General features: G+C 34.0%; 6 protein-coding genes, 1 long non-coding RNA gene and 1 pseudogene across 8 annotated transcripts; 4 read left to right on the plus strand and 4 right to left on the minus strand.

Annotated features, from left to right (window-relative positions):
- The first annotated feature begins 3,364 nt into the window (after positions 1-3,364).
- On the plus strand, positions 3,365-6,368 carry LOC126723154 (uncharacterized). Its single transcript, XM_050426448.1, has 4 exons — positions 3,365-3,831; positions 5,279-5,437; positions 5,566-5,674; positions 5,793-6,368. Exons 1-4 carry the CDS (start codon positions 3,475-3,477, stop codon positions 5,999-6,001), a joined length of 834 nt encoding a protein of 277 aa, XP_050282405.1. The 5' UTR covers positions 3,365-3,474; the 3' UTR covers positions 6,002-6,368.
- Positions 6,369-17,244: 10,876 nt separating this feature from the next.
- On the minus strand, positions 17,245-18,828 carry LOC126724499 (transcription factor DUO1). The gene is made up of 3 exons (XM_050429012.1): positions 18,632-18,828; positions 18,097-18,334; positions 17,245-17,851 (listed from the first exon to the last, which is right to left on the minus strand). Exons 1-3 carry the CDS (start codon positions 18,820-18,822, stop codon positions 17,342-17,344), a joined length of 939 nt encoding a protein of 312 aa, XP_050284969.1. The 5' UTR covers positions 18,823-18,828; the 3' UTR covers positions 17,245-17,341.
- A 2,067-nt stretch (positions 18,829-20,895) lies between these two features.
- Positions 20,896-32,450, minus strand: LOC126723155 (uncharacterized; annotated as a pseudogene).
- A 719-nt stretch (positions 32,451-33,169) lies between these two features.
- On the minus strand, positions 33,170-37,328 carry LOC126723157 (UPF0481 protein At3g47200-like). The gene is made up of 2 exons (XM_050426451.1): positions 37,096-37,328; positions 33,170-35,026 (listed from the first exon to the last, which is right to left on the minus strand). Exon 2 carries the CDS (start codon positions 34,873-34,875, stop codon positions 33,367-33,369), a length of 1,509 nt encoding a protein of 502 aa, XP_050282408.1. The 5' UTR covers positions 34,876-35,026; positions 37,096-37,328; the 3' UTR covers positions 33,170-33,366.
- Positions 37,329-40,816: 3,488 nt separating this feature from the next.
- On the plus strand, positions 40,817-41,963 carry LOC126723160 (uncharacterized). The gene is made up of 2 exons (XR_007654178.1): positions 40,817-41,097; positions 41,255-41,963. It is a non-coding gene; the product is annotated as an uncharacterized LOC126723160 (long non-coding RNA).
- Positions 41,964-49,957: 7,994 nt separating this feature from the next.
- Positions 49,958-53,163, plus strand: LOC126723159 (zinc finger BED domain-containing protein RICESLEEPER 2-like). Of its 2 annotated transcripts, XM_050426452.1 has the most exons (4): positions 49,958-50,208; positions 50,356-50,427; positions 50,566-52,659; positions 52,775-53,163. In XM_050426452.1, exons 3-4 carry the CDS (start codon positions 51,471-51,473, stop codon positions 52,816-52,818), a joined length of 1,233 nt encoding a protein of 410 aa, XP_050282409.1. In that variant the 5' UTR covers positions 49,958-50,208; positions 50,356-50,427; positions 50,566-51,470; the 3' UTR covers positions 52,819-53,163. The 2 variants fall into 2 exon arrangements, with proteins under 2 accessions (XP_050282409.1, XP_050282410.1); XM_050426453.1 differs by lacking the exon at positions 49,958-50,208 and having other exon boundaries at positions 50,333-50,427.
- A 158-nt stretch (positions 53,164-53,321) lies between these two features.
- LOC126722274 (uncharacterized) lies at positions 53,322-54,270 on the plus strand. Its single transcript, XM_050425433.1, has 2 exons — positions 53,322-53,624; positions 53,725-54,270. Exon 2 carries the CDS (start codon positions 53,743-53,745, stop codon positions 54,268-54,270), a length of 528 nt encoding a protein of 175 aa, XP_050281390.1. The 5' UTR covers positions 53,322-53,624; positions 53,725-53,742.
- Positions 54,271-55,064: 794 nt separating this feature from the next.
- LOC126722275 (uncharacterized) lies at positions 55,065-57,510 on the minus strand. The gene is made up of 6 exons (XM_050425434.1): positions 56,635-57,510; positions 56,266-56,538; positions 55,847-56,149; positions 55,574-55,798; positions 55,241-55,480; positions 55,065-55,169 (listed from the first exon to the last, which is right to left on the minus strand). The coding sequence occupies exons 1-6, from the start codon at positions 57,508-57,510 to the stop codon at positions 55,065-55,067; spliced, it is 2,022 nt and encodes a 673-aa protein (XP_050281391.1).
- Between the last annotated feature and the right edge of the window lie 14,579 nt (positions 57,511-72,089).

Below are 72,089 nucleotides of genomic sequence, written 5' to 3' on the forward strand. Positions count from 1 at the left end.
TTAAAAACACTAGTTGCCTCTTTGTTTTGAGGCTTTTACTTATTTGCTCTTGACTGCATATTTCATCTAAATATTGACGATTTTGGGTATTTATACTAACAGAGTTTTTTGTCTATTAATGACTTTTCCTTAGAAATTCTCATATGCTTTAAATCTATTCATAGAATTTATACCATTTATCTTCATGACTTACTCACGATCTAGCCTTCATGATTTAAACTCACCTATGGAGTATGTACCACTAGCATTTTCCTTAACAATTCCCTTCATGACTTAAACTTGTCTATAGAGTTTGTATCTTCGAGAATGACTTGAGCTCATCATTATTAGTGGTCAATGCTTATCAGTAGAATAATCAACGATTTAGATTCGTTGGCAGAATTTTTATCATAAGTTACTTAGAACTTCTCGCTTTGAACTTGCTTATAAGAATTTTGAACTTGTAGCTTGTCTGTGGAGTTTTTATGATTTTAACTCATTCACTCGTGAGGGGATTTTTTACCACTAATAATTGTGATTTAAACTCGTCATTCGTGAGTGGAGCTTTTATCATTATGATTTGACCTCGTCATTCATGAGCGAAGTTTTTTATCGTTGACAATCATGATTTAAACTTGCCTTTTCATGAGCGAAGTGTTTATTACTGACAATTATGATTTAAACTCGTCATTTGTGAGCAAAGTTTTTACCTTTGACAATTATGATTTAAACTCTTCATTTGTGAGTAGAGTTTTTACCATTGAACATTATGATTTAAACTCATCATTTGTGAGTAGAGTTTTTACCATTGAGGATTATGATTTAAACTAGTCATTTGTGAGCAAAGTTTTCACCATTGAACATTATGATTTAAACTCGTCATTTGTGAGCAGATTTTTTACCATTGATGATTATGATTTAAACTCGTCATTCATGAGTTTTTACCATTGATGAAATCTTTCAAAGACTCTGTCAATATGCTCACTATGTATAGCTTGCACTTAGTTATTAGATACACGTATTAATGACCTGGTCTTTGGAAAGAAATGGCTTAGAGACACCTTATTTGCTTTATTCACCCTTGCTTACAAAGGTATTACAAAGGTATAACTTAACAAAGTAAAATGCAAAAAATAGAAAATGCTTGCATGAAAAAGTAAAGTCTATCTTATTTGTCAGTGGGTAAGGCGAGGTATTCCAGGTGCTAGAATATATTGGCGTCAGTACTTTTACTAGTAGTACTTCTTGAGGTGTTCTACATTCCAAGAACAAGGTAAAAGACTCCCGTCGAGGTCTTCCAAGTAGTAACTTCCTCATCTTGAGTAACGGATAACCTTGTATGGACCTTCCCAATTAGGGCCTAGCTTTCCCTAGGTTAGGTCTTTGGTGGCCTGTGAAACTTTTTGTAGAACCATATCTCTAGGATTAAATCTTCTAAGCTTCACCCTTTGATCATGGTACTTTGACATTTTTTTGCTACTACAGAGCCATCCTTTGAGCCGCATCGTCTTTGACCTCAGACAAGCAATCTAGAGCTAATTTCAACTCCTCGTTGTTGTTGTAGTTGTCATAATAATTTTGTCTGAGGCTTGACAACCCAACTTCAACAGGGGTCACTGCTTTAGCACCAAATGCTTACTTGAATGGTGTTTCCCCCGTTAGTGTCCTTGCAGTTGTTTAGTAGGCCTATAAGACACCTGGTAGTTCCTCAGGCCATGCTCCCTTTGCCCCCTCAAGTCGGGCTTTGATGATTTTGAGCAAAGTTCTATTTGTGACTTCTATCTGACCATTGGCTTGTGGATGTCCAGGTGAAGAATAATGGTTTTTTATTCCCAACTCCCTGCAAAATTCTCTGGATTTGTGGTTGTCAAACTGTCGTCCATTATTAGAGATGATCACCCTAGGGATTCCAAACCTGCAGACGATGTTTTTCCAGATGAAATTCTATATCTTGGCCTTTGTGATTATTGCCAAAAGTTCTGCCTCGACCCATTTCGTGAAATAGTAAATAATGACAAGCAAAAATTTGACTTGCTTCTTACTTTGTGGTAGTGGGCTAAAAATGTCGATCCCCCATGTCAAGAATGGCCAGGGGGATGAGATACTCGTCAAGTGCTTTGCTGAAACATGTTGCACATTCCCAAACTGCTGGCATTTGTCTCACTTCTAGATGACCTTAACTACATCTTTCTGCATGGTTGGCCACAAATATCCTGCTCGTACCACCTTTCCCACCAATGATCATGGACCTGAGTGGTTTCCACATATTCCTTCGTGGACTTCTCGCAACACATACATTACGTCCTCTGAGTTTAGGCACTTCAGGTGGGGTAGCAAAAAACCCCTTTTGTACAACTCATCGTTCAAGATAGTGAACTTGAACAACCTAACTTTAACCTTCCTGGCCTCTGATGGTTCCAATGGGAGCATTCCGTCAGAGGCCAGGAAGGTTAATTTTTTTACATGCAATACATGTAGTAACATACATAACACTACCATTAATAAATGGTGGCAACATGATATATTATAGAGAAACATTCTTCACAACATTTTCATAACACCTTCATAATAAAATCATAAATGGTAATTTATTATTGATTGTTACGGGTTAACAAAAAAATAATTTATTGTAAAAGTGTTGTGAAAATGTTACGGACGTAACACTTTTCTAATATTTTATCTATACTATATATAAGAGGATTCTCCTCTTTCAACTGGACTTTTATGTAGTTCAAAAATACCCTCATTAATGAAGGGTTGCTTCATTAAAAATATGGTCATAAATGTCAAATAACAAATTTCATTTTGAATTCAAAAAGAAAGCTCCTAAAATTTATGATTTTTTTTTTCACGTTTAAAAAAGAAATTACAATTACTGTTTATCTCTAAAGTTTATTATTTTTATTTATTTGAAAAATTAAAAAATATAATTCTAAATTATAATAGATATAAATTATTAATTTTTACTCAAAAATTATAAGAGCCTTTAGGCATGCATGTCAGGGCTCATAGGCTAGTTTTTTTTTTATAAGAAAGTAAGTAACCACATCCAACTTTATATAATTTTTAGCCCGTTTCCTTTGTTTATTTGTTTCTTTTTTCTATTAATTAGAAGAAAGAAAAAAAAAATATATATATATATATATATATATCCCTTCCCCTTTACCTATAAATAGAAATGTCTTTAAGCATGCGCATTCGCGCTCACAGGGTAGATTTTTCTTATAAGAAAGTAAGTAAACCTCATCCGACTTTATATAATTTCTAGTCCCTTTCCCCCTTTTTTTTTTTTTTTTTTTTTTTTTTTTTTTATTAATTGGAAGAAAAAAAAAATAGCCGCCTTCCTTTTATACCTATAAATAGAAGCTCTAATCGCATCCAAGAAAATGAACATTGTATACTTCAACAAAACACAACTGATCAAATCCCATTTCTCTTTCTCTCTCTCTCTCTCTGTGTGTATAATAAATAAAAATTCTAAAAAAAAAACAACAAATGGAGCCTCCGTCCTCGGAATCCCAGGAAAACCATCAACAGCAGCAGCAGCAGCAGCACCAAAACGTCGTCGTAATGCGACACGGAGACCGCAAGGACAACTTCGAGCCATTGTGGGTGACCACCGCTGAGAGGCCGTGGGACCCACCTCTCGTGGAGGGGGGTCGGGTCCGGGCCTTTTGCACCGGTCGGAAGATCCGAAATCAACTCGGGTTCCCAATCCACCGGGTCTTCGTGTCCCCTTTCGTCCGCTGCGTCGAGACCGCATCTCAAGTCGTCTCTGCTCTTTGTGCCCTTCACGATGATCCCAACAATCTCACTGGCGACAACGTCTCCATCGATCCCTCCAAACTCAAGGTCTTTTCTGTCTTTTCACATTCCTCCTCTCTCGCTCTCCATATATATAGCTTTCACTTGATATTTTGATTGTATGGCCATATGTTTTAATTTTAATGATGCATTAGTTTATATAATATTTTTAGAAATTTTTGCATTCGAGATGAAAAAAAAGTAATTAATTTGTCTTATCGGTTTTGTTATTTACCTATTTCTAATAAAAGTGACGTCAGAACTTCTTTATTTGATTAATTTGAGTAGTTGTTGATGTTATATATATATATATATATATATATATATATATATATATATATAACTTTTGATTGATATTTGACTGTATTTTGGTTTAGAAAATATTTTTAGAAATTTTTTATATAAAAAAAAAAGTAATTAGTTTTTTTGACGGGTTTTAATATTTACTTATTTTTTATGAAAGTAGGCATTAAAACTTTTTTAAAGTAATTTATTAATAATTGTTTTAAGAATACAGGAGTCTTTTCATTTTGATATTTTTGATGGTTAGATGTGACGTTTCTTATTTGATTAATTTGAGTAGTTGTTGATGTTGTAAAATCAAGATTGATTTGTTTAGTTTAATACAACAAAAACTCTTGTCTGTGTTTAGTATCATATATTTTGTTTTGTAATGCCGGAAAAAACAAGAAGGTTTTGTAGGTTGACGGCTAGCGTAAAATTTGGTTACTTTATTATGAATTAATTTATGAGTTTAATGTTTAATTGAATTATAATCAGGATTATTTGTTGCATAATTGTGATTTTTTTAAACAGAGATGTAAATTTGAACGATTTTTTTGTGTAAACCAAAAAAAGAAAAAGAAAAAAGAAAAATGGGTAAAGTTTATTGTAAAATCTGGTATTTGTGAGAAATTGTATTTACACCAAGTTATTTGATTTGATTTGATTTTTTTTTTTTTTTTGGTTATAATTGGTTTGACTTAGAGTTGGGTGTTGATCACTGACTTCATGACCAGCTCTGTAATAGACAGAGTAATATTACACATAGCGTAGCAAGGCGGGTACTAGTACCATCATTGTTATTTTTCAAAGGCTTGAATATTGGACCAATGGACTTTTCGTTATCTTGTCCTGTTTTGACTATGCTTGATTACTGGGGGGTGCAATAGATGGAATTATACATGGATTGGTAGAGGATTTGATTTGATAAGTTTAATTTAAGGATACTAACATAATTTGTCTACCAGTCAATTTTTTTCAGAATTTATTATTGCTTGATGAGTTTCGTCCATTGATGTAGACATCATTAAAAGTTGCTAAATGAGCTGTTTAAACATAGAGTTGTTCTATAGTCATGCTATACTTGAAAGTCGAAATTCTATCTATGAATTATTTAATTACTGGGCTTCTGATACTTTTCATAGAAATGTAATTGGATCACTGTTGGCTAATCAACTACCTTCATGAATCTCTTTATTTCTCCAATTTTCAGGTCTCTATCGAGTATGGATTATGTGAGATGCTAAACACTGAAGCAATCAGACCTGGTTTGGCTCCTAAAGATGGGAACTGGGGCTTCAATATCTCAGAGCTTGAAGGAAAGTTTCCTGCTGGAACAGTGGACAACACTGTGGAACCAGTGTATAAAGAGGTATTTTTTTTTTAATATCCTTTTCATATTTTTATTTTCCGTCGGGAATTTTCTGGTACAATAGGCATGGATACATACATCTGCACGATGATTATGGCTAATTGAGGTTTTTGCTGGAGGAATCATAGTTGCCGCAGTGGGAAGAGACTGTGCCAGGTGCAAGGACTAGATATGCTCATATTTTTCAGGCATTGGCAGATAAATATCCTACAGAAAACTTGCTACTTATCACACATGGTATAATTCACTCTTCGCTACACCATCTCTCGAATTTCAATCCATGTCATTGTATCAAGAATTAGTTTTGCAGTTCAAACTTCAAGCGGTGAGTTGTTATTGACTTGTGTTTATGCAGGGGAAGGAGTTGGGGTGGCAGTTTCTACATTCATGAAGGATACTACTGTTTATGCAGTAGAGTATTGTGCATATACAGAACTAAGAAGACCCATCTTCCACAAAGACCAGTCATTTACTGCAGGAAATTTTGAGGTGCTTACACACAATGGAAAGACTGGTATCGAATACATCCAGAATGTGAAAGATGATATCAATGGAATGTCATAGTGGTCATGCATAACACAGTTTCTTTTGATGTCTGCTGGGATTTTACGTGAGAGTCGTTTGACTTGAATTGTTTTAGTCTTGAGGTTCTTTGGGTGTACAAGTTTATTAGATAACACGTGTTTTCTTTATTTAGTTATTGTTTTCTGCTTTGAAAATCAATGGGAGAAGCAAAGAAATGAATGAAGCTTCCTTTCATTAAATGTCCCTTTTTGTCTCTTAGTAGTGGCAGAACAGGATAAAACATGAGGAATTTTCAGTGCAATTTCTTGGATTCCATTGCTCTTCTGAAACTTCAATTGTCATCTGGTTATCTTTAAAATAAAAGTTTATGAAGTACAAAATAAAATGATCAAAGGGTATTTTGTAATCTTGTTTGAACATTTTGCCTGAAGAATATAAGAATCACTCTATCTGCTTGCCAAAAAGAAAGGAAAATTTGGAATCTTCCAAAAATCAGTCTAATCGCAAAGTGACTAGTAGGTCAGGTGAATGTATGTGTGAATATATTGTTCCTAATGTGAGATGCGCAGATGATGGTTTTGGGGGCTTTCTCTGTTTTAGGCCACTCTGTTTCTAGCCCTGTTTGAGAATTGAAACATAAAATAATAGAAAGGACTTAAAAAGAATCTAAATACACCAGAACATGGGGCTGTGTGTACGTGTGTCTTTGTTTATTTGTTTTTCTCTTGAAGCCTTAGCTTTGGAATTTTCTTCTTGTTTGAATGTTGACTTGATGATGGTCATTCATCGATTCGGTTGAATGCATCTGATCAAATTGGAAAATTTTCAGAGAAATAGAGAGGGAGTAAGGAACTGAGAGAATTTATTACTAGTATTTATCTTACTAATAAATTTTTCTTAGGCCACGTGGAAGGAAAGAAAAATCCATTTAAAGTGAAATTTTTGGCCAAAGACCAATTATGACTAGAAATCATACGAATCTACTAAACTATGACACCAGTTTAGAGCTTTAAATATTAAAATAAAGTTGTCAAGAGACTTCTAATTCAACAGTATTACTTTCTTCTTCTTTTTTTTCTTTTTCTTTTTTTAATAAGGAGAATCAGGTTCGCATTCCCTTCTCCATTTGTTGAAAAACAAAAATCTTAAAATAGTCACGTTTCAAACATTTGAACCATACCCACCTAAAATTTAAACTTTATCTTAAGATTCTACTTTATTTTAATTATGTGGTGACTTTCATCTGTAAGTAGAATCTACACACCTAATATTACGTACTTGTAAAAGGAACTTTCACATGTTAGTGGAACTACATAGCTAAACTCTACATACTTGTGAAAGGAATGATACACCTACTTCATAAGAGGATTCACATCAGGTGCAATACCTAGGGTATTGCACCTGATGCAATACCTAATCAATGGCTGAGATTGAAAGATTGAAAAAGCAACTTTCAATCTCAGCTATTAAATAAAATATATTTAAAAAAAGTAAAAAGGTTAAAGTTAAAAAGTTAAAAAATATTGTGAGGGAAGTGGAGGTATTGCACCAGGTGCAATACCCTAGGTATTGCACCAGGTGCAATACCCTAGGTATTGCACCTAATGTGAATCCCTCATAAGATATGTTTTGCTTATTAAGATTAGTAAGATATGTTTTGCTTATTAAGATTAGTTTGGAAGAAGAGTCGTTTGAAATTACAATATTTTGTTTATTAAAAAAAATGGATATTTTAAGATGCTTTAAAGAGTACAGTTCACAAATATTTCAAAACCAAACGTTAAGGATTAATAAATAATCAATTATGAGTTGTTGTGCATAATTTTTGAGGAAAAAGACACATTTTTCAATGATTCATTGGTTTGCACTCTTATCATATGCCATTAACCTACTCGCTAGTCCAGCGACTAAAGTAAAAGATTGATTATCCATGTCCCTCTAACCTACTCGCTTGTCTAGAGACAGATGTTAAAGCTAAACTAGATATTTTTAAAGTAGAAGTTAAAAATTGAACTCTGCATTCCCCACTTTCTGTTTTTACCCCTCATTCAAACCACTTTTTGTTACTTATAAAGCTCTTCCTTCTTTCGTTGTAATTCCATCTTGTCATTCTTTCTATTTTTTTTCTCATTTTCATTTTCAAAGGAGACTGCAAATAGAATTTTCAATGGACAATCACTGAAATAACACTAAAAATAAGTAAAATAAAAATGAAGGAAAGAAAATCTAAAAGAAAAAGTTTAGGTACAAACTAATTTGTAAATTGGTTACAACTCTATTCAATATCTTTCTATTGTTGTGAATTTTGACAAATTTACTATTAGATTATATTTTCCTTTTATATCCTCTAGGATTACAAAATTTTCAACAAAAAAAAAAAAAAAAAAAAATCAATAGTTATGTCATCAATCAAGTGATTAAATTTCAAGTTTTTGTAGTTGTGGGCGCCCGAGGACCAAGGAAGGGATTGTTGAGTTGTTATCATTATTATTAAGGCATCATAAGCCCGACAAGAGATTCCACCGGAGGAGGAGAAGAGACAAAAGACTCTTGAGAGCTCCAGTTGGGAAGGACAAGCTATGGAGAGAGAATCATGGAGGGTAAGGGAAGTTTCTAGTGAGAAGTAGCAAACTGCCTCTACATTAAATGGCTGGTAACAACTTTATCAACTACATTGATAAAGAAGTGACCTAAATAGTGGAGATCACAACTAAGCAACTTTTCTACCACCTTTATTAGAAGTTTAAGGGAATAGGTGTCATGATGAGAATTTGGGTATGTAGAGATGAGGGGCCAAGATATGAAGTGCTGAGAAGTATATAAGAAAAAGAAAATTTCAGAAGAAAGGGATTCGCAAAGAAGAGAAAGAAAAGAATAGAATCTAAAACAAGAACATAGAGAGAAAAGAGTGAACAGTGTTTCCTTCTGGGTAAGATTTGCCTCCTCAGGCAAGCTTGTAATAAGCCTGTTATATACATTAATCCATGAACTATTTTTGTTCTCGGGCTAAGCCCTCCCCTTTTTTGTTTGATCCACTCTCTTACAAATATACTGATTTGGGCCTAGTTGAGTTGCACAAACCTCACTAGTCTAAATGGGTTTGTGCTGTTTGATTTTTGAGTCCTTATAATAGTCTTAAATTGTGCATAAAAAACAAGTTTTTGAATAGTATAACATCTAATTGACACGAAGTTTGACATGCGTGTTAAGAACATAAAGAACATGTAATCCAGAGATTAGATTTTCAAAATATGTAACTATGTTAATTTTTTTAGTGTGAGTTGTAGTCAAATCATGTCCAAAACCCAAATTTACTTTTTAAACCAAATTGGTGACCTAACAAATCCTATGCTTCACTAATTGGCTGGAACTAAAGATCATTTATGCATCTCTAGTGTATTATGACCAAGAGCATAAGTTGGAGCTGGGAAGGTTCTCAAGAAGTTTTAATTCCCTATTTGTTTCAACATTAACATTTTTTATTTTTTGGAAATGAATAATTTTGTAAAAAGCATTTTCTAGAAAATTATCTTATTTTCCTATATTTGATAGCAACCTAAAAATGAGTTGGAAATTTATTTCTTGACTTTCCTTATTCATTAACTTTGTTTGAGATAAAGTTGTTTTCCAAATTTTTTTTGGAAAACAACTCTATCTCAAGCAATATTTTTGGAAAATAACTTTATCTCAAGCAAAACCAAATAAGGGAAGTCAAGACATAGTTTTTTTTACTTATTTTTTTATATAATATTACCAAATACAAGAAAATGCAAAAAAATATTTTCACATAAATTTTTCCATCAAAACTAGTACAATATAAAATTGTTTACATTCTTGAAATTTCATGAAGTTCGTTCTTTTTCTATAAACTATTTAAATAAGTTTTTTTTTTTTTTTTTTTTTTTTTTCAATCATTATTTTTGCCCTTAAATAACTAAGGTAAAGAAAAATTAAAAAAAAAAAAAAAAACTCTTTTGAAAGTTTAGAGATATAAAAAAAAAAATTTAATTTAAGAGAAAAAAAAGATATTCATACAAATTTTAGAGACAAGAACAATATTTTAGCCTAAAAAATATCAATTATTATCTCATTAAAAATATATAAATAAAAGAAAGACCTAATCTAACAATTAGAGTAAAAGTCCTACTTTTAGAATCTAATATTGTTTACTATTTCAGGTTGGTAGAAAGGAAATTGGAACAGACAGACTTGTCGTAACATATGATTCTTCGAAGAAACCAAGAACTTGAAGACAGACATGTGTATTGATTGATGTGACCAAAATAAACATACCAAATCCTCTTTGATTTAATGCTTCATCACGTCAGCTCTGCGCAGTAGACAAATAGGATTTGGCTCTGTATTTTTTTTTTATTAGATATGTTATTTTATTTTAAATATATAAAGTTAAGTGGTAATTAATTTTAATCTTTATATTTTATTTTATTAGTGGATGATGTAGTAATTTTTCATTAAAATAAAATGAGGTTCATTTTTAAAAAGTAGGCGTAAATGTTCTTTTCGTCCCTACATTTTTGGGTCATTTCTATTTTGGTCCCTACATTTTTATTTTACCACTTTTAATCTCTGATCCAATTAACGCTTGTTATTTTAGTCATTTCCGTCACTCAACTAACATAAAAAGCTGACGTGGCAAACGAAGTGCACTGTTGACACAATAAATGCTGACGTGGCGAATAAAATAATAATAAAAAACTTATTTATTATTTAATAAATGCCAAGTCAGCATAAAATAATAATAAATAATAATAAATGCTACCTCAGATCCATGTCAGTTTAGAATTTTAAATTTTAATTGATCAATTTAAAAAAAAAAGAACTAAAAATAAAAAAAAAAAACACATGAATTTAGATCTAACATCCTCTTCATCAAGAACATAGAAGAGCACAACCCAGAAAAAATCATACAAATCCAGAAAATCAAACACAAGAACACAAGAAAATCAAACTTAGAAACATCATAAATGCTCTTTAGATCTGGTAATTCGTTGGTTTCTCCATCTTCATCTCTCTCTCTCAAACACAAAAATGAAACAAAACAAATCTAAAGTTGGGCTTTGAATCTAACAGCAACCCATGAATACAACAATTACAACCAAATCTGAACAAGGTGGAAACCCAGATCAGCAAAATCATAACCCATAATTAAATAAACAAAATTTCAGAACCCAAACCCAAAACTCAACCCAGTTTTTTTTCACCAATTACGTAGAGACAAAACTCAAAGACATTCAACAATTACACAAAGACAAAACTCAAACCCAGATTTTTTGGCCCCAAACACAAAACTCAACATAGATTTTCTTATGCTTTCTAAGAAACCAAACTCAAAACTCAAATCCCAAATCAATGAACAAAACCCAAGATCCAAAACTACAAATAGCCACGGATTTAGAGAGAGAGAGAGAGAGAGAGAGAGAGAGAGAGAGAGAGAGAGAGAGAGAGAGTGGGGGTTTTGGCCATGGGTTTAGAGAGAGAGAGAGTTGGGTTTTCGACCAAGGTTGAGAGAGAGAGGGCCGGGTTTTCGGTTTAAAAGAGTCGAGTTTTGGCTAAGGTTTAGAGAGAGAGAGAAAGCTGGGTTTTTGGCCATGAATTTAGAGAGAGAGAGAGAGTTGGGATTTTGGCCATGGATTTAGAGAGAGAGAGAGAGCTCACCTTCAACGGAAACCACCTTCAGTCACCTCCAATCCAACTTAACCCGAAACCACCATTAGCCACCTCCACCTTCACCTTGAGAGAGCGCTTGAGATTTTCACCGAGAGAAAGAGAGCTTGGAGATTAGAAATTGATAAATTAGAGATTCTAATTTCTATATTATTTACGGAGAGAGAGCTTGGAGCTTGCAGAAGACTTTATTATTTTTATTTAATTTCTATATTCATTTATGATTTTTCTAAGTTTGATTTTCTTGTGTTCTTGTGTTTGATTTTTTCTAGGTTGTGCTCTTCTGTGTTCTTGATAAAGAGGATGTTAGATCTAAATTCATGTGTTTTTTATTTTTAATTCTGTTTTTTTTTAAAATTGATCAATTAAAATTTAAAATTCTAAATTGACATGGATCTGAGGTGGCATTTATTATTATTATATTATTATTTTATGCTGACTTGACATTTATTAAATAATAAATAATTTTTTTATTATTATTTTATTCGCCACGTCAGCATTTACTGTGTCAATAGTGCACTTCGTTTGTCACGTCAGCTATTTCAGTTAGTTGAGTGACGGAAAGGACTAAAATAACAAACGTTAATTGGATTAGGGACTAAAAGTGATAAAATAGAAATGTAGGGACCAAAATAGAAATGACCCAAAAATGTAGGGACGAAAAGAGCATTTATGCCTAAAAAGTACTGAAAATAAATATACAATATTAAGTGATAGTGAATTTTAATTTCAACATTTTATTTTGTTAATAGATGATATGATAATTTCTCATTAAAATAAAATAAGATTGATTTTTAAAAAGTACTAAATAAAGTCAAATCTCTTATATTTATAATGCAAATCAAAGTCACATCAAGTTGCAGACAAAACTCTTCTTTAGAAAAAGTTTCAGACAAAACGAATTTTAAAGATAACATGTTCGATGAATGAGTGGGAGACGATTATGTCAAGGTTTGTTTGGTTTTTCTTCAAGAAGCATAATTGCTCCCATCCCCCCCAAAAAAAAAGAAGCATAATTGCTGTACACTTTTCTTTATCCAACAAACATGACAGTAACTAATTAGGTAGTCTGATAAAATAGAATAAAATAAACTAATTATTCTTTGTTTATGATTGCTCTTAATCCTGAAAAGTTCCAAGTGTGGATAATAGATGCTCTTGTTTGGATACTGGGAATGGTTGTACCATTTTTGCCACCAGCTCTTCTTTCTTTACATTAATAAAATTTCTTATTATTTTTTTGACAAAATACGAAAAATAAATAAAGTCATTCATTGCTTTGCCATCAAATATTTATTGTTGCTATGCTTCGCTCTTGTTGAGACACAATAACGTAGCATTTTGGTTTACGTAGATTCATTTAGTTCACTTAAGTTACTTTGGTTTGTTTTGGTCTATTTAGTCCACTTCGGTCCACTTTGGTTAATTCAGTCCACTTCGGTTCTTTTTGGTTCATTTGGTCCCTTTAACAGGAAAGTAAATAACAAAAAGAGAACCCATTCTTCTTCAGTCCATTTTGGCCCATTAATTCCATTTTGATCTATTCGTTCAACTTTAGTCTAGTACAGTCCATTATTCCACTTGGATCCATTCAGTCCACTTCAGTCCATTCTATTCGATGGTGCTTTGGGATGAGAGGTTTATGTAAAAAGAAGAATTACTTCATTGACAATTATGTTACATTCTTAGGGCAATGTTAGTAGGTTCTTAATAAAATTAAAATTTTCTTATTTACTTAAATTCTTGTATTTTTTTTAATAAGTTATGGATTTACTTATATATATTTCCTCTTTAGGCCATTCAAAATGTATAGAGGATGAATTGTAAGCAGTACTAGAAACAAATTCTAACAACACATTACATTATTTATACAAATATCTCGCCTTAATTATATAATAATTGAATGTAAAATGTTTTATGTTTTCTTAAAACATAAAAAAAAACTTACAAAATTTAAAACACTTTCAAATAACAAATATAAATAGCTTAATTGAAATCTAATTTATTGTATCAGCTATATTTTGTTAAAAAATAATCACACCATCTTAAGAATGATTTGAGACTAACACTTATTAGTCTCATCTATCATTTTCATTTTTCACTTAATAAAAAAAATCGTCAAATTTTTCCTCGCATTTTGCAGGTCTAGGACTAGTTAAAATTGTTTAAGATGACTTATTGGATTTATTTATTTATTTTGATAGACAAAGGGTATCTAGACCTCTTCGAATATCTAACTATTCTCTTGGGTGTATGTAGTCCCCCTGTTCCACACACACCAAGTTATTATAGGGAGGATTCCCTTGAGGGTGACCCTAAGATGTTGGTAAGATATTTTGAAGTCAAGATCTCATAGATATCATGAGTCTTAGGAACTACTTGGCCAACCCTTGGGAAAAAAAGAATTGAAAAAAAAGAAGATAACGATGAAAATCAAGTGGATTGAGACCATAAGTGTATTCCATTCAATGTGTATCGTTAGTATGTATGGTAGGATGAGCATATTATAACTGTGCAATATACTGACATTTGATAACACCTATATGAAAAAACATATTGCACTATAAGATTCAACTTTGAGTAGATAGAATACAATTAGCACGGACACAGATACGATATGGCAACACGAGCAATTTCTAAAAATTTATAACATGATACGGCGATACAAGCAATTTCTTAAAAATTATAATATGACACGACGGTTACGACACCCCAAATTAAGTGTCCGTGCTTCCTAGCAACTAACACTGCACAGCAAGGCCTGTTTTGATGCCAACATTGTTATTGCCAAAGCTTGAGTATTGCACTTATGACACCTTCATTATCATGCTACACAGAATTATTTTACAGGGGAAGCAACATGGATTGGGTAATGGAATGACCAGATCCATTCAGATTAAAGTACTAATATAGACGCGTGTACTGATTATTTCTTGTAAAAGATGCATTCTGAAAATTATAAAATTTTCCCGTTAATGAAAAATTATTTTAAGAATCTCAGTTGTTTGGATCTTTTTTCCCCCATCTTCTTCCTCTACTTTTATTTATCCACCGGGTCTGTGAAACGTCTCTTTTTATCTTTTGGTGTCAGTTAAATGATTTAAAACTTCGAGGATGATTGGGAAAAAAGCAAAACAAAAACAGAATGATGAATGGTGTTCCATGATCTAGCTTTAATTTTTTGCCAAAAGAATATAAGATTATTAAGAATACTCTAATTTGAGGACAAGCTTGTTAGCAACCAGAATAAGAATTCTGAAGAAAGCTGCAGGGACTTAGAAGGAGACTATTATTCAAAGCATCATTAAGCCTATCCCTGAGATGAAACAAGAAATATGTGATGAGTTCTTTGTTGTGAAAGCTTCCACTTTCAAATCCACAAGCTTGAACATAGAAAATTTAATCTCTGCAGTTGAGTTGACAATAACAGTAACTAGAACTTCAGCTAGTCAGTCCAGTGTAGAAGGTGTCAAAGGTGTCAAGGTGACGTATCTGCATTTATAAATTGGAGTACTGTAGCACAAGAAAGTGTGGGAAGGCTTAGCTATAAGTCCAGTTCTGATAAAAAGAACACTCATGTTCATATGTGAAAATCACCAAGCTTTGATCTTGATCTCCGAGAAGCTAGTGGCAAAGAGTCTGGATCAAATGCCACAACTGCTTCAGGATAAGGCTATAGATGGAGGGCTCATCAAGCCAGGCTGATATTAGTCTTGGAAACCCAGTTGGGTACAAGGTACAACTGTACAACCGTACAAGTACAGCCAACAGATGTTAACGGTATCAAGCAATGCCTGTGGAAGAGAAAGTTATCACATTGGAAAGAACTACTGAGAAGTCAAAAATTACATTCCTAGGCTTCTTGATGGAAGAGGAAGCAGCTATTGTAGTCACACCAAAGAAACAAGAAAACCAAGCTGTTCCTAAAAAGGCAAGTAGAGAACTGTATAACTCATCTAGTGAGGAAGCTGCATCAACTGCACCAAAAGGTAAAGACTAAAGAGAAGTGCAAGCCTAGGTCTTCTTTCATTGGGAACTGCATGTGCTGTGCAACTGTGATTAATTAAATAACTTAAGAAAGTAATCACTTTCAGTTTCTTCCTTGATTTGTCATGGTTGAGTTTTCTTTCTGACTCAAGTTTTTGGAATGGAGTTGTAATATGGAGACACCGTTTATTAGTATATTGAGATAAAACAGCAAAGAGTAACAATGCCAAAGAAGAAAAAAAGTTTGAGACTTGAAATCTTACAACTCTGTCCAATGACTCCAATAGGAAAGTGACTAGTAGGTCACTTGAATTCAAGTGTGATTATGATGGTTTTCAGAAGCACTTTATCTAGCCCTACTGATACCAAAGAATTTAAAGCACTAAAAAGTTATGCATGGAAGTGGCTTTTCTTCAAATTCTGCATCCAACCTACATGCTTATCCAAGCACTTCATATCCCACACAAAACAATAAATTCTGCCAAGAACACTGTTAAGCCTACCAAGCCAAAACATTCAACATAGTGCCTGCGAATCTACTCTCCTGAGTAATGACTGACTAAGTTCTTGAATGCTGGTTCATACCTTCATAAAATGGCGCAGCAGCTATTACTTATATCAAATCCAACCACAAACAAAAGAAAGAAAAGGAAGAGGCCTCACAAAATGTTGAAATAAAAAACAAAGCATAGGATTGTCACTGTGAAAACAAATCCAAATGATGGTATAAATTTCAACTGTATTACAGAAAATGCCAAAATTTTCTCAATATATATATATATATATATATTTTTGAGGAATCAGAAAGAAATTTTATTCAACAAAAGAGAAAACTGGCAAAAGCCAAACCAGTAGACAGCAGAGCAAGATCTGCATCATACAGTACAGCAAATGACAGCTTCTCTGATACCTAGCCTTAATAGATACACACAGCCTAAAATCTTGCAAAGTAACAAAGGAAAATCCCAGTTACAGCAAAACTCCCTGTACAAAGAGATTCTCAATCCCATAAGAAACTACCCAAAGCAGCAAAGAAGAAATACCCCCTGCAAAGTTCAGTGGACAAGCCAATACAGAAGGTAGCCTACAAGCCTCAATAGTACACAATAAGGATTAATGGTTAAATCCATTATGCATACAAACAGTGCCATTCAGATCCCCTGGATCCTAGTTGAGTCCAGTCCATTCCATCACTTGGACTTTAAGGATATTAGAATTGAGGCTCCGATTCCTACATACGATTATTAAGAATGAGTCATTATAAATGGAGCCAGTGTCCATCCTAGCTTTAACATCTCTTTTAACGCACTTAGCGATCTGTTCTTTTGCAAGGAGCTTACAAGCATGAAATGGTGATAGTTGCCACCATCTATGTTGCTCTTTTTAGAGGATAAATATTTGAAGTTGTTGGGAACTTACTCTACATTATGCAGATCTACAACATGCTTTGGCAATTGTTTTCCCTGGGTTTAGTTGCAATCCAAACAAAAATGTAAATAATGAGGATGCTGGTGACTAGATGAACATTAACAGACTAGAGAAGCAAATTAACAAACTATTATATATGTAAGCCACAGAGTCTTAACACAAATAATAGCAGTTACAAGAATTACAATGCCACAAGGACCTTGTCAATTTCTAACTAAAAGTCACAACTACAAAGTTCAGCCTCTAACACCAGAAAATAACAACAATGGCTATGACAAATTATCGCTCTGAGGGGCTTTGATGAGGCTCAATATGATCAAACACATCTGTTGGGAAGTCATCAAAGAAGCTGTCTGGGGTAATGGGGTCGTCAATATTTTCCTTAGCATCACTTCTACAACTTCCTACTGGTTCAAATAATTGTGCCCCAATGGGAAGTTGTGCTCCATTTCCAAGTTCACAAGCATCCAATGTTCCAAACATATCAAAAATGTTGGGGTCTTCAAGTTTAGCCAAGAGTTCTTGACTTTCTGGTGAGAATGTGAGCTCTGGTTTGGGTTGTGGGATTTCAGAAAATGGGATTTGTGATTGGGACTCAGTGCATGAGTTCTTCTCATCCTGGGACAACTCTTGATGTGCAAGGTCTTTTCCAAAATAAACCAAGTTCGAGTTAAGAAGATCCGTCAATGGCACCATTTTGATCATTTCATAGTTCTCTATGCAGGATGATGAGCCTGATTGAGCCTTTGATGAAGATTCTCCCTCAGATGAAGAACTGAACTTTGCAGCCTATAATTAAAGAAGCTAAATTATCCAACAATCAAACTTAAAAATCAGAACAATAAACCAATGCCTGTGAAATGGCATTTCTCACATGCAAATAAAACACAAAAACTTATTTAAAATTCCAAGTTCCTACAAAGAATGTTTACTTTTAGAAAACCCAGAGAACACATATGATTTTGGTTCAAACACCCTAAAATCAAAATAAGTCTTAACTTAAGAGGGAAAAAAGGTTCTCAAAATACATTTACCTGCGAAGCAGAAACATCATGACAAGTCTGAACCGCCCTTTTGTTTTTCTGTGGTTTGTTGGCTGTCCCTGAAGTCTGCAGAATCCTTGCCAGCCTTTTCTGCCTGCTACTCCAAAAATTCTTCACATCATTATCAGTTCTTCCGGGCAGATACGTAGCGATTCTCGCCCATTTGTTCCCAAACTGTGCCTGCAACTCTATCACAACCCTCTCCTCCTCTACTGAAAATTTGCACCCACTTAGGGAAAGACACACCCCACGCCATAAAAAAAAAAAAATGTTAGAGAACATCCATCTAAAGCATCATGTTGTACATCATAAAAGTGACAAAAACATAGTCTTGACAACAAACTGGAAAAAAATGAAATAAAATAAACCATGATCAAAATTTTCATCAAATACCACTACATGTGAGGAACTTGCATACACAATTACATACATTCTTGTACATATAACCCCAATTGGAGAGAAACCCATCAACAAAATTCTATCTTGTTAACTTGTACATATAAAAATAAAGAGAATGGGGGCTTACTTCTTCAAGTTGGGTCGAAGCTTATTGACCCAACGAAGGCGGCACGACTTTCCGGTCCGCTGCAAGAGGCCTTTGGATCGAATGGAGCTCCAGTCTCTAGGACCATACTTCTTCACATGGTTTAGCAACACTTCATCTTCCTCTGCCTTCCATGGACCTTTTCTTATACCTTCATCTCTTTTCACTTCCATTTTTTTTCTTCTCACTCTCAAATTCTAAACATTTCTCACAAACACTTTCACTTTCCTAAGGATTTTTTTTGTTTAAGGAAACAAAATAAATTTTTTTTTTAGTTCTCTGAAAGGCTTTTTTCACTAAGTATTGTGTTTTTTTTTTTTTTTTTTGGTTCTGAAACACTGTTTCTGAGTGTGTTCTCCTTTTTATCTTTTGACGGTTAAGGCAGTTATTCCCACTACCCTCCACTAAATAAGCCCAGTTTCGATAATGGTAATGGTAAAAAGACAGAAATAGCCCTTGTTTCAAATATAGGGACAGCCCTCCCGCCCAACCCTTTGCTTGCTTTATAATTTTTTTATTTTTTATTTTTTTTATTACGAGACTTGCTTGCTTGCTTTATACGCAATTGAGTTTAGTATTTCTTTTTTTCTTTTTTAAATAACTTTTTCGGTTTATCAAATAAAAATTTAGTATATTATTTAGTCCTCAGAATAGCAACAAATCGTTTTTTTTTTTTTTTTAATGATACAAATTCAAGTTAGTTTATAATTGAGGTCTTTTTTTCTTTTCTCAAAATTGATTTAATTACGCATACATGCTTGAACGTAATTATACATGTGTTTGCTATTTTGAATGAAAGGTGAGCGAAAAATTTAACATTTTTTAAAATATTACTAAACTTAAAATTAAGGAAAAAAAATTAATTCAATTTTTTTTATAGATTTTTTAGCATCATAAATTTTGTTTTGGATGTTACGTTTGATATAAAATTGAATAATTCATGTATTATTGAGTAATTGGAAAATTTTAAAGCTCAAATAAAATTATAGAATATTTCTTGATTCAATTTCATACTTTCGATTTTTTTAACATCATAAATTTTTTTTTGAGAGACAATTTTTTTTTTAATATAAAATTGAATAAATCATAAATGTTTTTTAGATACTATATTTTTTATAAAATTGAACAATATATTACTGAGTAAATGAAATATTTATAAGCTATCAATTTAAATTGAGCATTTATATGATATATGTAACATATTTTATGCTTTATTCACGAGTTATGATAACTTTATTGAAAATTAAAATCAACCTCTTAAATATTAATTTTAATTTTGAAAGAATAACTTCATTTACCAATCAGTTTTAACAGGTTTTTTTAAAACACAAATTTTTAGCTTTCACTTCTACTTTTATTTATATATATATACACAAACAATTATACTTACACCAATTTTTAGTAAATAAATAAACAGTAAAAAGCTTCTTTCAAACCCACATTAAGGCTTCGTTTGAGAGTTCATAAGGGAATGAAATGGAATAACAAAAAAGAATGGAATCGAATGTATTTAAGCTAGGGAATAGAATAAAATGAAATTAAATAACCTTAAATAGATATTTTAAAATAAATGAATGGAAATGAATGCAATTGAATGGAATGTAAGTATTTTTGTTTGGGAGTAATATCGAGGAAAATGAATGAAATAATTTTATGATAATATTACCATTAAACCCCTATTTTAAAATAAAAACCTAAATATATAGGAATATTTTGGGAGTTTTAGTAAAAAATTCATTAAATCTAATTTTATTTCTTCCAATTCCTCCTAATTTCGAGGGGAGTAAAAATTTAAAGTTTTAATGGAATAAAGGGGAATTAGTGCTGCCTTTTAGTTATTCCATTCTCTCCTATTTAAACTCTTAAATAAAAAAATAAATTTTCTATTCTTTCCATTAAAACTTCCAAACAAGAGATGAAGAATATTTTAAAATTATTCTCTTTATTTCTTTCCATTCCATTCTCTCCTCCCAAACGAGGGCTAAGAGAACCAGCACTTAATATATATATATATATATATATCAACGTTTCCTGTGGTTGTTATTCCAAATAACTTGAGTACACCTTTCGACTTTTCCAAAGACAAACAATTTTCCAGTTGGGCAATGTACAATTTCTAGTGTTTTTCTACAGAAAAGCAAAGCAGTGTGTAAATAAACTAGCAAAGAAGGCAACGAAATTATTTCTTCCCAATACAGGAAATATGCTTGTTTGACAACAATGGATTATGTGTTAAAAGGCAGAAATGATACAAGATATCCAAGAAATTAGTATTAAAAATTTGTGGTCAATCATAAGTTTAGGCCAATATTAACAATGTGGTCATATTTCCCAATCTTGTCAAAACTTAGGCATTTGCTTGCCCCATCCATATAGAAGATCATAATATGTTGGCCATTATTGACAACTTCCTGGAGATCGTGTGTAACTATTAAGATATAAATTAGAAAAAAATACTCAGGTAAATCAGCAAAATTGAAACAATTGGATTGATTGACAAATATTTACATGAAGTAAATGTGTGAGATGGAGCACCAATTTCAGCCATTACTAACGGCGACACCAGAATCCCCGTAGTGTTTGATGGACCCTGTACTTGCCGGAGAGGCGTGCACCAAGTCCCCCATGAAATAGTTCTCCAGCATTGCCATTGACACCAGTAACATCTAATTGCTGGCAAATAACCTCATTTTCAGAGTCTATTTCCAGCACCCTTCTGAGATTTACACCTAATCTAAAAAGAGCCAGCAATTAAAAAGGGTTTCTCACAAAAATCGGTTTCATGAGCTGAAATCTGTGGAGGTTGTTGTCCTCAATGCAATGTGCTATCCATGAGCATCTTAGCGACAATTCTGACTATTCAGTCATCATGCTGTCAACTGCCTTTGCATATATCATGACCATTACCAGAATCATCTGAAATGTTATCATGAACACCATCATCTTGGACATCATTATCCACGGAGAGTAGGTTCTCATCCATGCTGTCATTCCTATTTTTCAATTCCATTCCTTCATTCTCCTTGATGACACCAGAAATTTCAATCATCTCAACCACTTGTGACTCAACGGGCAAGGATATAGCTGAGGAGGTCTTGGTTTCAGAATCAGGAGTATTGGAAACTGTAGGCTCAAGATCATTATCTCCAAGACCATCTTGATGGGTCACTGTGCATTGCTCCAGAAACTCCCTAGTTGACGGAGGAAAATCAATGGATAGTGGCTCCACATCCATCATATTTTACCGGAATCTCTATCTTGAAACTCATTTACATCACTGGAATCAACTTTGGATGGGAGATGCTTGCTTCTTGTATTGTCCAAACCTCTGTTTCCATTCTCTGAAAAGACATTGCTTGCAACAACCTCATCAACAGAATTTAGTCCAGGCGGGGAAATACATATGGCTGATGGCTCAACATCCATCTCGGCACAACGAATTTCTTCTCCAACATTCTCACCAGAGATGCGATTTCCACTAGTAGCCAAATCATTCAGTTCATCACACACATCACTGCTAATAACGCGAGGAGCATCATTTACAGACCCACAATTCTCATCATTAGCTAATGCATCCTCATTCATACAGTCACTTTAATTTACTAATTCTGTATCTTGGTTAGTAAGAACCATCTCAACAGTTTCTTGCTTGATGTTATCTACAGTTTTGACTCTGAATGGGATCTAAAGCAGTCTGACTGCTATCTAAATCAACAAATACATTTAACTGCTTCTGTACACAAACTGCTGAAGAAATAGCATGATCACGAATCAAAGAATCATGGGGTGGGCAGTGTAGCATGTCATTCAATGCCTTGTGGTACTGGAATATGCTGATAGATGGCATAGTAGACCCTCGTTTATGGCAAAGATTAGTAACTTTGAACATATGCTCACACATATTGCCCATTTCTGCCAAGTGCAATTGCAAATACCAAACTGTGAACCAGGATTCCAGACAACATACACTTAATCCTTAACAAGCTGGTCGGCAACTTTTGCACATCCACCTTATATGACAACATCAGAGTCTGGAATCTTCAATGCTTTGCGCCAAGATGTTAAGCCACTCATCCACTCATCTTTCCATTATCGTGCAAAATCATCCTTCCCCGAGTACTCATTAAGCCAGAAGTAAGAATGCAATTTTGTACCCAACTTATCAACCAACCAATCAGCACATTGATAAACACCAGGGTCCTTCTCATTCAACAACCTAAGCTTCATCTGGCTGTGGTAAAACTCCATTGCTGCACATGTCTCCTGGCTGGCAAGTGGAAGAGATTTTAGTGCTGCAGTCCATGCTCCTGAGTCAGAACAAAGTCTCAAGTCAGTAATTTCTTAATAAAAGAAAACAGACTCACATAGAAAAGCCAATGGACTCCATACTATTTTTGAGCTAGACTTCATATCTTTCACCTCATACGATCAAGTTGATCTTTAATAATTAAGATTACTAATTCATCGGGTGACCAAATCTTAGGAACCCCAAACCAAGTACAAACATACATAAATGCATACCTACACATACACACTCATACATAAAACAAATCTTGATCAATAATTGGAGGTTAGTGGTCCATTCCAAGAAATGGTCCCCCATTCAACAGTGTGAATGAGCATTTTGGCAGTGAATGTAGAAGACTGCAAAACGATATATTTTTTTCACTTCCCTCACACAAGGGAAAGAATTCCTCCATTTAGAAAAGACAGTGACCAACCTATTCTAGGATACCATATCGCCTTAAAGTAATCCATAAAATCTGACTCATCAATAAAATCTTCCAATAAATCCTCAAACAAATTAACGTTTCCTTGTCCTCGGCAGATGTTATCCACTGCCTACTCAAGCTGTCTAGATATCTCGACTCGCATCTTAGTTTCCAAACATTTCTTTACTAAGTTTTTATGCCACGCATGACGGACCCACCAGAAGCATATCAGTACACAGCAATCAAACACATCCCTGAGAAAAATGCATAAAGCATATATAAATTCAACAATTCAAGCATGTACAATTCATTAAGAATATAGAAGAAATCACAGCCACCACGATAAAAGGTCTGGCTCCACTAAAGTAAATTTTCAGCATGCTTATAAATTCAACAATTCAAGCATGTACAATTCATTAAGAATATAGAAGAAATCACAGCCACAATGTTAAAAGGTCTGGCTCCACTAAAGTAAATTTTCAGCATGCTTATTAATCCAAACAAGGCCTTAATATCCGACCTAGCTAAATAGGGTGATGTTTTACCCGATAGGTTTGTGGCTCATGGCCTTGTGTTTAAGTTACCGGACTCTTGGAAAGAGTATAAACACCGGTATAGTCACCATAGAACCTATTTGAATCTTCAACAAAATATCGTTGATATTCAAATTAAAGAAACAAATAAGATGTTGGAAAAGGTTTCTAGAGCTAAGGAATTTACTTCCAAGGCTAATGTTGTAGAGGGAGGACCCTCTAGACCTCCACAACATAATAAGAAACATGATTTCAAGAGAAAAGGAAAATTTCATAATAAAAATGGGTAATTGCTTTATTTATGGCAAAGTAGGTCATTATGCAGCAACATGTAGGGCAACAGACAACTTCAACAACAATAAGAACAACAACAAAGGCTCTACATCAAATAATGCAAATGTAGTGCAAATCTAAGAGATCATTGTGGCGGTGGTGTGTGAGGCACACTTGGTGACAAAAGTGAAGGGATGGGTAGTTGACTTGGCTTGCATAAGACACATTGATGCATTCAAAGAGGAGTTTAGTTCCTACACTCCTATGGCGGAAGGCACCGAATGTGTCTATGTTGGGGACAATAGGTCTGTGCTGGTGAGTGGTAAAGGGAAGGTACTATTAAAGTTAACTTCCGGTAAAACTCTTTCACTCAATAATGTCCTTCATTTATCTCACTTTCGACACAATCTCATTTCGATACATTTGCTTGGTAAGGCTGGTATTAAAGTTTTATTTGATGGTGGCATAGTTACTAAAACTAAGAATGAAGTCTTTGTTAGTAAGAGCTATGATGATGAAGGTCTCTTTATACTTAATGTTGATCAAGTTATTATTCATCTTTTTGTGCTTACTTAGTTGATTCCATTTATGTTTGGCATGATAGACTTGGCCATGTTAATCTTAGCTATATAAAGAAAATGAAAGAATGTGGAATTATTAACTCACTAAATGAAGCTAATATGGACAAATGTGAAATTTGTGCTGAAACTAAAATCATCAAGAAACCTTGTAAATCCATAACAAGAGAAACCGAGCTTCTTGGATTGGTACATAGTGATTTGGGTGATTTAAAACACACCATGACTAGAAGTGGATAAAGATTTTATGTGATCTTTGGTGATGACCACTCTAAGTTCACTAAACTTTATTTACTAAGAAAAAAGGATGAAGCTTTGGAGATGTTTATAAAGTATAAAAGTCAAGTTGAGAACCAAAAGAATAAAAGGATTAAGAGACTTAGAATCGATAGAGGTGGTGAATTTGAGTCTAATCCTTCTAAGGAATTTTGTGAACAAAATGGCATAATACATAAGGTAACTCCACTTTATTCACCGGAATCTAATAGAATAGGCGAAAGGAAAAATAAAACTCTTAAAGAAATGATGAATGATATGCTTGTTAGTTCTGGACTATCTTCCAACATATGAGGGGAGGCCATTCTTTCGACTTGCAATATTCAAAATAAGGTACCTCATAAGAAAACTGGCAAAACTCCTTATGAACTTTGGGAAGGGCGTAAACCTAACTTGGAATATCTTAAAGTGTGGGGGTGCTTGGCTAAGGTCATGCTACACGAGCCTAAAAAGAGAAAGCTTAGTTCTAGAACATGTGATTGTGTATTTATTGACTATGCTTGTAATAGTTCATGCTATAGATTTCTTGTTATCAAAAGTGATATATTAGAATCATACACTATTATTGAATTTGAAAATGTCATATTCTTTGAGCATGTGTTTCCTTTGAAAAATAAGGAAAAAGAATTGCATAATTCTATTAAAATTTCTAATGATTTTGTTGATGATGTGCAAGAAATAAGAAGGAGCAAGCGAGCTAGGAAGGAAAAGGATTATGATAATGATTTTTTTGCCTATATCGTTAAAGATGAACCTATAAGTTACTATGATGCAATTAAATCCGTAGATTCACCTTTTTGGTTAGAAGCAATTAATAATGAATTAGATTCTATTATATCTAATCATACTTGGGAATTAGTTGAACTTCCACCCAAAGTTAAACCTATTAGTTGCAAATGGGTGTTTAAAAGGAAATTAAAACCGGATGGTACAATTGATAAGTTTAAAGTTCGCTTAGTAGCCAAGGGTTATAACTTATAAGCAAAAATATAATGTGGATAATTTTGACACTCATTCTCCAACTACTAGAATTGCATCTATTAGAATTTTATTTAGAATAGATTTATATGGAACAATCCGAGGTTATGTAGTTCTTGGACAAGAATATAAAGTTTGTAAGTTGGTTAAATCTTTATATGGTTTAAAACAAGCACCTAAACAATAGCATGAAAAATTTGATAATGTTAAGCTTACACATGGATATGTGATCAATGGTGCCGATAAATGCATATATAGCAAGTTTACTAATAATGAGGGTGTTATTATATATTTATATGTTGATGATTTGCTTATATTTGGAACTAGCCTTGATGTTGTGCATGATATTAAATGCTTTCTTGCCTCTAATTTTGATATGAAAGATTTGGGTGAGGTAAATATAATCTTGGACATCAAGATCCTTAAGGATAATGATTGCATTACACTATCACAATCTCACTATGTAGAAAAAATTCTTAAAAAGTTTGAACACTTTAATATGTCACCTATTTCTATTCCTTTTGACTCAAAGGTACACTTGTTTAAATATCCTGGTGATAAGTGTTTCACAAGATAAATATGTACAAATCATTGGTAGTTTAATATTTTTGACAAATTGTACTCACCCTAATATTGCATATGCTGTTCGTAGATTTAGTATATATACTCATAATCCTAGTATTGAACATTGGAATGCAATATCAAGATTGTTGAGATATTTAAAGGGTACTTTTGACTATGGTTTGTCATATTGTGGTTATTCTGCTATATTAGAAGGATATTATGATGCTAATTGGATCTCTGATACAGATGAGATAAAACCCACTAGTGGATGTGTGTTCACACTAGCTGGAGAGGCTGTCTCTTGGAAATTATCCAAGTAGACTTGCATAGAGAGATCCACTATGGAATCAGAGTTAGTAGTCTTAGAAAAGCTTGGGCCTGAAGCCAAGTGGCTTAGGAGTTTGTTAATTGATATACCATTATATACTAACTCTATTGCCTCTGTTTGCATACATTGTGATTGCCAGGCTGCTATAGCACGTGCTAAGAGCAAAATTTATAATGGAAAAAGTCGACATATCTGATTGAGGCACAATATTGTGAAGCAGCTCATTGATAATGGTGTAATGTCCTTGAACTTTGTAAGGTCAGAAAGGAATTTGGCCGATTTTTTAACCAAGCCACTAGCAAAAAGGCTGGTTAGTGAGACATCAAGGGGGATAGAGTCGATACCCAAATTGTGACACTATGGCCAATGCCCAACCTCTATGATGGGCGATTCCACGTAGGGGTTAAATGGGTAGAGGTCATTTGTGGTCTATATGGGCACTGTCAGTTATTATGTATTCCGCTATCTCATTGAGAAGATTGGTGATGAGTCCACCCCTATGGTGTGAGATAGTGCTAAATTGTAGATTGTTGGAGGTTGAGCTCTAGCTCTTAATGGATCCATAGTCCCTACCTGTTGGGATGGGGTGTACTGCACACTCTTGATGGATGCCACCTATGCGGGAGTGAAAATTGTGCCGCTTCCTATGAGACTTGGGTAGGCCTCCAGAGCTCTCATGAAACTCAGTGGCGCATGGCCTATATAAGGCGCCAACCCAGTTATGGAACAACCTTGGTAAAGAAAGGTATGTAGGTGGTAAGTTTGGTTATCTAATAGCTTGGTTAAAAGAGTCTAACTCTACCATTGTCTAGTAGTTCCTACTTATTTATCCTAAGTATGGTTAAAACCTTATGATACCATATTGACGCATGCCTTCTTGAGTTTATTGTCTTTCCTAATTTAGTGTTTGTAACATGTGGGAGATTGTTGGAATATGTGTGTTTCAAACACTTAAACTTTGCTTGTGTCCCACATTGGTTAAAGATGAGTCTTCATGTGTATCTATAAACCATAGCACAACTTAAGTGATAGCTTGAAAGATAATGGGCTACGGGTTAAGAGTTGGGCTTGAGTTGAATTTGGGCTTGTCTCTATCTCTCTTGGGCTATACCCTTTTTCCTTTCTTTCCCCTTTTAGCCCAATTCAGTTCAACCTGTTGGACATTAACCAAGCAACCCGTTGAGGGCGTTTAATGTGCTGCCCGTTGGGCATGCACAGTGACCATTGCAGCTCATAAGTTCTCTCATTAGTTGGCTTATAAAACCCTCTATTCCCCTTTTTATTCTCTTCAGTTTTTTTCAACTACACAGCCGCCTCTCCTCTCTCTGTTTTGCTCTGTTTTTCTGCTCATCTCCACTAAAAATTTCAGCATCAATTTTTAATTTTAAGGAAAGGCAAATTAAGGTTGTTCCTAGTTCTTCTTACTTGAGTGTGTGATTAACTTGAAAAAATCACTATAGTCTAACTTGGGAGGTTGTTCAACCAAGAGAACCATTCATATTAAGTTCTACTCCGGGTGGCACGAATCAACCTTTAAGGACAACGCATTTTACGTGATTCTATAAGTTGTGAGATCTTTCTAAAGACTGTTCTATTTTATTATTATTTTACTTTCTATTGGAAGGTGGATATTAGAAGTGATATAAATCACTTCCATAACTTAATTTATTACTCATGAATGCCTGGATTGCAAACTTGTATGAAACATAATCCTCTCCGAGATTCCACTAGGACAGCCCAATTATATAATGGTTCTAGATGTCTCAACCATCTTAATTCACACTTTATTCTCCAAAAAAAAAAAAAAAAACTTAATTCACTTAATCATCTACTAAATTAACCAAACTTTGATACCACTCGTTGGAACTCAACCAAGTCTTATGTGAATTATGAAAATTAATTAATAATAGGACTCTTTCCCAATTTTTGAAAATCCATATTTTAGTGTTTGATTAATTCTTGTTAGCTGCTCTTGGTTGCGGCAATTGTTGTTGTTGTCAGCTACGATTGTTGCTTTCTTTACATGTTTGTTGGTCAATGAAAATTTTACCCACTTCATTTAAAAAAAATTGTACATTAAACCTAGCTTTATCCTACATAAGTTGTAATATGGCTACCATTTTATTCAATGACTTTACTCTTGGTGACAGTTTTGTTTATTCTTCATTAGTTCTTTAACCTACTCATGCCTCTTGGTATCCAATTTTCCATCAAATTCCTTAGCTGATAAGATGTTCAGCATGGGGAAAAGAAATCAATATCTGACTTTATACTTGGCCTCTTGTTTATTCTTGAGTCTGAGTTACAGGTAACAATATTGTTATATACCAGCCAGTTGGCTCATGTCATCTGTGTAAAAAGTTGAAATATTAGTTTTCAATCTAAAGTATATCTGAACTAAAGCATAACTTATCTTATATTCTTGTGTAAAACACCATAGTGTTCAATTAAGCAACAGAGCGTGCAGTCAACTACTCAAAAGATAATTAAAAGAAAACCACAAAGAAAAAACAAGTCATCAACCAACAAAATGCAAAATACAACAATTATAGAAAACCACCACATCTTCACTGCAAAATCCCAGAAGATCAAGAATCAATGAGACATAAATCTTTACTAACACAGAATAATAAATTTCCAGTTAGTAAAGGATGCTTGCAATAACCATTACACTAAAGAGAATCAAATTTGATTATATGTATAGCATACAAGTAAAACCGTTGCACTTAAGATTAGTTAAATCAGAAACCATTGAAAAATGAAAATCGCAATAACTATTTATCTTATTAACATTCACGTTACCTTATAAAAGAAACTCCTCCCAAATGGGCAGTTTCCATTCCCAAAATCGAAGTGCTTGCAATCAATGGACCTGCAACAAAGACAATAACAAACTACAAAACTGAGAACAACAATATGCGTTCACAATACTTCAATTGTTAGTTATCTAAATTGTTTATCAGTTTCTTGAATTTACTACCAACACTTTCAGGAAAATTGACTAAACAGTATCTGAAAGTTGCGAGTTCTCAAAAACTTTCTGATAGAATTTTCTCAACTAAACAAGAGAGTAGTAGTAGATGACTCTGTGTTACTAGAATGTTAGTGAATTACAACTCTAGTAGGAGTATTTAAAGGGGGACACAAATCAAATTTGAAAATCAAAAACCAGAGACAGTATCACAAGTAACATGAAGGTCTATCGTCTAGACAAGAGTTAAGAAATTACTTGAGCTTTGCCTTGTAGCTATCAACAATGTCCTGCTTCTCTTCAACAAAATTGATCAAAGCCATAACAAGACCAAAATACAATGGAAAGTATCTTCATAGCCTTCTAAAGGAAAAACTAGGGAATACTCAATTACGCCACACACTGACCAATGTGGTAATCCCAACCTTTGACATCAGGCAACTCCAACCAGCCATTTTCTCCAGCTATGAGGTTTTCAAATTAATCCAAGTTTCTAACTTAACTTTACCTGAAATTAACCCAGTCTAATGAGAAGGAATTAAAACTTCACATAAACAAAAAAGAACTAACATACATTTGTATCCATGCCTTAATTAGATGAAGAACCACACACACTTTGATGCTTTACTTTCAGATATATGCATTGGAACCTCAGCTGCCCCAACATTAGGCAATAACCCCTGACTCTGCATCCTCCCAAACAAGCCCCTCTCATCCTTCCACCTCTGCTGCTCCCCAAAACAACTGATCATAATATTATACGTTGTAGTACATGGCTTATGTGGCACTGTGCACGGCTTAAGGCGATAGCAATTTTATTGAATTGCCGCCATTAGGAACTGTGCCTCCTATGCCTACAAAAGGTACATTTCCCAAACACACATCTTCTGAATTTGTTAAGAAGTAAGAGTTTGATGCAGCTACAGCTTGCATCTATCTAAACTGCAAGTCATATGTACATCAGTCAAAACACAACAGCTACAGCGGGTAATGTTAAAAGTTCACATAAGAGGCACATGTCAGATTAAGTGTGCTAGCCACATGTGTTTTTATCTGATTGGCTGTTTGTATATAAGCTATTTACATTCTGTTTTTCTTGTATAGTGGCTAGATTTGGATTAGTTACAGAGAGAACTAGATTAGTTCTCTCTCTGTTAATTCTAATTAAAGTAAGTATACCGATAGAATTCCTATCAGTTCATTGAGAGTTTCTCTTTTAGTGATGATAGTCACTCCACAAGTACAAACTCTTTCCCTTCTTCCATTGAGGAAAACATTGTCCTGTTCTTCAAATTTTTCCCTACTATAATCTCTCAACAGATTATACTTTTATGTGACACACTTCCCTTTGCCCATCTCCACAGTAATAAATAAAATGGCCAACAAGAGCAATAGAGTGCAATTGGTATGGAGTCTAAAGTTATTCTTCTTTGTTTCCCTTTCCCTTCTTTTGTGTGCATGTGTCTTGTAGGATCCTAGATGATGGCTTTAATGACTGCACACATATTCTTGGAGGAAAAACATTCTAAGGTGTGCCAGCCACAGACTCAGTTATTGACAATTCAATCTTTAGGCTAACAATTTCAAACGTGTTATTTTTCATCCAAAATCCAAATAGCAAAATCAACCAATAATTTAAGCTCAAATCAAATCAAAATTTACAAATCAATCCCAAAATCCTCGCCAATACATCATTCTTTTTCCTACAATTTTTAGACCCAAACAGATTCTCGAATGAATCAAAGAAACTTAATAGAACTCAAATTTCAGCACAAGTTAACAGTTAGGAATTCGAGCTAGGAAATTTACCAATTGAAATCACCAACAATAAAATTATAAAAATAAAAACTAAAAATTTTCAACCAAAAAAAAAAAAAAAAACTCAACAAAACCGATACAATACAATCTCATTTATTTTCCGACGATTTCTCTACAACCAAACAGATTCTAAACGAGTCCAAAGAAATTTAATCGAGCTCAAATTCCACCACAAAGCTAACGAATTAAGCTAGAATTTCCAAGCAATTGAAATAAATATAACTGTTAAAATAAATAAAAACTCAAACAAAGCCTATTCATTTCAAACAATTTCTCCAAATATAGAATCCGAGTAAATCTATAGAAATGCAATGAAATGAAAAGCCGCAGAAGATCGTACCTATTAGAATCGGATATAAGTGTAATTTCCATGATTTCTCGGGAAACAAGCAGAGAGAGACAGACCTATAATCGGAAAATGGGGTGGCGAAGAGTGCTCAGTCTATCAACGGCTCGCTTATTGTCGGAGATGAGATAGCTGACCACCATAAATCAGCCCGTCGGAGATAAGATGAACTCCGATCTTTGGGTTTTCTGAGATGAGTTCAGATCAATTTCGAGAGAAGTTTCTGACATGAGCTCCAATTTGAGAGAATCTTCTGAATGTGTGAGTGGTTTCTGAGTCTGGAGTGTGAAAAAAATGAGTTTTCCTTTTGTATTTTAATTTTGGACTTTATTTCAAGGTTTGGAAATTTTGAGATATCTTCTATCGAAGGTTGCCAAAGGATGCGTTGCAAAATGCTTAAATTTTGAGGTAAAATTAGCGTTGGAATGTAGAAACTAGCCCGACTAATTTTAATAGATTATTCCGAGGGTTGTATAGGTTTATTTCAAGGATTATAATGACCCTCGGAATAAAGCTAATCAAACTTAGCCACGCGCCCCAATTTTTAGGGATGGTTTCGGCACTTTTTTAGTCTACCCCTTTAAAGTGGGTTGAAACAAGTCAAGTTTATTGCAGTGAAATGATTAATACCACTCCAAGCATCATGCAAAAACGAATCCTAAGTCCAACAAAACTAATCAAAAAGTGGCATCATACTTATAAAAAATATTTAGTATCAAATAATATCACGTCAAGTATATTAAAGTTTAATAATTGAAAGACGTGTATAAAATAACCATATCAACATTCCACCATTACTTCATGATGTTACTGGGTAATTAATTTTTGTGCATATATCTCTTATTTATTTGATTTTGATACGACTGACATGATATTATTGGATACTAAATATTTTTTTCATTGATGGTGAACATGTGGTTTTATATTTTGTATTGTAATGTAATATGTACATGCATAAATGAACTGTACGTCACATTTGTGTAATGTTGTAATGGTCGCAAACTCGCAATATTTTTGCAAACCAAACTGCCCAACAAAGTGGCTATATATAAAACCTAAGGGGAAAAAATCAGCAAAAGAAATCGTTAGATGTGAAAGAAAATATTTTTGGAGCAAAACAAGAATAATGATATATATTAGCGTAGATGCAGCATGTCGCGAGATTCATTAACATAGCATATAGCTTTATTTGCTAAAATACAGACTCACCAGTCCACAGATGTGGAAACATCACAAACTTACAACAAAACACTAAAGCTATTATTACAAAGTTCAGAATGCATCTAAATAAGCAGAAGCAAAGCACTATGTCTCCAACAAACACTGAAGCACACAGATGTTCAAGTGGGAAAGACAAAAGGCTTAAGGAAATTCCAGAAACTGAAAAACAGGACCATGATTCCAACAACAGTTGCTGTCCCTCTCCAAAAATCTTTGAAATATAGAGTTGTAAAGGATGCCATGACTTTGCTCCAAACATTGTCATAGTGACCTTGAATTTTTTTACTGAGTTCCCAGTAGCAGGTATGATTAGCTTCAACAATTTGTTCGCGAAGTTTGTTGATCAGAGTTGCCACTGCCTTGTTGTCGCCTAGCCAGTTAACAATAACTTTTTTCTCAACAAGTAGATCCACATCTTCTTCAGTGTTGATAAGATTATCCCACAATATAATATAATTACATATGTAAGCTTCCCGTGGATAATGACACTGCTCTAAGGCCATGAGGTTTCGAACAGCACATTCAGTTGCATCCCCTATTATAAAGGATTTGAGTTCCAAGACAGTCTGCGCGTTCTCCAGGCATTTGAAGCGAGGAAAGCAAGGAAAGCAACTCAAGAACCATGACATATTTACAAATGGACAAATTTCCAATAAGGCACTCTTTCGAAATTGAATGTCAAGTAAGCGTCCATTCTCGGATTTGCTGACTTTGAATTCCACTCCTGCCTCAGACAGGTTGGTTGCACAAGGTACACGTGCAAAACTACGTCCACATGTTGGATTATGTGGAAGGAGAAAATATCTTAGGAAATCAGTAAAATGTTTGACTTCCTTCTTCTTACTAGCGAATATCTTCTCGTAATCAGAATCGCGAACAAAACCGGATATTTCCCAGAAATGGAAAAAGTATTCATGGACATGCCTACGAAAGGAATTATCTTCATTTTGCGGGTACATAAAAAGGTCACTGTAGGCAAACTCGTATAAATCCTCCAGAACAAAAAATGGAACCTGATTTTCTAGTAATAGCAAGTCCTGCATTATGTTATAGCTTCGCCATGGGTTTTCCTTTTCATGGTTTTTCTTTTCTGGATTGTCTTCTTTTCTTTCTTTTTGGAAATTTATTACACATGCACCCCACATCCTCCACTCACACTTTTGGGAAATGGTAGTCATTGCTGGTGGGCTCATTGGCGGGTTTTCATTAGTCCTCCACAACTCTTCAATGATAAAAATTGAATCCAAAAGAATCATTGTCATGAAATCTTCCTCCTTCATCACGTGACTGTCATCTGCATAACAATGAAGGATCTTCTGGTATTCGTGTTCTTGGATGCGTCTTGAAAAATCCTCCTCGCTCTTCTTCGTCCGAACACAGGCATCCCAGAAATATCTTCTTTTTAAGTCTTCCATCTTATTCAAATTTTCTTGGCCGTAATGATAAGGGCCTATTGAAATTAGCTTTGGAGTGTAGGCATCTTCATTTACTTTGCGGAGTTTCAGGGGAACCTTGTAGATACAACACTCGCGCCGCTTCTCAGGTTCCACTTGCTGGGCTGGTGGTGGAATTTTTATACTATACTCTTCGCCTCCACGTTGTTCTGACGGCGCAATATGATCTTCCATGCCCGGGAATAGAAACTCTTTGCACGGACCGCTTGTGAGGTAGAAGGTCAATAATCAACTCTTTGTGTTCACAATCTCATTCTTCAATTGAATCACTAATATATGGAAATGCTACCTTTCCGGCTTTTCCACCTGTTCGTGCTCTTTTTTTCTAGCCGCAAAAACAACATTAACTAGCAGGGATAAGTCTCACCTCTTAATGGGCAAAAACTTGTTGCATATACATTAATATATTAATACGCACAGAATAAAGAAAAAAACAAAAACAAATGAAACGGTAACAAGAACAAAGTTTAATTACAAATTAACCAAGTTGGATGATATGCCATCTCACCCAACCTTCTTAAGTCATTTAACGAACTCATTCAAAACTTAAGTCGTTACTCTCCCATCTCCACCCCCCCCCCTCTCTCTCTCTCTCTCTCTCTCTCTCTCTCTCTCTCTCTCAACCACTTTCTCTCACTCCATTGGCACCCCCGATCCCTTGTCTTTCTTCATCATTCCCCATCCCCACTCCCTTCACCTCCACAGTGTCACCACATCACTAAATCAATATCATTTTTCAAAGACATCAACTACATCCAATTTGACCCAAGTTCATGTCAAATGAGCTCAATAACTCAACCTAAACCCATGACTAGAATCACCCACACAAAATCTTATTACTCCCTTACCTAATTAGCCAACAATTGCCAGTCAAATAATCAACCACCACCCATATCTAGCTAAGGCCCACTCAACCATGCCCCTCGTAACATACCATAATGGGTCCATTAAATGACTTAAGGTCATCATGTGAGATTCACATGACAGGACACTTGTTTAGTTTAGGTGGATGTCACCTCTTGTCCAATTAAGTTTGTAATTAAACTTTATTTGTGTGAGAAAGTATTTCTTAAAGAAAATAGGAAATAACACCGAAAGCTTTTGATGTGAGAGACTAAGAAAGGTAAAAGAACAAAGAAACCCTTGGCTTTCTGAGCAATGACCTAAAAGACTTCATAAAGATGTAATAAAGGTTAATCATTGTTTTAATTAATTTGAATACCATTAGACAAAATAAAGCTTAATCATCTTTTTAACTCATATGGTTCTCAATAATCCAAAAAGGTGTTCAAAAAAGGGGGGAGGGTCTGACCAAATAAGCAAAACCTAGAAAGCTTTACACAAGAGGAGATAAGAGACAAAAAGAAAGGTAAAAGGAAGAGGGATAATAAATCCAAGGATTGTAAAGACACCCACCCTAGCAAAAAAGGACCCGAAGTAATATTAAGAGGTAGGTATTTTTTTGTGAATATTATTATTATTATTATTATTAAATATAAAAAAATATTTTACTTTTTTTTTTTATGGATGAAAAAATATAACCTATCCTGAAATTTTAATTGTAAAAATCATAGTATCATTTCTTTTAATGGAAAATGAAAAAAAAAATAAAATCAATGCATTCTTGTATATCCTCAATATTTATTTAAATACAAAACGAAAAGGAGTTTGCTTTTAAAAAATACAGAGAATTAATGAGTTGTATATGGTAAAAACCGTATAATAATAAATACTAAAATAAAAAAGAGATATTGTACTTCAAATTAATATTTGTACAAAATTTTAAAAATATGAGAGACCATTAAGGAAAATTAGACGTAATAAAATATATTTTAAAAAAGTGGGTTGGCGTGGGGGGAGAGGGGTGGGTTTGGGTCCTCTCCCTACCCCACTGCACTTGGTATTGAAAATGTTTGTTAGAAATTTCAAACCTAGATTCTCATAAATCTCATGATTGACCCTTGGTAGCAGTGTCGGCTCAACCATCGAAGCAATTGATGCATTGACTTAAAGCCCCCAGATAACAGAAGGCCCCAATGCAAATTAATTCCGGCTCCTTCACCAAGGAAAAAAATTTAAGGCGCCACTAATGGAAATAAATTGATATGAAGAGCGAAAATTAAGGACGCTTGAAGAGAGAAAATTAGGCCCCTTTGTAACCGACGGTTTATAAAAAAAAAATAAAGCCCCCTTTTCCAAAACATAGAAATTGAAGAGATAATGTTCCTATTTAAAATCTGAATTAATAGCTTTGTAAATAACTTCATTGATAGAAACTAACATTTATTACTTGAATCTATAGGAAAAAACAAACAGAAAAAAAACATTCTCTCTTCATCTTAAATCTCAAGAAATCAAATATAGTACCGATTAGTATTTTTTTTCCCTGCTTACCTTGCTTCTCTCTAGTCTCCATCTTCATTCTATTTTTATAGCATTCTTCGTTGTTGGCTAGCTACTCTTCTTTGATCTTCATTCAGGTTTGCTTCTATTTGCTCTTCCTTTCCTTTTATTCTTCTTGCTACAAGGTTTTTTTTTTTTTACTTGTTGCCGAGTTTCACTGATTTGGGTTTCTCTCTTTTTTTTTTAAGGAATTGGAATGAAACACTATCTAGTCATAGTCAACACCCAGAACATTTTACTAGACTTTCAAAATTTTTAATATTTTTCTCCAAAGTACATGTTTACTGTTTATAGCTGGAAAGCATTCCACCTTTTTCTATGCTATGAATCAGCAAGAGTTATCAAAAGTCAGAATCCATGTGAATTGCAGATTTTTTTTTTTTTTTTGAGAAACGTGAATTGCAATTTGCAGACTATAGTTACATCAAGACTATAGTTACATGTTTACATAAGCATTCAACTTTATTTTAGTGCTTCTATTTTCAACCTACATCAAGTCTATTTTTTTTTTTTTTGCTTTTTTTTTTCCCATCCATTTAGAAAGTCATTAATTTGTTACAGGTAGAGTGTTGTCTTAATTTAATAAAATTATAAGTTTAGGATAATATATTTTGTATTAAAATTAATTTGTTAAGCTATGTGATAAATAATTTTTTATTCCATAAAATTAATAATTTTTCTATTACAGATCATGTTTTATTTTAATTACAAATTATTACTAAAAGATTAAGTGATATTAAAAGAAAATGTTAAAACAATGTAAAAATTTAATTAGTAATTTTGTATCTCAAAGAGAATGATAAATAGATACTAAATATTAAAAAAATTAAAAATTAAGTAAATATTATCTAATTAATATTTAAATAATTAAAAAAAATTCTGCCTAAAGTTTTCACCTAAGGCCCTCAAATTTGTTGAGTCAGCCCTGCTTGGTAGTCCTTCTTCTGACTCACCACCAAAGAGGGGAAACACAGGCACATGCACCAGCTGTTTGTATGTATGTAAGTAATAACTGTATTAGTATTGCAAAATCTAAAGTTCGGCAACAGTAGTACCTCATCCTTTGCTTTTTTTGGTAGTAAAACCCATAATACAAACCCATAAAAGAAATTTTGTATAGAAAGGGAAAAAATAAAGAAAAAAGAAATTCATTGTCTCATATATATAAATATATATATATATATATATATAATTAAAATAAAGCTTCATGCTTACTAACTTATTCATAAATACATTATTAAGTATAAGCATAACTTGACAAGTAATCAAACTTGAAATTAGAATAAATGTTTGTTTGTTTGCTAAAGATATTAATATAAATTTGGTTGTTTCTTATCATGAATATAAATTGTTTATGAACATTTAAAGAAAAAGCACCTAATTCCAATAAGCTTAACTAGTAAAGTTTTTGTCGTCGAATAAGAGATTTGAAATTCAAATCTCGCCTATACAAAAAACTAATTGGTGTCCTACCCAATAATAAAATGCAATTAACAAGGAGCAGTTACAATAAATTAAATTTCTATTATATCTATATAGAAAATGAAAAGAAAAGAAAAAGTATCCACATGTTTTCATATACGGCCATGGTGCATGGCTTTTTTTTTTTTTTTTTTTTTTTTCAGTCGAGATAATATTTATATGTTCATTAGTGATGTTGTAACATAGTAGCACTTCTCTTTCTTCAATAAAACTATTATTCTATATTCATAATAATATGGAATATGTGTTGCCCCATTTCTTTGATTTGAATTTCATCTCATTTTTCTCCACTACCTACCAATCTCTTCTTCTCTTTCATAAGTTGTACGTAGATCATATTAGAATATCTCTTATCAAACTTGTTATTGTTGAGGAATATTGTTTCCAAAATATCAAGTAATTACTCATTTAAAATATTCTTTTTATTAATTAATAGTATGTTTGAAAGTTTGAACTCTAGAGCAACTAGAAAGTAGAGAAGATGAGAGAAGAGGGGAGATGAATGGTCATTTTTCCCTTATTTGGATGTTTTAGAAATTAATTACTAGAGGGTAGGAGAATAAATATCTATCTCCTATATTTAGATGTTTTAAAAATTAAAATGGGACATGTATGCCTCTTTTTTATGTTATGTCTTTGTGTTAGAATCTCATTCATTTTTCTCAGTGTGTGTGTGCGTGCTTGTTTTTCAAAAATAAAATAAAATAAAATAAAATGGGAAAGAAAGAAAATGATAAGAGAAGTATATATAACTCTTTTATGTTCAATTATAAGTGTAAAATCAACAATTTAATATATATTTTTTAATATAAGTGAAACCTCTACTCTTCCCCAATTTTTGAGATTAAAAATAAAGGGTTTGGCTCCAAATCTCTTCCCTATTTATTTAAGGATATATATATATATATATATATATATATATATATATATATAAATATAAGGTTAATTTAAACATCCCTACATCCTATTCCCTTGCCTCTATCCCAATTCCCAACACAACAAATTTTACAAAAAAGAATAGGACAAGATTTTTCTCTTAAGTAGTTTGGATAAAAACCCTTCAAACTCTTTATAAATGTTTTTATTAGATATAACTTTTAAAAACCTAACCATTTGATTGCATTTACTTTTTTTTTTTTTTATCACGCATGCCAAATTTTGTTCAAATCGAATGATATTTACTATTTGATCAATAACTTATTTTTGAAATTTAAATATTTAATTGATAATATAACTATTGATATTTGATTTCATTCTTATTGAAATTTTACAAGCTTAGAAAATATAATAAAAATATGCAATCTAACGATTAAATTTCTTAAATTCACATTCAACAAAAATATATAAGAAACGTGGTTTCTCTCCAAATAAATCTTTTCCAAAAGAATATATAGTAAGTACTGAAATGGGAAGGTAAGAACCTGCAAACTTCACTGGAAAGAAATGCTTGTATTTCTGGAGATACCTCCTCTAAAATACCATCACACTCATTTGTAGTCTGTCTCTTTTTGTTGATTATGTGCCCTGATCTCTTCCGCTTGCACTCTTATATATAGTAGGCGTGGTCTGTACGGACTGTCCCAATACCAAACGCTAGTCTCCTTGTTTCTCCTAATCAGCCTCAATAATAATGTGTGGTCACGTCGGGCAACAGCGCAAGATAGGGACCAATGTTGCCATATTTGTATTGTTTTATTTCTTATATATAAGAAGCCGCTACAATGTTTTGGTACCATGCACTTAGAGCATTTCCAGCAGTCTCTCCAAATTTTTGCCTAATTTTTGTCTGTTTAGAGAATGAATAGTGACATTTAGCTTTTAGCTACCCACTTTTTCAAATACACTTTCCAACAGACTTTCTATCACATTCTCTATCTCATTTAAATATTATATCTTCATTCATTCTTTATTCTTTTTTTATCATCATTTATTTTTTCTATATTCATTACCAACAATTATATTTTTCAATGAAAAGTATTATATTCAAAACATTTTTCACAATACTTTCACAAGAATCACATCAAAATCTTATGTGAAAAGTTGTTACTAGTTCTAATTTGAACCCACTATTTAAATTATTTTTTTACTCACCAATATCAACTAATAATAATCTGACACTTAAAATTTATTGTGAAAATACCGTAGTAATGTTACTCAATTTTGATTTCTTTTATTCCTTATATTATTTTCCTTTCTTTCATACTTTTTTTTTATCATCCATACATTTTTTTTTCTTTTCTTTTTTCTTGTTTTTTCTCCTCCACACACGTCCACCTACCCCCAATATCTATCTTCACTCTTTGTTTGACCTTTTGTCTTTCTAGTTATCTCCAGAACATTTCTCCCTTTTCCCTCTCTGTTTTGTTCTCTTTCTCTTACACACACACACAAATTTCTCTCCCTCAATCTCACACAAACAAACTCTCTTTCAAACACGCATAGATCACCGGCAGAGAACAAAGATTAGAGTCCTCCCCACTTCTAAGAACATGCAGCTTAATCACCATATTGGTTAGATCGGCGTTCTACATGGTTTTCTTTTTTTTTTTTGGTTCTGGTTTGATTAGTTTTATTTTAATGTTCAGATTTCATTAGGCTTATGAGAAAGATTGCTTTTGTGTTTCAAATCTTTCGTTTGGGTTTTTGTTTTGATTGTGGTATGTTTTAGATTGTAGCCGTTGAGATAGAGAAGCACAAGAGAGTGAAGATTAAAGAAAGAAAGAGAAAAGGGATGAGAGAAAAAGAATTATTTTTTATTCAACCGGGTATTATTTTAAGTGTGAATATTCTTTAGATATGCTACAGTGATTGCTACAGTGCTCTCCAGGCCTGGAGAGCTACTGTAGCAAATCTAAAAAAAAAAATGGAGATGCCGAGTCTGTTGGAGGAGTGATTTTGCGTGAACAGTGGCTTTTACTCTCCAAAATTTAGAGAAGGCTAGCCTGTTGGAGATGCTCTTAGTGTGTTTAGAGCATCTCCAGCAGACTCGGCAAAGCCAAATTTTGGAGAGTAACAGACACTATTCACGCAAAACAAGCACTCCAACAGACTCGGCAACTCCAAATTTTTTTTTAGAGTTGCTACAGTAGCTCTCCAGGTATGGAGAGCACTGTAGCAATCACTGTTCATCATCTAAAGAATATTTCCCCTTAAAATAATACCCGGTTGAATAAAAAAATAATTCTTTCTCTCTCATTCCTTTTCTCTTTCGTTCTTCACTCTCTGGTGCTTCTCTATCTCAACGGTAACATACCACAATTAAAACAAAAACACAAAATCCAATCCAAAGATTTGAAACACAAAAACAATATTTCTCATAAGCCTAATGAAATCTGAGCAATAAAATAAAACTAATCAAACCAAAAAAAAAAAAAAAATGTAGAACGCCGATCTGTGTAGAACGCCAATCTCCACTTCTCTGCCGGTGATCTATGTGTGTATGAGAGAGAATTTATTTGTGTGAGATAGAGGGAGAGAAATTTGTGTGTTTGTGCAAGAGAAAGAGAAAGAAAGAAAATGAAACAGAGAGGGAGAAGTCTTCTGGAGGCTACCACACACACAAGTGATCCAGAATGAACTAGAAAAAGAAAAAGAAAAAGAAGGGTAGGTGGAGATAGTGGATACGTGTGTGGTGGAGGAAAAACCAAGAGAAAAAAAAAATAAATAAAAGGGAACGTGTGGATGAAAGGAAGGAAAAGAATAAGAAATAACTATTTAGAAATTTTATTGTAATATTTTCACAATATTTTCACAATAAATTTTAAGTAATTAACTAATATTGGTGAGTAAAAATATAATTTCAGTGGTGGGTTCAAATTAGAACTAGTAATAACTTTTCACATAAGATTTTAATGTGATTCTTGTGTAAGTATTGCGAAAAATGTTGTAAAAATACATTTTTCATTTAAAAATATAATTGTTGGTAATGAATATAGAAAGAATAAATGATAATAAAAAAAGAATAAAGAATGAATGAAGATATAATATTTAAATGAGATAGAGAATGTGATAGAGAGTCTGTTGGAAAGTGTATTTGAAAAAGTGGGTAGCTAAAAGCTAAATGTCACTGTTCATTCTCCAAACAGGTAAAAATTAGGCAAAAATTTGGAGAGACTGCTGGAGATGCTCTTATACTGTGTAAGTATTGTAGCGGTAACAGTGCTTTGGTGAGGCACTTTATTTTTTTATTTTTTTATTTTTCAAACAGTAGCTATAGTTCCAGCGGTACTATAGCTACAGCAGTTACAGTTTTTTTCTTCCATTTTGTACTTTTTTTTCCCTTTTTATATATATTGTTTTACCATACAATAAATTTAACAATATTTTTACAATTATTGAGGTGTCAATTTCTTATAAGTCAAAGTAAAATAATAAAATATGAAACTGTGACCAATCACAACTGAAAATAAATGTTCTGTGAAAATGTTGTGACACTTATTAGGTGAATGTGTAAAAGTCACTGTACTTTTGATTTGTTCAAGTGACACTGTAGCTACAGTAGCTACAAAGTTTTTTTTTTTTCTTCATTCTTCCGTTTGTACTTTTTTTCTTTTAAATATTTATAAGAACCCGCATATATATTGTTATACTGACACAACAAATTTCACAACATTTTCACAATTATTGAGGTGTTAATTTCTTATAAGTCAAAATAAAATAATAAAATATGAAACTGTGACCAACTACAACTGAAAATAAATATTTTGTGAAAATGTTGTGACACTTGTTGGGTGAATATGTAAAAGTTACAGTACTTTTGATTTGTATGTACTTGTAGAGGTGAAATTCCCAAAGTCAACAATGGGCCTGGGGCCCCACACGAAGCCCAACCATGACTCAAAGGGGAATAGAGGCCCGAAGGACTTTTGGCCCAATCCTGTGGAGCCCAACTTGTTTTAAAAGACGCCTGAGGAGGAACGTCTCCTCGGACACACAAATATGGGCCCAATGTGCGTCCCCTCCACAGTGAAGAACCATCTCAGATGAACGTGAGTAGTAGGACGAGCCTCACACAGCAGGAAAGAGGAAAATGTAAGACGTCAGGGAGAAGCCACAACTGCCGCATTAAATGCAAGAAAACTATTTTTTCAGCCGTATTAATGTGGAGAAGACAGGCGAACAGTATTGCATTGGTCAGTGCAACTCACAGAAAGATAAGGAAGATGTCCGATGGGACAGGCACTCAAGTGAAGGTTCAGATGGTTAACAAGTGTAAGGTCCTTATCAATTTAAGGAGGCTATATAAGAGAAGAAAATCCCCATGAAGAGGGGATCGAGAAATTGAGGAAAAGAGGGAAAGAGAGGTGAAAGAATTCTGTAGTTTGTAATAAGAGCAAGATGTGCTCTTATACGTCTCTTCGGACCGATACCTGTGAACGTAAAAGGAATATTCTCACGTTCAATATGTTGCATGGCATACATCTAGCTGACATTCACTTCGTCTAACCCTAGTTCTGTAACCCGCTCTCTACAAATTCATTGTCTAGGGACTTTTAGGCCAGAACCACTTACTTGCTGGGCTTGGGCCCCAAAAATTGCCCCTACAGTACTGTTTATCGCTTTTTTTATTTTTTCCCAGTCATCGATTTGTGCTCTTTAAAGCGGCTATACTGCTACAGTACTTTGGTACTGTACACCTAACGTATTTCACTGTGCAGCATTGTAGTTGCAACAGTCCTTTGGTTTCGTGAGTCATTCTTCTTTCTTCTTTTTTTTTTTTTTTTTTAACCCTTTTGTTTAAGTTATGCACAGTAGCTACAGTGCCAAGCGGCACTGTAGCTACAGTAGTTGCATTTTTTAGTCTTCCGTTTGTATTTTTTTATATATATTGTTATACTGACATAGCAAATTTCACAATATTTTCACAATTATTGAGGTGTCAATTTTTTATAAGTAAAAATAAAATAATAAAATATGAAACTGTGACTAATCACAATTGAAAATAAATATTTTGTGAAAATGTTATGACACTTGTTAGTATAGTATTTTTGCACTGTAGCTACAGAGCCTAATTTTTTTTTTTTTTTTTTTTAGTAATTTGTTTGTGTTTGTATCTGTTTTTTTTTTTTTAAAATATTTATGTAAGCTGGTATATATACTGTTATACTGACACAACAAATTTTACAATATTTTTGTAATTATTGACGTGTCAATTTCTTACAAATCGAAATAAAATAATAAAATATAAGACTGTGACCAACCACAACTAAAAATAAATGTTTATAATAAAAGTGTGAATGCGCACACAGTATCTTGTCACTGTACATCCAGTGTTTTTGCACTGTGCAGCACTGTAGCTACAACAGTGCTTTGGTTTAGTTAGTCATTTTTTTTTTCAGTAATCGGTTTGTGTTTTTTTTTTCTTTTAAATATTTATGTAAGCTGACATTTATATTGTTATACTGACATAACAAATTTCACAATATTTTCATAATTATTGACGTGTCAATTTCTTACAAGTCGAAATAAAATAATAAAATATGAGGCTATAGCCAACCATAACTGAAAATAAATATTTAAAAAAAATGTTACAATACTTATTGTTATCACAATATTTTCACAATTGTTGAAATCTCAGTTTCTTATAGATCAAAAAAAAAATGCTAAATGCACAATGTTTTAACATTAATTTCATAACAAATCATAGGTAAGCTATTATTGATGGATAGCACTGGAGCTACAGTGCTTTTGGTTTAATCAACTGGCATTGTAGCTACAATGCCTAAAATTTTCAATGACCAACCACAATTGAAAAAAAATGTTTTGAGAATAACAATAACAATGTTATTAGTTTAAAACTAATAATAACTTGTCATTTAGAATTTGTTCTAAAAATGTTATGAATGTAGCATTTCTCTCAAATAAAAAAAAAAAAAAATCTATTCAGATCCTAAAAATGAAGATATTGTGAAAATATTGTGATATTTTGTTGTATTCTTAAATTTCTTTTTTAATATAATCAAATTAGGTGAGCCAAAATTTATGATTTCACACACAAAATTTATATTAATTTTCTCATTACTGGGGCAGCACGTGCCTTGCACGTGCAGCCAACACTAGTTACTCTAAAAAAAGGCCAAAGATACCTTTTTTTTTTCCTATCTTTTATCTTAAAAAAAAAAAAAAACTTGCTATTAACTTTCTTTAGTCATTCATTAAGGACCATTGTCATTGCCCTTCCTTATTGTTGTAACTATTGATATATATATATATTTTTAAATTGCTACATAATGTTTATAAGCTAACGAGACAATAAATTAATGTGATTAATTTTACATCAGCAACATAATAAATAAATGGAAAAGTTAACGAACACTTTAAGGACATCAGTTTAGAAAATATTTTTAGAAACTTTTTATGAGAAAATAAAAAAGAAACTAACTTTTTCAAAAAAAAAAAAATTATATTTCTCGTAAAAGTTTTATTAAAACTTTTCTAAAATTGTCTATTAACAAATGCCCTAAGAGCACCTTTAACCGGACGCATAAATAGATTTCTTAATTATTTTTTATTTGTGTTTTATAAAATGATACATCAGTTTATAAGAGCATTCATATTAGTCTCACCAAAATTTTAGTTAAACAATGGAATGTGACTATGGTAGTTCCCTATTTATTGAATAATCAATGTTTGAGAAATATATACAAAATGTTTATTATTTATTAATATTTGATATTTATAAAAATTTTATGGATTTTTAGGTTTTATTTACTCATATTTAATTGTTTTTAGTATTTATTCAAGTTAAAATAAGATTCTTATATAGTAGTATATTTAGGATATATATTCTTAGGAATATTTTTACTTATAAATTATGTTTGGGTAAAATATGTTTTTGGTCCTTATTTTTTACACTATATTTTAATTTAGTTTCTAACCTTTCAATTATATCAATTTGGTCCTTAACATTTTACACAGTATTTTCAATTTCCGCAATTATCACAATTTTTATATTTTTGACAAAAATCACTATTTTGGGAGTTGCCCTACCCGTCCTAGGGTCTCTTTTACTATATAAACAAATTGTAGCCTCTAAGGAAATTCAGTTTTTAGATTTATAAAATAGAGACTTTGTCTATTTTTCTGTGGTGGATTAATTCCTGATTTATCACCTTGTGAATTCAAGGAACCCCTCATAAATTTAAGGTTTACTACCCAGGAACTAATAGTTTATTTTCTATCTGTCAAAGAGAGTTTCGAGTGTGCTTTTTTCAAACTTTCACGACATCAATGTGGCAATAAACTAGTTTTTTATTTTGGCTGTTTGTCATGTCAATAATTTCTATCCAAAAGATAATAGAAGGGACTAAATTGACATTACATTGAAAGTTTAGGGACCAAATTGACATAATTGAAAAGAAGGACCAAATTCAAATATGGTGTAAATGATAGGGACAAAATACATAGTTTACCCATTAAGTTTATATAACATATAAGTTGGTCATAAGATTAAAAATGAAAATTGAAATTTTTGTATCATTTAATTTTTCAACTATTTTTTTTTTCCTTTCATATGATAGATTTTTTAGTAAAATTCTTCTTTTGAGTATTCAAGAGAATCCTTCATGGCTCTAGGTGAAATTTTTCCTTCACATGATTATTAAACAAGTCACATGAATATTAAAAAAATATTAAAATTCTTCTTTGTGTATTATTTAAATAAGTCACATGAATATTAAAAAAATGTTATATGACTAAAAGTACACGCAACCGATTTCACACATTTCTTGTTCGGTTGAACTAAAATAGCAAAATGGCTGAACAATAGTAAAATGGTAGATCACATTTTCAAAAGCATATGTAAAACTTTTATACATGTAGTTATGTATCATCTAGTCTCCCTCACAAATTAATGAAATTTGCTCCCACCTCTGTGTCAATTTGTTTCATTAAATGCTAACATGTTAGTTTGTTTCCTCAATTAAGGGACCTTTTGTCATTTTTGTTAGAACAAAGGGGAAACGCTCCTTTCACAAAATGTGACTTTTTACTTTCTATGAAAGGAGGCTTCATCTCTTGAAAGAGATAAGATAAGGGGCCACGCGTCAATATTTTACAATTGCAAGGATTGACTTCTTTGTGAACATAAAACTATGTTTGGTTGGATGGAAAGCATGTAAAAATATTTTTTTTAAAGAAAATATTTTGTGTGTTTTTGAAAATGTTCAGAAAAATATTTTCATTCGATTGATTGAGTTCCTAAAAATGTTATAGAAAACATATTTTTACTAAAATTCTATGGATTTTTAGGTTTTGTTTACCCATTTTTAATTGTTTTTAGTTTTTTTGTTAAGTTAAAATAAGGTTCTTATATTGTAGTATATTTAAGATATATATTCTTAGGAATATTTTTACTTATGAATTAAGTTTATATAACATATAAGTTGGTCATAATCTTAAAAACGAAAATTGAAATTTTCATATCAACAAAATTTTCAACTTTTTTTTTTCTTTTCATATGATAGATTTTGTAGTTAAATTCTTCTTTTGTGTATTCGAGAGAATCCTTCATGACTCTAGATTAAATTTTTCCTTTACATGAATATTAAACAAGTTATATGAATATTAAAAAAATATTAAAATTCTTCTACATGTATTATTTAAACAAGTTACATGAATATTATAACAAATGTTATATAACTAAAAGAACACGCAAATTGTCTTTTCAACCACCACATAGAGGGGTGGGCTCTATTTAGTTTAACTGATAAAACCTTTTGTCATAAAAAAAGAGACCTATGTTTTGAATCCCACCTTCTTGACCTAATCATAGAGAACAAGCATCATGGAACGTGCATTATAAGTTGAAATTCTATCTTATTTGTTAAAAAAAAAAAAAAAAAACAAAACAAAATAAAACAAAAAACCTCTATCTGGTTGAAGGAATTTTCTTGCCAACTGATTTCACACATTTCATTCTAGCCTGAGCAATAATAGAAAAATGGTAGATCACATTTTCAAATGCATATGAAGAAACAAAGACTTGGTCCTACTGACTACAACTGCAACAATGTGAAACGAAGACTTCCAATTTTGGTCATGAATTAAGGGACCTCTGTCATTGTCATTTGATCGAAGGGGAAATGCTCCTTTCACAAAACGTGACTTACGTTCTATGAAAGGAACGATTCATGTCTTAAAAGAGATAAGATAAGGGGCAACGCGTCAATATTTTGCAATTGCAAGGATTGACTTCTTTGTTTTTGTGAACATAAAACTGTGTTTGGTTGGATGGAAAACCTGTTAAAATATTTTTTTTAAAAGAAAATATTTTGTGTGATTTTGAAAATGCTCCGAGAAATATTTTTATTTTTATTTATTTTTGTAAGAAAAGAAAAAAAAATATTATAGAAAACATATTTTTTACTACTTTTTCGCATTGTCTCATCTTCCAAGCAAGTTAGTGGGGGGATGGTGATTGTGTGACTGATAATGATGATTGGAGGTGGAGGATTAGTTGAGAACAATGGTTCAACATGCATAAACCCAACAACATTCTTCTCCTAATACGCATGCAACAATGGAGGATCCCAAAATTGTCTCTATTACAGTATTTCTTTCTCTGTGTATAAATCTCTCTCAATAATTTTTCTAAACCACTCAAACAATGGGGTTGTTTTTATTTTATCCTAATGCAGTAATGAGTATGTAATGATAGGGGTGGGCCCTGCTTTGCCACGAGTTCAATTACGTTTTTAGAATCATAGTGGAGATATGTCAATGTTCTACTTAGGAGTGTGTAAAAAACCCACCGATCCGTTAAACCCGATCTGACCCAACCCGATATACCGGATTGGGTCGGGTTTTAAGGTTTGATGGGTTGGGTTGGGTTATAATTTTTTTTTTATTGTGGATCGGGTTGAGTTTGGATTATAAAATTATAAACCCGTCAAACCCGATCCGACCCGCCTATATTTAATATATATTTAATAATTTTTTTTAAAAAAAACTAGCTGTACTGCTTAACGTGTAACACCATACTCTGCAATTCACATCAGTTCTGAATTTTCTGACTTCTGATGACAGCTGCAAATTGACATGATAAAGTAGCATAGAAAAAAGTGATATGCTTCCCAAACGTTTCAACTTGTACTTCGGATTACTATTTAGTTCTATTTCAATTCCTTAACAAAAAAATCAGCCTTTAGAGAACTTTTGAAAACTATGACTGGAGAGTGTTTACTGTTTAGTTCCATTTCAATTCCTTAACAAAAAATCAGCCTTTAAAGCACTTCCTGATTCTTCGATTCCTACTAATACTATCATATATATATTATATAATAGAAAATCTTATAGCTATTAGTTGTTTTAATATATATTTAAATATATTATATAATTAATAATAAAAAATTCAAAAACCAGCTGTCCAGCACTTGGTTTCCTCCTATCGTACATAACATTCTATTAGTTTCCAGACACACAAATGACAAACCCAAGGAATAATATGCCACCTCTCTCTTCCCCTCCCTTCTTAGTTTCTCACATAGTCAGTTAGTCACATTTCACTCCCATTTGAACTTCAACACACCCTCCCTCTGCTGAGTCACTACCGTCCATCATCTATCATCACTGCCTCGGCGGTAGTTCTATCTTTTCGGTGGTAGTTATCTCTTCCAGTCTTAAGTAAAGTTTCTCAATGTTTTCTCTCTCACTCACTCTATCTGTTTATCTCTCTTGCTGTGGTGGATCAATGTTTAGCTTTTACTTCGTTGATTTCTTAATTTTCATTTGGCTGATTTTTAAATGTTTTTGCTTTGTCTCAACATACAGGTGTATTTCTTACCGTAAAATATTTTCTCTTGTGGAGTTGCTGTGTCCCTTTCTCTTTATCTTGCTTTTTAGGTTTGTCTTTGTTTGGCCCTCTTCCTATTGTTTTGACTTTTGCTGTTTAGTCATCAATATTATTTGTCTTATCTTTAAGTAGTTACATTATTCTAATCTTTTGGTTTTTTTTTTTTTAAAATATATTTATATTTATAGATGGCATCTGAAACTCAATGCGGCACAAATGAGGTTCCAGTGGCATCCACTCCTGCAAATGAGGCTCCTCAAATGGCGACAACAGACACTAGTACTGTTGCCTCAAATCTCCCTCCCATAGAAGCAGAAGGTATAAAAAAACCTAACCAAACGTCATATGTATGGGGTCACTTCATCTTATTAGAAGGTGAGAGAGCTGAATGTAAATATTGTGGTAAAACTTATGCTGCTGGGTCAAAAACTTATGGCATTACCAACTTAAGAACTCATTTGGAATCTCGGTGTAAAAAATATCCTTATGGTAAAAAGAATATGCAGGATAAAACTCAAATGACTTTAGCTTTTAAACCTAAAAAGAGTGATGATGCGGAGGGTACTAATAGTAATAGTCTTATTGCTGTAAGCTACAATGAGAGCATGTGTAGGGAAGCACTCGCTAGGATGATTATTGTGGATGAATTGCCATTTAAATTTGTTGAGCATGAAGGGTTTAGGTACTATAGTAATGTGTTGCAGCCTAGGTTCATTGTCCCAACTCGCACCACTGTTGCGAGAGATTGCATAAGACTTTATTCAATAGAGAGGGATAGATTGAAAATATTTTTAGAAAAATCTACTCAAAGGATTTCCCTCACCACTGACACTTGGACTTCCATCCAAAATATTAATTACATGTGCCTTACTACCCATTTCATTGATGATGATTGGCAATATCACAAAAGAATTTTAAATTTTCGTCAAGTCCCTAATCACAAAGGTGAAACCATTGGAAAGGTAGTGGAGTCATTGTTGCTTAGTTGGGGCATTGATAAAATTTTCACCCTCACAGTTGACAATGCAGCCTAGTAACCTACTTGGATAGGATAACTAAAGAGTGGGGTGCTTCTATCTTGGATGGTGAGTTTATGCACATGAGATGTTGTGCACACATTGTGAATCTTATTGTGATAGAAGGTTTGAAAAGCCTTCATGAGTCAATTGTTAAAGTCCGTAATGCAGTAAGGTATGTGAGGTCCTCTCCATCTAGGTATGATAAGTTTAAAGCATGTGTGGAAAAAGTGAAGATTGCTAGTAAGGGTTGTGTATGTCTTGATGTTCCAACTAGATGGAACTCGACCTACATGATGCTAGAGAATGTAGAAAAATTTCAAAGGGCATTTGAAAGATTACGTGTTAATGATGCACAATATATTCGTTACTTCTTGGATGATGGAAGTGGGAAAAAAATATTAGGATCACCTGATTTTGAGGATTGGGATAATGTGAAGGTGTTTGTGAAATTTTTGAAGTTGTTTTATGAAGTTACATTACGATTTTCTGGTTCTCTATATGTCACATCTAATGTATTTTTTCATGAACTTTGTGTGATGAAAATTGAATTGACAAACTTGTGTGAAAGTGAAGATCCTCTTTTGAGTATGATGGCAAGGGATATGCATGAAAAATTTGATAAGTATTGGGGGGACATTGAGAGGCTTAATTTGATGATGTTTGTTGCTGTTGTACTAGACCCAAGGTACAAGTTGAGGTTTGTAAATTTTTGGTTTGCCAAATGGAATTCAGGAGCAGTGGCAGATGATATGACAAAAAAGGTGAAAAAGACTGTTGTTCGTATGTATGAGCACTATTGTAACTGTGATGGGTATTCAAATGGGCAAGGTCAAGATGGCTCTTCTTCAAACAATGTTGAGACTAGACCTATACAAGATCCCCACACATTGGTGAAATCTATTTATAAGAAGCATTTGGCAATGGATAGTTTGGAAAGCAAATCAGAGGTGGAAAGATATTTGGCTGATTGTGTGGAAGAGGATTCTCCAAATTTTTGTATTTTAAATTGGTGGAAGGTGAATTCCTCAAAATATCGGCTTCTCTCAAAAGTAGCTCGTGATGTGTTAGCCATTCCTCTCTCTACAGTTGCCTCTGAGTCCGCATTTAGTACTGGGGGTCGTGTGTTGGATCCATTTCGAAGCTCTTTGCTGCCTAACACAGTTGAAATGTTGATTTGTGCTCAGAATTGGTTAAGAGCTACTGATATAATTGATCTTCAAGAAGCAATGGAAGAAGTTGAATCCTATGAGAGTCTTGAATCAGGTAATTTTTCAACTAAGTATTTTTTTTTATGACTAATTTTTAAATTGTCATATAAGCCTTTTGGGTTTTGAAATTCCATTTTATAATTTATTGTTTTTTTTTTTATTTGTCTCAGAGTTTGCATCTCAAAGCACCATAACAGTGGAAGAGGAAGATTAGTTGGAAATTGGAATGCTGGAATCTGGATAGCTTGGATATTTTAGTTCTTAGTGGGACTAGTATAGAATTCTTTTGAAATCCATTCGTAGAAAAAGTTCTGTATATTTTGTTTATAAACTCTTGATATATTTTGTTTATAACTGGCTCAGGAACTTAGGATGCTAGTTCTGTATATTTTGTTTGCTGACTCAGTTACATATATTTTGTTTATAACTGAGTCAAGAACTTAGGACACTAGTTCAATAGTTCATATATATTTAGTTTATCAACTTAGTTAGATATATTTTGTTTGTAACTGAGTAAAGAACTCATATATTTTGTTTATAAGTGAATTAAGATACTAGTTCATTTATATTTTGTTTATTATCTCAGTTGGATAATTGAGTTGGAATATTAGTTTATATATTAATGTATATTTTGTTTATCAATTTAGGTGGTAAATGTAATTTAGGTGGTAAATGTGATATATTTTTTTTGGCTCAATTTAATAATAGAAATAAAAAAAAGGGATAATTACATATAACCCACCTGTGGTTTGGGCGAAAATCACTTTGCCTACCCGTGGTTTGAAAAGTATCACTTAACCCACCTGAGGTGTGTTTCCGTCACTCTCCGTAACCCACCTCGGTCTCTGCCGTTACAAAAACACCTTTTAACCCCAAAACAGAACATAACGCGAATCAAAACCCCCAAAACTCAAACACTTTTCGAGAGAGACACCCAAGGTGCAATCAGGCTTGTTCTTCGCGGTTTGGAGCGTGTGGAGAGGGAGAAAGCACTTGTTTGCATCATCGAACCTGGGCAAGGTATGTGTGATGTTTTTTCATCTGCATTTGGGTCTGTTCCTGATTTAGGGTCTCAGATTTTGTTCAAGTGTGAACTTACTGTGTGAAAGTCTAAATCCAGGAATCGTGTTATGTTGAGATGTCTTCATCAAGTGGTAATTTCTCGGGTTCATGTGGACATATGTGCAATGTGCAGACTTGTGTTTTGAGAACAAGTTTGAGTTTGCACAATTTTGGGAGGAGGTTCTTGGGTTGTAGCCGTTATAAGGTTGGTCCTAAGTGTCCTTTCTTTGTTTGGATTGATAACCCAACCTGTCCTCGTGGGAATGAAGTTGCACCTTTGGCTCTAGAGAAGATGTCTAGGCTTCAGACTGCTCTCCAACTTGCAAATGAGAGGGAAAGGACAGCTCTGGAAATGGCAGAAGAAGCTAGGCAAATGGCAGAAAAGGCTCTTGAAGAGGAAGCCAAAGCCAAGGAGAGGGAGAGAAAGGCTCGAGCTGTCTGTGCAAAAGCTAAGGAAAAAGCCATTCTTGCTGAAGAGAAGCAAAGAATGTGGAAGTCTGCATGCATTTTGTCATGGATCTTTTTTGTTATTGTTATGTTGTTGTGTTTTGGCTCAATTGAGTTCTCTGGAGTGAAGAGACCTAGATTGTTGCCCCTGAATTAGTTAATTGGTTAGTAGAGATAGTTATGGCAATAGTGTTAATGAATTTGCATTGTAATAGCACTAGCCTACTGATGTAATGTTTTGATGTGTCAATGAATGAAGAATTGGTCAATTCTTGAGTATTTTGTGCATATCCTAACAACCATTCAATGGAAGAAGTAATGGTCAATTATCAATTTGGCTGTGCATACCATAACAACCATTCCACAATAAAAACTTTCATACACTGTATTAGAAAAATATACTTGGACATAATTTGTAGTAGCAATAAATAAACTTCCATATAATTTGGCTGTGCATACCATAACAACCATTCCACAATAAAAACTTCTCATACACTCTATTAGAAAAATATACTTGGACACAATTTGTAGTAGCAATAAATAAACTTTCATATAATTTGGTTGTGCATACCATTCCACAATAAAAATAATATACTTGGACACAATTTGTAGCAGCAATAAATAAACTTCCATATAATCTAGTTTGGACAAATATTGTTCCATACAAACTGTAATAGCACAACTTCCATATAACAACCTGGAGTGTATTGTACCTTAATTACAAAAAAGCACATTCCAAGGCCAGCAGTGATTGTTTTTTACACTAATTAGTAATTACAAAAAAGCACATTCCAAGGCCAGCAGTGACTGTTTTTTACACTAATTGATAATTACAAAAGGCCAACAGTGGTCTTCACAAAAAAAAAAAAAACCAAAAAGGCCCACATGTTCCCACTAGCTTTACTCCCAATGCTGACATGCGTACCCACTAGCTTCATTCATTTCTTTCCTTTACTCTTTCCTCTTTCCACCCACTGGATTCATTTTTGGTGGCCTTTGTGCAGCAAGCTGTCCTCTAGTCCTCACACCACCAGTGCTCCCACTTGCATGTGAAGTCTACAAAATAAAAAATAAATCCACTTGTTAAAAAATATCCCAAGCTACACAACCATCCAGGACTAAGTTACCTGTGAAGAACTTGGTAAGGTATTCCAGGTCTCCCTAGGTGTGTGAAACTCTGGTTGTGAGGAAGAGAACCATCTTGCTCTCTTGTGAGATGGCCTAGGTTGATTTCCTTGCTGTGAGGATGAAGGCTGAGTGGCAGACATCATGTTGTAGGTCTGGGTAGGCTGCTGGGATGGTGGCTGAGGTGCAGGCTGAGGTGCAGGCTGAGGTGCAGATCTAGGTGCAAGCACCCCTTCCCTTGCCTGCAACAAAACCCAGTTTCAATACAGTATCTATTGTAAGTTTAAAAACAAGTTTTTTTTTTTTTTTTTGCCATTTAAATCCTAATTACTTACAGCTTTTTCTCTTTGAAGTCTCTGTCTCCTCTGCCATGGTGTCTCCCCAGTGATGCCAGCCTTGCACCCTCTTGAGTTATGCCCTTCCTTTTTGCATTTCCCACATCTTACAGGTCTGTTCTGTCTACTTGCTTTGTAAGGGTTCCTAGGCTCATCAGAAGCCCTCTTTCTTTGCTTGGGTGGTTTGCCTGGTGGTTTGTATATATGAGGTGCCAGGGGAGCAGGCTGTCCAGTCTCAGCCCATTTTGACTAGCCAGGCATGGGAGGAAGTACCTCCTTGTATATCTCCATGTAAGTTTCTTTGAAGTAGCATGGGTGGGTATAGTCTTCTGGTGTCTCAATGTTTGTATAAATGGCTGTTATGGCATGTTTGTAGGGAATGCCATTTAAATCCCAAGACCTATAGCTACATGTCTTCTTCACCAAATCAACTACATGCCTCTCATACTGACTGCCTACCTCATAAAGGAAACTACTAGCTGGGGTAGCACTAAATGCCTTACTTTCAACCTTCAATTTCTCCAACCTATCTTGTATGCTTGGACACAACTTTCCAGCATACTTCTGTATCCTTCCCTTTTTGTGTAAAGCCTAGTCATAAGTCTAACCCTAATCCACTCCAACATTGCCAAGATAGGCTTGTCCCTAGACTTCAATATCATTGCATTAAAAGACTCACTCAAATTATTTACCAAACAATCTGTTAAGGCCCTAGGAGTGAAGTGTGACCTTGTCCACTGTGTAGGTGCAATGTTTGCAAGATACTCATATGACTTTTCATCCAAATCCCTTATGTACTGCATGCATCTCTCAAACTCCCTTACTGTTGTGGCAGCAGCACACCTCCACAATGCATCCTTCAGCTCCAATCCCTTGTGATCAACTTTGAAATTGTTGTAGATGTGTTTCACACAGTATCTATGCTCCACGGTAGGGAATAGTGTCTCTATTGCAGGTATAAGCCTCTGTAAATAAGCAAGCAAACAAACAAACAAAACAAGTTAGTTCAGCAAACAAAGTCAACTATTCAAGTGTAATTGAACAAAACAAAACTTGCATACCTTTTGCCTATCAGAAATGAAGACCAACTGAAGCTCCTCTGGCCTCCCTATATCATCAGCAAAAATTTTCAAAAACCATATCCAAGACTCCCTGGTTTCTTGTTCCACAACAGTTATGGCTACTGGAAAAATGTTGTCATTTGCATCCTTGGCAGTGGTAGATAAGATTTGCCCACCAAATCTGTGCTTTATGTGACAACCATCTAAACCTATAAATGGCCTGCATCCACCTAAAAATCCTACCTTCTGAGCATTGAACCTAACATACATCCTCTTAAATTTTGGCTGGGAAGTCTCCTCAGCCATTTCTGTCTGCAATATAACCCTACTCCCCTTGTCTACAGTGGTTATCATTTGTGCATAGTTCCTAAGGACACCATATTGCAGTTGCTCATCTCCATTTATCAAATCCTTTGCCTTTCTCTTTGACTTATACACTTGGTTTACACTTAGGTCAACAGATAAATTTTGCATCACATGGTTGTGTACACCACTCACCTCCCAATTTGGATTTTTGCTAAAATCCTCAATGAACCTCTTAGCAACATAAGCTGATGTTGCTTGGCTGTTTTTGAAAGACTTGGGACAAGTACAGTCATCAGTCAAGGTCTTAATTTGAAATGTTAGCTCTCCACTTATTTGAGATGCATAACATCTCCACCCACACCCATTCTTGCAGTGAACTGATATTTTGGTCTTCTCATTAAGCTTGAATTTGATGTCAATAGGTTTTTTGATTGCATACTCCCTCAAAGCAGCTCTGAACACCTTTGCATTAGGGAACTTCATCTCCTTCTTCAGTACAACATTTCTCATGTCACTCTTAGCATTAAACTCTACTTGCTCAGGTACCTGCTCATCATCAGACCCATCCATGCTTACCAGGTCATCCTCAAGGGCTGGCTCAGCCCACTCAGGGTCTGTGTGGGGTGCATTGGTTGATTCTGGGGTTGTGTGGGGTGCATTGCTTGATTCTGGGTTTGTATTGGGAGCAGAACCTTGTGGAGCTGAGTTTTGAGCAGCAAATACATCATCACCAAAGCCATCCCCCTCTAGGCCTTCATTTAGCCAATCATCATCATCATCATCATCATCATCTCCTTCAACATTCTGTTCTTCATCTCTTGCATCAATGTCAACATCCTCAACATCTTCTTCATCATCACTCTCATCATCATTCTCATCATCTTCATCATCATCACTATCCAATTCTATTTCAACCCTTGCTGCATCACCACTTACATCACCACCTGCATGACCACCTACACCATCTGCCACTCTCCCTGCATCACCACCTACACCACCTGCCACTCCCCCTGCCACTCCCCCTGCATCACCACCTACGCCACCATCTGCCACTCCCCCTGCATCAGGATACTCAACTGCCAATGGCTCCACATCTATGTCAGTATAGATTATGATTTTTTCAGCATACCATGCCTTATGAAGGTTAGTCATGTTTACGACATCTGTATCTATTTCTATGTCTCTTAAATCATGCTGTAGATCACCATCAGAAATTAAATACTTATATCTACTGTGTTCCTTAGGAGCACCAACTAGATGGCATAAATCCCGAATTTCAAAGTAACTCAACTTGTCAGGGTCAATCTCTGTCAGTAAACGTACAGACCCACCCACATATTGTATGGTTGGCTCCTCCACAAAACATCCCCCAACATGAATTTCAAGGTCAAATGTGACATCATCCATCTGCAATTAAAATAAGTATTTTGTTTACACACACTGACATGCAGAAAGTGAGAAGAAGCCAAAAGAGACAACAAGCCAACAAATTGACAACAACACACGGACAAAGGACCACATAAAGCACATGCAAAACCAGATTCCCAACAAATTCATAGGGACCACACTACCCACACTTCACAAACAAGTGCAATCATTGACAAATAAACTTGATTCCTTCAGGTATATGCATTATAGAAACAACAATAGCAAAATGCATATCCTAAGCGATTCTACACATAAATAGCAAAATGCTAATTTAACATACAAAAAAAATTTTACTGTGCAGATGAACAGCAAAACCTAACTACGTGGGTGGGTCACCATAAAAAAATGACATCAAGAACCCAAATGCAGATGAAAAAACATCACACATACCTTGCCCAGGTTCGATGATGCAAAACAAGTGCTTTCTCCCTCTCCACACGCTCCAAACCGCGAAGAACAAGCCTGATTGCACCTTGGGTGTCTCTCTCGAAAAGTGTTTGAGTTTTGGGGGTTTTGATTCGCGTTATGTTCTGTTTTGGGGTTAAAAGGTGTTTTTGTAACGGCAGAGACCGAGGTGGGTTACGGAGAGTGACGGAAACACACCTCAGGTGGGTTAAGTGATACTTTTCAAACCACGGGTAGACAAAGTGATTTTCGCCCAAACCACAGGTGGGTTATGTGTAATTATCCCAAAAAAAATTGTCCAACCCATGGGTTCAACCCGACCCACATGGGTCGGGTTGAACCCATGTGATGGGTTGGGTTGGGTTGAATTTTTTTTGACCCACCATGGTGGGTTGGGTCAAAAAATCACCATAACCCGACCCAACCCGACCCATGCACACCCCTAGTTCTACTGTTTAGGCACGTTATCTGATAATCCGATAAATGGACCCATGTTTCTTCCTTCTAACGCATTAAAACGTTATTTGATAATCGATATATGGACCCATGTTTCTTCCTTCTGAAACAGTTACCAAGGTTATTCCCTTGTGATTAGTGTTATGTATTGGGTGAAATGTTCTGCATACATGCTTCCCTAGGTGCACTAGCTCTTAGGCTGAATACCTTTGAAAGCTCACTTAGTGTGTAAAAAACACTAGTGAATGTTTAGACCCCAAATTCAAAATTTCCAAAGCAAGCTTATATTCAACAATGTATGTGCAGAATATGAAATATAAGCAATACTCAAATATGCCAACTACTCTAAGCCATATTTTAATCACAACATAGCAGTAATTAATAGCAAATAGTAAGGGATAGAGAGAAGCAAACACAAGATAACAATGGCACGTGTTATCGAAGAGGAAACCGAACAACTTGGTGAAAAATCTCTTTGCTGCCCTCCAAGCAGTAAAATGATCTACTAGAAAATCAGTTAGGATACATGAATAGCAATAGACCCTCCAAGCCTAATCAACTTGATGCACCTAAGCCCTTCAAGCTTCTTGCTCCAATAGGGTTATGCCTAACCTTGTCTTCTCTAGCTTACCGGATCCCACAATCAGCCCATTGCATCAACCAATCTAAATTGGTCTTCCTTGAATTGCTTCCCAAGCTCCAATGCCTTCTCACAACTCAGATTGGGTGTGGTAAGGTTTACCTCTCTTGGATATGATAATGGAGAGGGTGAGAGTATAGGAATTTAGAGAATCAAATATATAAGATTGTGGATAAATCAATCTTGTTTTTCTCTAGGGTTTATCTCTCAAAATTCTCTCTGGAAGCTCTCTTCTTTATTCTACATTTCGTGGGTATAAGGGTATATATAGTAGGGTGTGAGATGGAATGTGAGAAGATAGTTTTTAGCAAAATAGGGTGTCTTGGTGACTTAACTTGGCAACTGGACTGAGTCGCGAGTTCTAGTCGTCGGTTACCAGACTGGCCAAACTGTACTTTTTGTCCTGTAGTGATCCAGCTGTATTGACCCTTCAACTTCTGGCATGCTTCACACAAATAAAAATATCAATTAAGAAGCTCGTGAACATGCTCGAACTTGTTTGAAACGAAAATTAACAAAATTTAAAAATATAATCTAATTTGCTGATGAGCACAAACTCACTCATGTTTGAAATAAAATAATATGAACAATTCTAAACTTTTACAAATTGGTTGGACTAAGCTTGTTTAAAGCCCTAATCAATCTTGGCTATCTTATTAATGGAGTGTGACTTTGGTAGGTCCCTATTCACCGAACTAATGTGTAGTTTTGTGCATATGAATGAATACAATTAAAAACAATCACAATTATAGATTTTTTTTAGAAGAGATTCAAATTATACATACTATTAGCATACACTTTTTTTAAACCATACATTTCTAAAATATGATTTAGAATTTAATTGGATTTAGACTCTTCGGTTTTTTCACCCAATAATTCACTTGCCAAAAAAATTTTAAAAATAAATGGACATGTTGGACTTTTCAATTTTTATACTCAATAACTCACTTTGCACAAAATTAAAAATTAAATAGGACACGTGGTGCAAAATTGAGAATCTAATTAAAATCTAATTGGATTTTTTCTAAGTTTTTACTATATATATATATATTTATAATGTTCTCAGCCTATAAGTTGGTCCTAAGCTTACAAAACCGAAATTTTTGTACCAATAAAATTTTCAACTATTTTTTTTTCTTTTCATATGATAGACTATATTAAAATTATTCATTTTTGTATTCAAGAGAATCCTTCATGATTCTAGTTAGCCTTTTAAATAGGTTAAAGTTTTCCTTTAAACTGGTTTCGAGCTATCTCCTCAAATCCATTTAAGTGATGATTCTAATTATCTACATGTATTATTTATTAAAGTTACATGAACATTACAAAATGCTATATGAATAAAAGTATAAGCAAATTGTCTTTTCAACCACCATGTAGGAGTGTGAACTTTATTTAGTTCAATTGGTAAAATCTCTTATTACCAAATAAAATATTTGAGGTTTGAACCACATCTTTTTGGCCAAATAATAAAGAGCAATCATTATAGAGCAAATATTATAAATTAAAATTCTATCTTATCTAAAAAAAATATATGAAAAAAAAAATTTGCAGTAAGTTTCCTACCAAGTCCCAATGGATATCACACATTTCATTCTGGGCTGAACTAAAATAGTAAAATGGTAGATCACATTTTCAAATACATTTGTAAAACTTTTTTATATGTACCATGTTGTCTCTCTCACAAATGAAATTTGCTCCAAGTCCCACCTCTCTATCTTAGTTTGTTTCATTAAATGCTAATATGTGAATTAAGGAAGACTTGGTCCTCCTGGCTGCAGCTACAACAACGTGAAACGAAGACTTCCAGTTAATTTACTAAATTTGGTCACGATTATAGGGACCTTTGTCATTGTCTTTTGATCGAAGGGGAAACGATCCTTTCACAAAACGTGACTCACATTCCATGAAAATGTTTTAAAAAACATATTTTCTACTACTTTCCTGCATTAGGTGGTTGAAAATGGGGCTGAAGATTTGCTTGATGAGTTTTGGATGTGGTAGAAAATGAAAGGACTGTAAATGAAATTGTAAAACATATTTTTGCCAAAAGTGCCTTTATTTTACAATGAATTGAAAAATAATTTTCAATTAACCAATAATTTTATTCGTCAATGCAAAAACTATTTCCAAAATTCAATTTTAGTTGAAATAGACATAATCAAAATCATCAAGTTGTCAACTATCCAGAATCATCAAGTTATACATTGAAATCTTCCTCACTAATGGCATTTTATCCTCTCTCCTGTCTCATATTACTTATATATTGTACTTGTAGTACACTCATATTATTTGTACTTGCAGTACACTAATATTACTTGTACTTGGCCCATTATATTGTACTTGTAGTAAACTCATATTACTTGTACTTCACATTGTTAGGACGTATATAGAACTTATTAAGAACATATGTCATATAGAATTGGATAATCCTTTGACAAAACACACTTTAATTGTAATTGGGTAGATCTATGATGTGTTTAATATTTCAAAGAATAAGAGTTCAAGTCTAGTATTGAACCCATGCAAGTTTATCCAAGAATCAAGTGAAGAAGTGCTATTCATTAAAACTTGACAGATAGCTCGACAGATGTATCTATCGAGATTTGATATGTGATTCTCGACAACTCTCAACAAAAGTTGTATCTATCGAGAATTACGAAATTCAGATTTCCAGATCTGTTTTTCATGCATATTCAAACTATTTGTGTAGGGTTTATTTTCTCACAACCCTAAACATATATAAGGATTATTTTGAGGGCTGTCTAAGGTGATGCAACTTGATGCAAAGTGATTATTCACTCAAATTGTGACCGGAGACAATTTGCCCTAATTCATCTTTTTCTTGAAGAAGTTGTTGCGTCTTTGCGCTAATCAAGGAGCTTCTTGATCTTCATCGTTTGAATGAACAGAAGAACTTTGCAGCCAACATCTTTCTCAAGTTGGTGTATTAGTCACGTACTGGGATCTGTGCATTGATTGATTAGTCCCGTACTTGGAGCTGTGCATTGAAAGAAGAGATTTTCACTACATTACAAGTCCAATTGTGCATTGGGGTAAGGGTTCAATTGTAGCTTGGTATAAGGTACTAGGATTCTTTTACTTATAATTGCTTGTTTTGATAATAGTGGATTCTTTAAAGTGGTGACCTTAAATTCACCTAGTGTGGTTTTACTTCGGTAGTTTTCCCCATTTGTAAACAAATCACCCGTGTCAAATTTATTTTTTTATTGCATTTAGTAAATTTGGTGATTTGTTTGTGCTACCACGCTTATTACATGTAATTGAATCGAATTAATTTCACTTGGCTAATTAATTGATTAATTGACCAAGGGGGTCAACACATTCTTGGCCTATCAAGTGGTATCAGAGCGGACACACTCTAATTAGGGTTAATCTTTACTGTGTGATCCATTGACCCTTGTTTGTCATGGATAGAGGACAATCTTTAATTATCCCTCATTTGTTTAATGGCACTAACTATGCATACTGGAAAGTACGCATGAGGGTTTTCTTGTAGTCTTTAGATGAAAAGGTGTGGCAGGTAGTGGAAATAGGCTAGACCAAGCCAAAGAAAGCGCCGGTTGATTGGGATGATGTTAAGATCAAAGCGAAAAACTTCAACAGTAGAGCATTGAATGCTTTATTCAGTGCAGTCACAAATGAGGAGTTGAAGAAGATATCCTCAACTGAAACTACTAAGAAAGCATAGACTATCCTCCAAACAACCCATAAAGGGACTAAGGCTGTCAAGGATTCAAAGCTTCAAAAGCTTACCACAAGCTTTAAAGAAATTAAGATGGAGGAGGATGAGTTGTTTAATGAGTTCTATGCCAAGTTGAAGAACATAGTGAACTCTGCCTTTAATCTTGGGAAAACCATTCCTGAACCCCGTAAGCAGTCCAGTTTGTCTTTGTTCAAGAACCAAGATAGAGGAAAGAAAGATGCTAAGGAAGGCAGTCAGTACACGGTTCCCTCCGGACCAAAATGCTTCGGATGTTCGGATGTCAAGGTTTTGGACATATGAAACAAGAATGTGCATAACTTATCTCAAGACTATTGGGAAAAGCAAGGCCCTTGCTACTACCTTGAGTGACACTAAGCTTGAGGATGATTCAGATGACAACAATGACGAGGGAATCTTGAATGCCTTCACTGCTACAGTTGATCCTACTGATGGGGTTTCAAAAACAGTAAATGATGAAGAGGACTCGGCGGACTCTAAGTTTGAGAAAATGGATGATCAAGATGACATCCATATAGCCTATGAAAAATTGTACAAGGTTTCTGAGAAGTATGAGAAACTATATAGGCTGGCCACTAAGAAGCTGAGTGATATGGAACTTGATCGAGAAGAGTTTTCCACAAAGTTTGATGAAAGTAATCAGACTATTGGAGCACTGCGGTTTTAGAACAATTTCTTGGCTGAAAAGACTAAGAACCTTGAAGCAGAGCTGTTTCAAGTTAGAGCTCGATTGGAGAGGACTTCCAGTGCAAAGCTTGATTAGATGCTTAGCTTTTAGAAATCTGCTTCTAATAGAACCGGTTTGGGGTATGATTTCTCTTTTCCTAATATTGCTTCTACTAGTACCACTGTGTTTGTCTCACTTGCTAATAATGTTAATTTTAAGAACAATGAATGTAAAATTGATGTAGCTAGTGAGAACGTAGATAAGGGCAAATCAATTTTAGGAGCACCCCCTAAACTTGACAAGAAAGAGACTAGAAACCCTAGGATTAAGAAAGGTAATAACCAAAAGTCTAAACAAAAGAAACAACATCTCTGTCATCAGTGTGGAGCTTCAGGGCATACTTGTCCAAATTGCTACAAGTGGTTAATCACTCAACAATGTAACAGTATGATCTCATTTGGAAACCAGAATCAGTTTCCATCCTCTTTTGCTCCTCTTGGAGATCTTCTTAAGGCCTTCATGTTCCTTTCGAACTTAAACAATTTCAATTCTTCTCCCTCACCGCCAAATCAAAGGTTCACTCAATGGAAAGGTTCTTCAAAGATGTGGAAGGAAAAAAGGCTCAAAATGATTTAAACACTTTTTCTCTCTCTCCCTCTCTTTTTGTTTATGCATTACTTATGTGTTTTGCTTTCTTGATTTGAGTCATTCTAGTTTTATGCTATGCTTTGCTTAACATGTTTTTGTTTGTTTGTTTGTTTGTTTTGCTTTATTTTGTTTTTTATAAAAAAAAAAAAATTGAAAAATTAGAAAAATACAAAAACAGTGTGTGTTTTGTATACATTGGTACTTGTGTACTTTGGATGGCCATTGAAACAAAATTTTCTAAAATTTGCATCTTTTGTAACTTAGATGAGCATCTCAATGCACAACTGAGCAAGTGAGCTTTGCGACTCATGTTTGTGATGAGTTCGATTAAGTAATCTTTTATACTTAACACTTATATTACTCTTTTTGACGGGAATGACTAAAAAATCCTAAGAGAAAGGCATAAATAATCATCTCACAACTAAAGCTCGCCAATTATGAATAACATCTGTGTGCTTTAGCATAGCAAAATTATGATATTTAAGCTTAACATAATTGGGTGTTTTTTCTCTCTCTTATATGCCCATGCATGATATGCTCAAAAGAAAAAATATGCAAAGAATAACAAAAGCAAAAAGAATCAAAATACTTTTAAACATAGTTGCAAGCATGTTTCTAAGAGATGTGGGAGTTATAAGATGTACCTCGAAGGTGATAGTCCCCATCAAACAATTATAATTGTGTGTGAGTTAAATTGATTTTCTCATATCTCAAATCGTCATAACATGCGACACTTATGCAATCTTGTGATGTTTTCACACACAACACGCAAAATTCTTTGCTACTTTTGATACACGTGCAGGTACAATGTGATTTTGTCATCACAATGGATACATGTGTTAATGTGTGCTCACTGAACTATCTTGACTTGTTTTTAAAATATAAAATTGGTTAGACTTGTTGTGTGTGTGTGTGTGTGTGTGTGTTTGGATCTTAAATGCTTTGCATTTTTCTTGTTGATGGATGTTTTTAAAAGCTTAATATGTTGATTGGATCCTTGGTTAAGTAGCTTGCTTGATTCATTCATTTCTGTGTTTTTCCTCTCTTTAAAAAACCTTTTCTATCAAGCTCGACAGCTTCTCGACAGATCTCGACAGCTAGCTATCTATCGAGACCCTTGGACTTCGTTTCTCGACAGATCTTATCGCATCTTCGATCCATTGAAGCTTTCTGGAATTAATCTCAATAGCTTCTCGATCCATTGAGAAAGCTTTTGTCTGGTCGATTGCTTCTCGATAGCTACTCAATCCGTTGAGATTTTTTTGTTGTCGACAGATTCTCGATAGCACCTCGACAGATTTATCTGTTGAGAATTAGTGGTCGATAGAATCTCGATAGATCCTTGATCCATTGAGACGTGATTTCTTTAAATAAATCTAGTTTGATCATTTCTTCTCTAGTATGATCTCTCTTTCTTTCATTCTTCATGCATTCCACACATTTAGACCTAGGTTTTGGGTTTTCCTAAAATTTTTGGGGTTTTGAAAATCTTTGGGTTTTGCCTATATGTTGTTATATGCTCATGCATTGCATTACATTTTCAAAATATTTTCTGCATTTAGATGTGTGTTTATATGTTGGAAACTTGTGTGTTGGTAGGATTGGATTGGGTTGAGCCCATGATGAAGTTTTCTTTGCACATCACATGCTCATGCATTATTCATACATACGTACATTTTCTCTCTCATTTTTGGTACTCTCTGTTGATGGTGCTTTTCTATTTGTCTCCCTCTCTCTCTCTGTCGGATAGTCTGTGTATGGCACCCAAGCACAAAACCACTCCGTCTCGGAACCCTCTTTGTTTCGGGGCATCATCTTCTGATTCTACTCCTCTTCATGTTAGGGACCGTGATAAGAAGGCCCGTCAGGACTTCTTCGAGAACTTCTCCAGACGTGGTGTTCATTCGGAGCGCCACATGATTCTATCGGATTTTTCCGATACTACGCTACCCACTATCATTCACAATAGGGGTTGGGAATCTCTATGTGAGATACCCATGAGTTGTCCCTTCGTGATCATACAAGAGTTTTACACCAACATGCACGGTTTTGATTCTTCTGTGCCTTGGTTTATTACTTCTGTTCGAGGTACACGTATGGTAGTCACTCCGGAGCTTATCTTCGATGTGCTACATGTTCTGAGGGTATCGCATCTTAATTACCCCATGTCCACGTCTGCGGATTGTGTCCAAAGATGAACTTCTATCTCTCTTTTGTGAGACACCTTCTTCATAGGGTGATTGTCAAAACACCTTATGCTTGGGTTTTGCAAAAGGTCTGAGGTTCCTTAATATGGTGATGACATTTGTTCTCTATCCTTTATCTCACTATAACTCCAATACAGAGCCTGGTGCTCGATTTTTTCTTTCCCTCATTGAGGACCTTACTATAGACTTTCTCTCTCATTTCATACTCTCCTTTATAGATGTCTATAAGGATACGATGACCTGTGATAAGTTTATCTTTCCTTCTGCTATCACGAGGATCATTCATCATGCCTTTGTCTCCTATCCCAAGTCTGCTCATTTCACTGCTATGGGTGCCATCAGCGCGGCGTCTGTTTGATAAAGTGAGGCCTAGCTTCGACCGAAGCTGCCACAGACCGAGACAACGACTCCTTCAGCCCATTCCGCTCCATCCACCTCCACTCCTTCCTCTTCTTCGGGTGGTGGTGTGACTCTTGAGGCGATTATGGCGCAATTTTAGGGCATGGATGCTCACCTTGACACTCTCACTGATGAGATGAGTCAGGTGACCACTCGTGTGGGTCATATTGCACAATGTTAGGCTTGCCTTGGTGGCTTTGTTACTTCTCCCTCTCCTTCTCCCAAGTCTTTTGAGGATGAGGATGAGGATGCCGATGATGGTTCTGGTGATGATGAAGTGCGGATGAGGATGCTAGTTCTTCCAGTGATGAAGAGATGACTGCTTCTCAGTGACTTGCCCTTTGTCATTTGTGACAAAAAGGGGAAGTAGTTTTGGGTATGAGAGTAGTTATGTACTTAGGGAGAGAGTTAGCATAGGACTTTTTGATAGGGGGAGTGTTTATTTATTTATTTATTTAGGGATGTACTAAGGATTTATGTATCTTTTCTTTTCTTTCTTTTTAGATACATTATCTTTTGTATACTGGTCTTGTGACCATTTAGTGATAGCAAACATTGTACTCATTTATATATATATATATATATATATATATGATGACGTTGTTATCATTTTCACCTATTTCTTTATGTGTTGTTTCTTTTCTCTCTTTATACACATGTTTCTTCTTATGTATGCAATCTTTTATTTCTGTTTCACACTAAGATGTCATGATGAGTTTTGTTTAAAGTGTTTTAGAAATATAGGTTGTCAAAATCTATCATGCCATGAACTCTCTTCTTGCAAAGTTTTTCAAGAGTTTGTGTTAGGATTAGATTTTATTGTATTCAACAAGTGATTAGGAGTTGAGTGATTTATGACTTCTCTCATGCTTCATTTGTTTGTTGTGGTTTTGTCATGGATTGCCAAAGGGGAAGATTGTTAGGACATATGTAGAACTTGTTAAGAAAATACATCATATAGAATTGGCTAATCCTTTGACAAAACACACTTTACCTGTAATTGGGTAGATCTAGGATCTGTTCAATACTTCAAAGAACAAGAGTTCAAGTCTAGTATTGAAGCCATGCAAGTCTATTCTAGAATCAAGTGAAGAAATGTTGTTCATTAAAACTCGACAGGTAGCTCGATAGATGTATCTATTGAGATTTAATATGTGATTCTCGACAGAAGCTATATTTATCGAGAATTACGAAATTTAGTTTTCTAAATATGTTTTTCATGCATATCCAAGATATTTGTGTAGGGTTTCTTTTTCTCACAGCCATAGAAATATCTAAGGATTATTTTAAGGGCCATCTAAGGTGATGCAACTTGTTGCAATGTGATTATTCACTCAAATTGTGATCGTAGACAATTTGCCCTAGTTCATCTTTCTCTTGAAGAAGCTGCTGCATCTTTGCGCCGAGGGTTTTGTAACTAAGGAGCTTCTTGATTTTCATCGTTTGAATGAATTGAAGAACTTTGCAACCAACATCTTTCTCAAGTTGGTGTGTTAGTCACGTACTAGGATCTGTGCATCGATTGGTTAGTCCCGTACTTGGAGCCGTGCATTGAAAGGAGAGATTGTCACTACATTATAAGTCCAATTATGTATTGGGGTAAGGATTCAACTTTAGGTTGGTATAAGGTACTGAGATTCCTTTACTTGTAACTGCTTGTTTTGATAATAGTGGATTCTCGGGAGTGGTGACCTTAAATTCACCCAGTGGGGTTTTGTCTCGGTAGTTTTTCCCATTCATAAACAAATCACCTGTGTCAAATTTATTTTTCCGCTGCATTTAGTATATTTGGTGATTTGTTTGTACTATCACGCTTATTGCATATAATTGAATCTAATTAATTTCACTTGGCTAATTAATTGATTAATTTACCAAAGGGGTCAATATATTCTTGGCCTATCACACACACATACTATGCCTATATAAGGCTCTTTATTGTACAGTGTTAAATACACATAATATACATCAATATACAGACTATTCAGTCTCTATTTCTCAATTTATATCTTTAACATGGTATCAGAGCCATTGTTTTGACCTTCTGGTACTTGTGGTCTTCTCTGGCGTCCTCCTGTTGCCCTTGCCTTCGTCCAGTACAAATTGTCAGAAGTGAGATACCGCTACCAAATCTCTGCCAAACTTTACTGCCTTTGCAACTCTCAATCTAGTCCTTCTGTTCATCAAATTGCCAAACTAAAGGCATAGATTGATAGATTGGACAATCCTGAGAAAAACCCAACTAGAATTAACTCAATTTGAAGCTCAACATGCCCTCATGCGCCACCAGAAGGTTCAATATCGCAACACATGCACCCATATGCCACCAACCACCTTCATGTGCCTCACGCCTTTGGATCTACCATGTCAACTCTAGTAACATCATCACAGGTCAGCACTGTGACGTCATTACTCTTTCCCTTGAACTCTTATATGTAGTAGGATAGAGATTGAGGTCAGGTGAAAAAAGTAACTTTCAATTTCAACCATTAATTATTAAAAAAAGTTAAGAAAAAAATTAACAAAAGTAAAAGTTTAAAAAGTGAAATGTGAAAAAATTTTGTAATAGAGAGGATGGTAAATTGCACCCGGTGCAATACCCTAAGTATTGCACCCCTAATCCATAGGTCGGCATGGTCTATCACTATCCCAAACGTTAATCACCTTTCTCTCCTAATCACCAAGCAATGATGTTTAGTCACGTTGGGCAACAGTGCACGATAGCCGATAGGGACCAGTGTTTCCATATGTTTATCGTTTTATTTGACTCTAGAAAGGTTAAAGGAAGACTTGCTATTAATTTCTTCTAAAAAAAATAAAAAGGAAAAGACGAAGACTTGCTATTAATTTGTTAATCACCATACAATAATGTTTAGTCACGTCGGGCAACAGTGCACGATAGAAAAATAGGGACCAGTGTTTCCATATACACTACAACAAATCTGACTTTTTTCAAGGGTCAAAACCCTTAAAAAAAGTATTAAAAACCCTTGAAAAAAATTATTTTAAGAGTCCAATTGACCCTTGATAACCTTCGAAACATATACCGTTGAAAAAGAAATTTTAACGGCCTTCGTGGCCCTTAAAATAAGTGCTCTAATCTTATTTTGAGGGTCAAGAGACCCTTAAATAACCTTTTACCAAGGTTTAAAAAATTTATATTTACAACCCTTGATCAAGGTTATTTAAGGGGTCTCTTGACCCTCAAAATAAGATTTTATTTTATTTAGAAAAAAAAAACCACAATCATGCACAAATATATATATATATATATACACACACAAAAATTCACAATTGTTGAAATGATATGCTATGAACATACAATTATTTCATAGCATATTCAAAATTCCATAGAAATCATTCTCATAAGAGCATACAAGAAAGAAGAAGAAAAAAAATGCCCATCAATGTTCTAGCAAGGGAATGAGCAAGCTGGTTGCCCTCTCTTTTTACATGTTTGAAGCTATATTTATGAAAAATCTCTTATAACATCCAAATCTCTTCAATAACATGACCAAACCATGGTTTTTGATGGCGCCTGGTTGTTGATAGCTGTGACAACTCTCTGACTATCTCCTTCAAACTCTACCTTAGAAATGCAAAGTTCTCTAGCAAAACTTATTGCCCTACTAACTGTCAAGGCTACTTCATTTTCACCCAATTAACATTAAAAAAGCAATTATGTATTTACACCAAAAGCTTCAATTCTACAAAAGCACGTTACCATGCTAGTCTTTATCAGAAATCTTTTGCTTCTTCCACTTATGTGTAGCTTCCAATATTCTATGATTAGTCGTCTGAGTTTCCTCTGGGAACATGTAGTCAATGTATTCCTCGTATCTGCCAATTTAAACTTGTTAGCAAAGGCAAACAAGGAAAGCTTACAAAATGTAATGGAACACAATTATATCTCAGACAGCATCTGCCTCCTCTTTTTCAGCTTTTTTGGCTGCTTAGCTTGGACTAAACTAATATCATCAAGCTCACCAAAACTACTTTCTATGTTCATCCACTCTTCCAATGGCTTTACTCTTTTCTCTTTCAACTCTGGTGCAGATGTTCTGTAGTAGTTGCTGGTTTTCTCAAAAACCCCTGATTCATAGAAAACAAAAGAAAAGTGTTAGAACTTGTTTCATTGGTGATGAAATTTAAAAATAAATCAGAATATAAACAGTCTTTTACTCTAGTTTGCAACCAAATTAAGCTGCAAACAAGACATAGGCACTTATGCTTGGCTGAATTGCTTTGAGCACAATGCAAGAAGAACCGCTTCCAGATTTACTTCACACATCCAACTTATCCTAACCACCCTGCATGACAAAGTCATAGTCCTTGAAGATTTAGAAGGAAATGTAATATAAGGCTACCATAAAAAGTAAAAACTCTAGATAGTGATTCATATAATCACTTTTGTTCAGCATAGGCTTCTGCTTGAGATTCATCTTCCAAAGCAATGGACAAAAAACACACTTCCAAACCAAGGCCCAAATTAGGAATTAGTGTCAAAGCCTAAAGTACTTGAAATTTGACAATACCAGCAAATATTCTTTGATTTCA

The sequence above is a fragment of the Quercus robur genome, chromosome 4 (assembly GCF_932294415.1).
Source record: "Quercus robur chromosome 4, dhQueRobu3.1, whole genome shotgun sequence".
Lineage (NCBI taxonomy): Eukaryota > Viridiplantae > Streptophyta > Magnoliopsida > Fagales > Fagaceae > Quercus > Quercus robur.

Coding starts and splice junctions, on each gene's coding strand:
- LOC126723154 (XM_050426448.1), top strand. CDS start 3,475: ATGGAGCCTCCGTCCTCGGAATCCCAGGAAAACCATCAACAGCAGCAG. Junction 5,438..5,565: donor TGGAACCAGTGTATAAAGAG/GTATTTTTTTTT, acceptor GAGGAATCATAG/TTGCCGCAGTGGGAAGAGAC. Junction 5,675..5,792: donor CTTGCTACTTATCACACATG/GTATAATTCACT, acceptor GTGTTTATGCAG/GGGAAGGAGTTGGGGTGGCA.
- LOC126724499 (XM_050429012.1), bottom strand. CDS start 18,822: ATGGAAGTGAAAAGAGATGAAGGTATAAGAAAAGGTCCATGGAAGGCA. Junction 18,335..18,631: donor CTTCGACCCAACTTGAAGAA/GTAAGCCCCCAT, acceptor TCTTTCCCTAAG/TGGGTGCAAATTTTCAGTAG. Junction 17,852..18,096: donor ATGATGTTTCTGCTTCGCAG/GTAAATGTATTT, acceptor CTTTAATTATAG/GCTGCAAAGTTCAGTTCTTC.
- LOC126723157 (XM_050426451.1), bottom strand. CDS start 34,875: ATGGAAGATCATATTGCGCCGTCAGAACAACGTGGAGGCGAAGAGTAT.
- LOC126723159 (XM_050426452.1), top strand. CDS start 51,471: ATGCACATGAGATGTTGTGCACACATTGTGAATCTTATTGTGATAGAA. Junction 52,660..52,774: donor CTATGAGAGTCTTGAATCAG/GTAATTTTTCAA, acceptor TATTTGTCTCAG/AGTTTGCATCTCAAAGCACC.
- LOC126722274 (XM_050425433.1), top strand. CDS start 53,743: ATGTCTTCATCAAGTGGTAATTTCTCGGGTTCATGTGGACATATGTGC.
- LOC126722275 (XM_050425434.1), bottom strand. CDS start 57,510: ATGGATGGGTCTGATGATGAGCAGGTACCTGAGCAAGTAGAGTTTAAT. Junction 56,539..56,634: donor TCATTTCTGATAGGCAAAAG/GTATGCAAGTTT, acceptor GCTTATTTACAG/AGGCTTATACCTGCAATAGA. Junction 55,799..55,846: donor ACATGGAGATATACAAGGAG/GTACTTCCTCCC, acceptor GAGACTGGACAG/CCTGCTCCCCTGGCACCTCA.